General features: G+C 48.2%; 2 protein-coding genes across 2 annotated transcripts; one reads left to right on the top strand and one right to left on the bottom strand.

Moving 5' to 3' along the window:
• Nucleotides 1-30,277: 30,277 nt before the first annotated feature.
• Nucleotides 30,278-44,746, bottom strand: ZIC4 (Zic family zinc finger 4). Its single transcript, XM_022582714.3, has 4 exons — nt 44,592-44,746; nt 41,837-41,921; nt 35,267-35,884; nt 30,278-30,753 (listed from the first exon to the last, which is right to left on the bottom strand). Exons 1-4 carry the CDS (start codon nt 44,706-44,708, stop codon nt 30,278-30,280), a joined length of 1,296 nt encoding a protein of 431 aa, XP_022438422.2. The 5' UTR covers nt 44,709-44,746.
• Nucleotides 44,747-49,322: 4,576 nt separating this feature from the next.
• ZIC1 (Zic family zinc finger 1) lies at nt 49,323-53,141 on the top strand. Its single transcript, XM_022582718.3, has 3 exons — nt 49,323-50,304; nt 51,741-51,904; nt 52,586-53,141. The coding sequence occupies exons 1-3, from the start codon at nt 49,323-49,325 to the stop codon at nt 52,781-52,783; spliced, it is 1,344 nt and encodes a 447-aa protein (XP_022438426.1). The 3' UTR covers nt 52,784-53,141.
• Nucleotides 53,142-68,491: the final 15,350 nt, after the last annotated feature.

Below are 68,491 nucleotides of genomic sequence, written 5' to 3'. Positions count from 1 at the left end.
CTCCTCCTTTTATTCCCCTTCAAGACCGTGTTCTCAATGACGGTCTAGCTCAGATATGACGAGGCTAGTTCCTCCCTTGAAATGGAAACAGAGGACTAAATAAAGAAGAAAAAAGTACTTTGTAGTCTGCATCGTCTATCTTTAATTCAGAGACGCATCTATACTCCAGGGAGCTCTGCCTTTGATCTCTTTGATTTTTTTTTACACCAGATCTGTTATGGACTAAAATTCTTAGGTTTTCCATAGAAACATCTCCATTCCTTCGGGATATTGATGTTTTCTTCTTCCTGGGGGTTATGATATGGTAAATCAGATTCAAAAAAGAAGGGACAATGCCAGCATTCATTGGCCTGGGGGGGGTTCTCTTGGCCTTCCCCCTCCCTCCCTCTCTCTCATATTCTCTCTTCTCTTCCGCTCCCTCATTCATTCGTATTCTCTCCATGTCTCTCTCTCTCTCTCTCTCCCTCTGTCTCTCACTCTCTTCCCCCCCATCCCCCCTTCCCCTCGTCCTCTCTTTCTTCCTTTCCTCCTCCTTTCTTTCTCTGCTTCATTTTCGCCCCGTTGTTCACGGGGAACTGAAATAGGGTTGTGATTCTGGTCTCTTCAAGCCCTTTCAAGCGCCTTCAACTTTGGCGGCGGCAGCAGCAGGTTGCGTTGCCATGGTGACTCTACTGTATGGTGGTGGCGGCAGCCGCCGCAGCTCGGATCTCCCGAACAATGCCGCGCCAAGCGCAGGTTTCTCGCCCTTTTACGTGCACTTTTCCCTTCTAATGGGGCTAGTGGCCTCAAATGGGCGCTGCATCTTGACACGACAACAATCCCTACCCCCTCTCTTTTTCCCCCTCCCCTGCTTTTCCTTCCTCCCTCCACGTCTTTGATCTATTAAAAATCAAAAGAACAAAGTCACAGAGGAAAGTTGGGTTTTGTTGTGGCTGCCACTGCACAAAATGGGGCTCTTCAAACAGAGTGTGGTGGAACCGAGGTCTGACAATACTGATCCAGGATTGGTTGTAACTACAGGTCAAACTGGACAGCTCTATACACGAGGACGCAAATTATAACCAGGCCCGCCAAGGGGCAGCCAGACTTTCCGTTTCAAACTGGCTGTAGCTAGGAGCTTCTGGTGGCCAGAGATGCATCCTGTCAGGCTCCAAGTGCAACATGGGTGAGATCAGGGTTCTGAAGAGACCCCCAGGTGAGGAGCCACAAGGACCCAAAGCTAGAATATAAACTCAATCCTAAAGCATCTTAAAAAGCCCCTGCGTGGCAGTGGACTCTGCCCAGATCTGGACACTCTTCAGCTTCCTCCACAGTGCTTGGCACACAGCAGCTGATCCATAAATAATCACTGGTTGTCCTGCTCCTGGTGCACTGTCAAACCCTCCGCTAGGGGGCAGAAGAGGGGTTTACCCAGCCCCGAGGGAATGGTTAGACACCAGAAGTCAAGAAACAATCAACAGCCATACTTTGTCATAAAGGATGATTAGAGAGTTGGGGGAAATGCCAAACCATCTGTAAATGGACACTAAATTCAGCGAGGTTTTTTTCCCAACGTGACAGTAACAATATTATTATAATGGTCAGATGTCATTTACCACAATATATTTCTGGAGAGACATCTCTGAGCCAAAACATACCTGGGCCATTTTCCCCATACCAAGACCACTGTAAGAACCTCAACCTTGAGATACTTGAAGCATTTCTTTAGATAATACTTTCATCACTCACGACTTAAATATAGTAGCAATATTAATTGAACTGGTTACATCTGTGTCTAATATGCAAACAACATGTTTATAGATTGATTTTGTCCCAATGAATATTCTATTTAGATAGAAGAAAACACAAATAGGTTTGTATTACATTCATCTCAATTTAAAGTTAATAAGTGAACTTTATATACTTCAAAATTTTACTCAGTTTGGATTAAATATTAAGTATCCAATTCCTTTGGCAACCTCTGGCTTTCTATATTTAAAAGCTCCAATTTAAAATAAAGTTGGGGGCTTCCCTGGTGGCACAGTGGTTAAGAATCCGTCTGCCAAAGCAGGCGACACGGGTTTGCGCCCTGGTCCGGGAAGATCCCACATGCCGCGGAGCAACTAAGCCCGAGCGCCACAGCTACTGAGCCTGCACTCTAGAGCCCGCGAGCCACAACTACTGAGCACACGCGCCACAACTACTGAAGCCCGCGTGCCTAGAGCCTGTGCTCTGCAACAGGAGAAGCCACCGCAATGAGAAGCCCGCGCACCGCAATGAAGAGTAGCCCCCGCTCGCTGCAACTAGAGAAAGCCCGAGCGCAGCAACAAAGGCTCAACGCAGCCAAAAATAAAATAAATAAATTTATTTTAAAATAAAATAAAATTGGGTAAAGCTCCAATTTTCAATAAAATAGAGAATAATATACAGAGATCTCATAGTGGGAGAAAGGAAAGCAAGACCAACTTGAAATCTTTAAAAATCTGAATGATTGGGTTGTTTTGGTAGTTGATGTCTAACAGCATTTCTCAAGGAGCTGGTATGCTGCTGATCTCTTGAAACATTTTAGTAATGTCTGTAATGTTTTGGGCTAGAATACAACTAAGAAAATGTGCCAGCAAAGGGACATTTGACAAGATGAACTTTTTTTTTCAAACCAGGAAAAAAAGCTATGCATTAGCAAAATTCCAGTCATTTTTAATAACAGGATTATAAGAGAAACATGTTAGTACAATTAGGTTTTCCCTAATGCATATTGGAACAGTATAGTTATTTGTAACATAAGGAGATAAGATGGGAAATTTGGGGGTGTTGAAGTGTTGCTAAGGATTTGTGAACTCAGAAAGGGCTGTACAAACTCTAGTCAAGATCACAGAACTCTAATCCCTAGACCAGATCCATAGTCTCCAAAGGCAGACTAGAAACTTCTGCCTTGGTCACTAAACCTAGAGAAAATGAGGTTGAAAACAGCTGGCCAAATCAGCTGGGAGCAAATGTACAGAGATATTCTTGACCCAAGTGACCAGGATTGGGGATTTATATTGTCAAGTAAACCCAAATCTAAAATAAACTATTGCCTAGCATCATAACCGCTTATGGTATGTATTCTCTAACTGGTTAAGCATATCATATAGACACACACATATCCACACTAAGAAAGTTGAATTTGAGGGATTTTCTTTTTTTTTATGTTTTTCCTCCTTTATACACATACATTTGCAGTTCCAAATAAATTAAGATAACCATTCCCTAGAACATGAACTGGCTAAAAGTTTCTGGGCCACATTCCAGCCTTCAAGAAGGACCGAAGGGAGAGGTCTATGATGCTTCTTCACAAGCAGATGGTGAAGGACCAGGAAGTAACCATGGTAACCACTACCGAGGCTAGAGAAGGTAATTCTGTAGGGCCCAAGTCCTCCTATCCATTTAGAATGAAGCTTAACCACAAAGGTAGTCAGCAAACCCTCTAACACACATACACACCCCAAGGCTCACAAACAGTAAAGCTACCCAGAGTGACTAGCATTTCAGTGACCCAAGACCCAATTCCCCCCAGTTCTAAGCACCATTAGCCTCATGAAAAATGTACACTGAGAGCTTAGGAAAAAGACGTGTCCTGGACACAACCTTTTTTTCTTTTTCCCCTTCCTCTCATGGAAGAAGTCCTAACCATGAAGATGATTTGGTCATTTTCTGAGGAACTAAACCTTCATCAGAATGAATTCACACTTCCAAAGTATCTTCTGGCTTGGGCAAAGTTTAGGGCACTATTCCCATCTAGACAGCACCATTCTGCTCTTGAATGTCTATGTTCTTTGGACCTCCCTCTGTCTTCTAACTGTACAACAGGATTCCCTTCATACTGCTGAGACATTAAATTTCCTCAAAATGTGCTTCCAGAGCAGCAGCCTCAGCACACCTGGGAACTCATTAGAAATGCAAATTCTCTGGTTCTATCTCAGGTCTACTGAATCAGAAGTTCTGGGGGTGGGGCCCAGCAATCTCTGGTTGTTTTATTTTGTTTTGTTTTTTAACAGACTGAGTGATTCTGAAGCTTGATCGAGTTGAAGAACCATCAGTTTAAAGGACCCTATCTCCCACCCTGATGATGGAAAGCTTACACTTTTGAGTCTGTGTCTCTGAATTCGGGAGACAAATCTGGAAGGAGAGTCCAGGAAAAGCTCCCTGAAGCTGAAAACTGAGAGCAGAGAAGCCACATCAGAGGATTGGCTTCCAGCTGCTCCTCATGGGTGAAAACGGAGGCAGCCATGTCCTCTTCTCCAAAGACAAGTCCAGAACGGGACAGGGGAGATACTAACCTCTGGTGTGGAGGGAGGAGGGATTGGAGGGCAAGAGGCTGGAAGTTAGCTTCTCCAAAACAGAGAGAGGGGTGCTCAAATACCTCAAAAACTGCGAAGAGCAGTTTGAGGGGCTGGCTTGTGTACCTGAGTGAGAGTAGGAGTCTGAGTATGGGGTACGCGTGAGTGGTGTGGGAGATGCGAATCAAGCGGGTACACCAAGTGGGAGCAATGCCAGGAGGCATGTGAGGAGTGTGGAGGATGAGGTGTGAAGGCAGGAGAGCGGAGTGACCGATGTAAAAGGATCAGGGAGGTGCAGAGGTCAGAGGGTAAGGGGAGTCTGGGGGGTTGTGAGAGGGTGTGTAGGAGTATGACGGGGTATGGCGCGAAGGGGGGTGAGGTGGTGAAGAATATGAGACAGGTGAGAGGAGTAAGGAGAGTGCAGGACATATGCGGAGCTTGTGGGTTTGCGTGGAAGGGGGTGAGAGGAAGAAAAAAGTCAAAGGGCTGGGGGGGGGCACTGGGGAGAGCTGGGAAGGAGCGTGAGAAGGAGAGGGTATGTGAAGGACTGAGGCGGTAGGAAAGGGTGAGAGGGTGTGAGGTGTCGGAGAAGCTGAGTGGGGAGGTTGGAGCCGGCCGGGGTGCAGAGTTGGTCTCGCGGGCTGCTGCGGGGGGCGGGGAATGCAAATGAACAGGGATCCGAAAAGCGTGAGCGACCGCGTCGGGAGCCAGGAGAACCTTACTCCCGGCCCCTCGCTCCCCCACCAGCCGGCACTGAGATAAATCCGAGAGGGAGCCCCAACTCTCCGCACGCTCGCTGTACCCACCTCGCTCGCTCCCTGGGGGGATGTGCGTCTGAGAGTAACTGATTAACGCAGGCGCTCGGCTGAGCGCTGCTGGCAAATCAAGGGAACTCCTGAAATGTCAGGTGGGAACGTGGTTCCCAGACCGTGCAGGTGTGGGCGCTTGCCCGGGGCCCGGGGCTTGGGCCCCTGCGCGCCCCTCTGATGATTTTACCGCTCCCTCCTGCTTAACTCTGAATTCACAACTTTAACAAAAAAAAAAAAAAAGAAAGAAAGAAAGAGTGAGAGAGGATTAAAATGGGGGCCCAGACTGCTCGACGTCCGGGATTTTCCACGACTGTCCATAGGAACAATCTCTGCTTATCCAGGTCTTAAATCTCACTTCTTGGGCGAAGCTTGGCGTGGCCCCTTCCAAATGCCCTCTGGCACCCAAGCCCGGCTCAGGATTGCCCCAGCCTCGCTGTTCTCTTTGCCAGGACTAGGTTATTAGGGCCTGATGTCGGATGCAATAGACGTTGGAAATAGGAGCACAATTTATTTGGTCAGAGATTGTGTATCAAGATGGAGGTGAGAAGGACTCTCTTTTTCTGTACCAAGAAAACCTAGACTTGTCACCAACCAGGTGGTCTCTGAACCCCGACTTTAACACAGGCTGACTATTCACATGCACAAACACAATGCCTGGAGGTGGCATATTTGGGCTATTTCAACTCAAGTTCGGTCGTTAATAGTAAAATTCACATGCCTCCAAACCATCTGTAAGATTTCACGCGCTGGGTAGAATGGAATTTAATAGCAAGTAATTTTTGAGGATTATTAAGACAATATAAACCATCTCTGCACGTATTAGTGGAAAAGAATTATCTCTGAGGGGATAGAATGGGAGGAAAGTCTGGGGTGCTACCTCCAGCACCTGAAACCTAACTTTTCTTTTTCACTTTAATCTCACTGCATAGTAAAATAAAAACTTTCACAGATTCTGGCAGATGTCATTTTATAGTTGTCAGTAAGAATATTATTAACAGAAGTCAATGAATACTATAGAACCATCTAAAAGATGTTACAGTTTTAGTGTCAGCCAAATGCAATCATTTTACCTTTAATGAATGTGAATTTCATATGCAAATAAATTTTCAGCAGAGATTTTCTGAACTACTCAACTCAGAAGAATAAACCAGTTAACCTTAATTTCTCAAATATAGTTATAAACTAATTTTACATCTTTTTTTTGCTCTAAGGAAGATAACATTACTATAAAAGCTCTATTATTTTCAGAAATGATAAAAAATTTTCCTCCTTCTCCATTAAAGTTGTGTTATTCACTTGAATAAGAATGGTTTTGGCAATTATGCTGTGTCTTCATTTGTATCAATAAATTACTATATGTTGTCTTGAACACTGCCAGATAAAACCACCTACAGATTTCACAGTGTAAATATTTAATGGTATTTTAGCTTTGGCCAGAAATGCACACTTTCTAGATGTCGTCCAGCAATAGATCGAATTGATCATCTCTCTTCAATTTGATTCATTATACATGAATAACTAAATGAACACATAGACTAAATAATTTTTGATAACTAGAATATATGTGAAATATATTTTATATAACAGATATTTTTTCTAACTAGATGTGTTAGATGTTATCTATTTAAAACTAAGCAAACTGGAAATTTCTTGAATTCCTAAACTGATTTTTACAACAACTAGACTTGAACCTAAGTCTTTTATATTCATTATCATGGGTTGTGGATTCTAGGTCCCAATTCACCCATGAGCCTGAACAAACTTCATCTACAACATGTACACTTCTAAGTACAACTATAGGATGGCTGGAAACATATTGCTGCAGGCTAGAAACATGTTACTGCCTTGCTTCCTCCATGTCATTGTAGAATATCTCAAAAGACAGAGCCCTAAAATGTGCATTTCTATATCTTTAATTTCTGAATTCTCTAAAAGATTGGGGAATGGGTGAGAAGGGCAGGGAGAGAAAAGAGAATACCTAGAGTCGTTTTACTTTTAAATGAAACAATTTTTTTTAAATCGTTAAAATGATTATAAGTTTAAGTAAACAAGTATATATCCTCTGAGGACTTAAGTATGATTTCTATGTGTATCCAATTTCCTACATTTCTAAGCCTAAAGTCAAAATACACATTCACATTCTTTTCTGTGAAACTTACACAACTGTTTTGAAATGGCTCAGACCCACCACATTATTAATTAAATAATAAGGATAAACTAACAAATCTACCTATTCATGAAAAAATTCTTAAGGGGAAATTATTCAAAAATAGAGGTAGTCTCCTTCATTTTCTTCTATATCACTTATGTCTACTATTCTTTTAAGCCTCTCCTGATTCCAATTCTCTGCAAGGTGCTTGTTCTCAAATATATCTTTTTCTTTTGCATTCTGGGCTTGTTTATACCTTTCTGCTACTTTTGTGCTACACCAAAATTCTATGTGGAACAAAGCTTTTGTTAAGCAAACTTCCCCCTGCTCTGACCCACAGCCTACCAGGGAGAGAAAGTAAATTCTGCCCAGAGACCATGAGAAGGGGCTTCCAAGGAGAACTGGTGACCCACCCTCCTCTCTACCTGCAGACGGTTAAAAGAAACCTGAAATAGACCTGGCCAATGTTTGGAGAAATCATAGAGGCTCTCAGACATTCAAATCTTCATACCCGGATCGTGGCATGAGTTGGTGCTGCCCTGGTCAACTCCATCCTTTTGGAACAAAGTAACACTCCTCTCACCCAAAGGAATGACACTCCTTAAAGAGAGTACTGCAAATGACCCTGTTCTTTTTAATTTGTCCTCTGCGTTTCTGCAGCTCTATCTGCCCCAGAAATTAAGCCGTGGAAATTGGTGAGGTTTTGCCACCTTGATGGTAAAGAAAGGAATGTGGAAAATTCTGAACCCAGCTAGAAAACACAGCCAAGGGAAGTTCATTTTTTCCTCTATGTCAAAGTTCAGAGAAAGGCAGCCCAGCCCTCTAAATCATTTCTGATCTACAATGCGGGGCTTAAAAAGAGGGTTTAAACCAATTTTAGACTTTTACAAGATGTTTTTCTCCACCTGCTAAAGTATTTAGTTTTATTGGAGGAAGTATTCAGAACCATAAAGCTCAGGAATTGGGAAAACTTCCCCAGTCCCACAGGGTTCCCAGGGGCCCCAAGAGCTTCTGGACTCTCATGGCTCCTCCAGGAACAATAAATCCTCCAGGATCTTCGGGTTCATTTCCCAAACCTCCCCATTACCAACTGTCTTGAGCATTAGTCCCTCAGTTCTCCCCACCGTTCCTCTCCCTCCATCTACTCCCCATCCTTGTGGAAAAGTCATTTGTAAGACAACTACAGTCTTGTGCCATGGATGTGATCAAACTAGAATCCGTTGATTCCCCCAAATATAAACTTTCCTCCACTACCAATTTTGTTTCCTGATTATCTTATCGACTTTTTTGAAGGAAAAAAAAAAAAAAAAGACCAGAGAGAGATGTGTATCCCACACCCAAATTGTCTTCTATTTAACCAGCAACTAGCAATCATCCGACATTAATTTATACGGTTTGTACAAATACCTAAGCTATTTAAAAGGCTGCTCTGGGTCGTGTGTGGCAGGGAACATCTATCTGGTGAATAGGCAGTGTCACACGGTAGCATGCTCCCTTGTCAAGGCCGATTGTGTTTTAGGCAAACATTTGTGCAAACATAAAGGCAAAGGTCAAGGACTGTTCAGTCCCAGTATGTGCTAATTCACCTAGCGAACCAATGGGGCAAAAGTTGCATTTTATATGCTCGCCCCGCCAGACCCAAGCGCAGGAGTCGCGCCTGCTAATGAAAAAATCGCCTCCGCTCCGCGATCAGCTAGCTCTCTTGTCAACTTCTCTCTGGCTGCCTAAGTCTATTTCTCTGGGCTTCCTCGGCAATAACTGGCAAAGACGTGTTTGCCAACATGTGGATCACCTCTGCCCAACCTTTGGCGCAGCACGTGTTTATTCCACTTTCCTGAGTAGGGGTGACCTAAAAATAATAAATAAAATCTGGCTCACGGCAGATGCTTGCAAGTCGCTGTTTAGTGCTTGAATGAACGACCACTCTGTCCGGGTGCCTAAATATTGGTGTCATGAAATATACAGCAGACCAATAATATTATTCAAACCACAAAACCGAATCCCAGAGCCGCGGGTTCGTGACAGGAAAGTGCATAAAACTACGCATTTGCAACACATGTTTGTGGAAAAAGGCGCGCGCGCGCTGGGAGCCGCCTTTCCAGTTTCTTTGGGGCCACTTTCAAACAGTTCAGCGAACACGGGGCATCGCTTTCCGGTGAGATATGCCTCTCACTAATACATGTCTACGCCAACTCCCACAGATCATTCCTAGTTATTTTTCCAACCCCTGGAAAAAAAAAATACAAACGATTTCGAGTGGATGTCAGCTTGAGCAACTCGGAAGTGGAATACTTTTAGGGTTAAACAAACGCGCGCGCGCTCCAACCCTAGGGTTTACTTTGCATCAATAATCATCTGGCGAGAACCAATGGCTGAGTTTTTCCAAACCGTCCATTTAAGGGAAGAGTTTTTTCCGCTGATCAACCCGAGGGTCGCAGCTGTGCGCGTCCACAGGCAAAGAGTTTACACGTGCAAAATTCATTCCTGCGAGGCGGGCCCCTGGCTCAACAGCGGAGCGGAGCGGCGCGGCTCTCGCCCGGGGCTAGAGGCCAGGACTTGTTGCCTCTGCCGCCGGAGAGGGTCTCCAAACCCCGGCACTCAGGGCTCCAGGGCTTCTGGGACCGTGATGACAGGACTCGAGAAGAAAACGCCTCCCTGTAAAACACCCGCATAACCAGAGCAAAGTCGCGGGAGGCAATCAACCCAGGAGGGAGCCTGGAGTTAGTTTATCTTCCCTAAAACCAACAGGAAAACTCTCCCCGAAGTGCATTTTTACTGCGTTCCAAAACCAAAGAGAAAACAGGAAAAAAAAAAAAAAAAAGTAACTTACCCCGACCTGCCACAATACTACATTCTGAGCGTCCTTTTAACACTTTGATTCTTCCTTTAGTGCTGCAGCCTTTTCTTTCCTCTTGCCAGAAACCAACTTTCAAACTAGCTGCAATGTAAAAATAAAAATAAAAATAAACAAAACTAAATAAAACCAGCTTTTACCCTTCTCACATCTTGCCAGCTAGAGTCTGCCTCAAATACTTCTTCATTCTTTCTTTACCAAAATTTCCTAAACACCACCTGGGCAGCTTCACAAGGCTTAAAGTTTGTGTGGTTTGTGTGCGCAAATGTGCTAGTGTGTGTGAGTGTGTGTGTGTGTGTGTGTGCGCGCGCGCGCGGGGGTGAGAGTTAGTTGCTTTTAAAAGACGTCGTTGTCATTCAGAGTAATAAAAGTGTGGCCCCCATCTTTGGGTGTGAATTCTTACATGCACCTCTCATTCCAGTTAACTTTTTTCGAGCTGAGAAAAGCTGCTAGCTTACTTTCGGGAGACTTTGCTCGTTATTCATCTGTTTAGTCGCCTCAGAGGCACAAAAGCGGATCCGCGGCGTTATGAAAAATGGCCTGGGCGCGGAGAATGTCACAGTGGTCGGCGTATTATTTTAGCCTTCTTAAAAAAAACTCAGGGAAAGTTTGCTTTTGATGAATTCAATAAAAGCGAAACTGCAACGGAAGAGATTTTCAGCTAAAATCATACAGCATGGGGCAGAGCTTAAAACAGCCAGATGGCCAAAGGTAGAGAGACCCTCTCGGTTTCAAAACCCAGATCTGGAATTCCGCTGGCTGGACTTCTTAGTTTATTTAATCCCGCGTGTATCTTTATTTTTTTTTTCAATTGATTTCCCCCGCTCTTTTTTCCACCTCTCTTTTGGTTCCCCACCCCAGAGCTGCTGGTGAGACCCTGTCTTGGGATTTGCAGAAGTCACTTTGCAATTTCCCCTTTGATAATAGAGTTAAACTTTCCAGAGCGCACAGTCTAGAGAGAAGCTAACTTGGAAGGCGGTAGGCCTGCTTGTTGTGGCCCATCATCAGGTTCTTGATTCAAATGCCGCGGCCTTTGACAGCTAAGGCCTTTGAATATAAGGACAAATATTCATCCCACCCCGCCTGACCACCCCTCACCCCTCACGCCGCAATCGTGGAATATCAGAAGAGTTTGGCTCATTCCTCAGCTTTGTGCCCTCATGGATCCCTCCCTTGCGATCCCAACCCACATGGAGTTAGTTAGAGTCCCAGCAGATTTCTTAAAGATTCCCTAAAATATCCTTGGGCGTCAAAGAGGAACAGACTGGAGTGGCCACAGTGGCTCCTTCCCGACTTGGAATGGGACTTGTGAAATTAATATACATCCTATATGAACCTTGTTCTTGAAGTCAGATGTTGGCTAAGCAGAGAAATGGGGTGGGGGCAGTAAAAACGGATGATAGGACTTAACACCTGGGGCTCTTCCTGTCGAGATGGGAGGTGGGGTCGGAAGGCACCCAGGACCCCATCCCTCAGAGTCAGCCCTGACAGGATTTAGTTTGGTTTGCAGGTTAGGCCACCACCTCCGGGAAGGCCTCCGGATGGACTCTGTCCTAGAATCACTGCAACTCTCTAGGCTGAGGAACTGGCTGTGAAGGGGCAGGTTTTCAGAAGGATTTAGCGAGTTGGGCCTGGCCCATCCTAGTCTAAATCCAAAAGACAACGCCTCAAGTTGCAGGGGGTTTGGGGCATGGGTGGGAAAGAGGACACAGAGATCAGGGAGAGCAAGGATTAGTACTGGAGACTTGACTTCAGCGATCCTGCGGGGGCGGAGAAGGGGGAGGCACTATCTGAATTGCCCCAGCCTCCCCAAAGCCGAAGGGGAGAAGCAGCTCAGGCAAGGAGAACAGTGGGTCCTTCGGGGGCTCGCTGATCCTATTATCTGCTGTGCCACTTCCTAGCTGAGGGATCCTAATTAACGTCCCAGCCCTCTGTTTCCTCATCTCTAAAATGGACATAAAAGTACAATCTGTTTCAAATGAGGGTTTTGGTTCGTTCGTTTTATATGGGACTGTGAATGCAAAGTGCTTAGAGAAAGAGCACAATAAACATTTACTAGTGTGTTGTCAGTGTTACTTCCGCTGTTGTTTTTATTATAGGCTGACATAGACATTGCGGTGACAACACCTCGAAGCATAGCCTCCAAACAAGCGGGTCTCCGGACCCACGTTCTCACTCTCTAGGCTCTAGAGATCCAGACTCAGGCCCCTGGAACCCTACAGAAATCTCGACAGTCCTGGGATCGGACCAGCTCTCCCCACCTGAGTTGATCTAGCCCCAGTGGGTGCCTGGTTGTCTCCCTCCTTTCCTTGCGCAGAGCCGCAGAACCCCAGGTATCTCCGGGAAGGCCTGAAGCATTCCCAACCCTGGTCTCTCAACAGTGCCCGCACTCTAGAAAAAGCTTCCAGCTTTTCCAGAACTGGGTTGGAAAAGGCCTTTTGGAAAAGACAAGGCGCTCACTTTTCTTTTGGAAGCGAAGGGAATCAGCTGGGGAAGGAGAACGGCAGAAAGACTCGGGGGTGACTGAGAGGGTCAGGCCAGTGCGCCCTGCTCACTCCAAGTTCAAACCTCGGAGCTTCCCGCTCAAGTATTTTTCGCAGAGGATGCTGGGAGGAAACCTCTGCTTTCTCCCCAGCAGACCTAAGGGGCGGAGGGGGTGGAGAGGTGCGGTCGGCCCCAGAATGGAAGCTGAAGCCCCCAACTGCTCTAGGACCCTGCAGGAAAGAGGCACAGCAGCAGGTCGGAATCCAAAGCACAACTCGGAAATACACTGTTATAATCAATGTCCCCATCTTGTGGGACAATCGAGCTAAAAATCCACAAGACATGAGGCTGGCTCACATCAACCAGCGTTATGGGGCACGTAGATGGCAAGCCCTTTTACCTCCGCTTGGAGTTCCCCACTCATTCGTGATGTTTGAAGTGCACAAAGGTGATGCCTGGTCTCCACCTGGTCTGAAGAGCCAAGGAGAACTAGAGTTCCGTCAGTGCTTTGCCTACTTTGGGCATCTTGCACCTCAGACCCAAATTAGAGCACTGCCTAGCATTCAAGTTAAAAGTGGTGCAGGTCCTCAGGAGAAGGGGTTACTGTAAGTTCAAATCCATCCCAGGGCCTCGGGCTCTCGCTCCTGCGGGGGAAGCTGAGTCAAGAGTCCCTGGCTTAGGGCGCAGGCGCCTCCCTCCTCTTCACTCCCCCGCTGCTGCCAAGGTTCTTTCCCAGGCAGGAGACAGAGTTTCCAGCCGAGCCCCACGTCGAATATTTACACCCTCAAGAATGGCGGTGGGAGAGAGAGGAATTCCAGGACTGAAGTTTGTGCCTAGGTTGCTCGGAAATAGGGGGAAATTTATTGACTTTGTCCTGAAGATTTCTGTAGTTTTAATTCAGAAAAACAAGCTGCCTGTGGCCAATAGACGTTTGTAGGGGAGGGGGGTTGGAGCTGATTTTCATAACTGTCCTAACAGACCCCTGACCTCCTGGGCTGAAGATTTCTTATGATCAATGAATAGGCTCTGCTTTGAGCTTTGCAATTATAATTAAACTACTGGAGACTCTGTCCACTTAAACATGTGTCCCGCTCCGAGGTGATGAATCATGGTCTGTCCAAGGCACTCGCTTAGCCTCAGCTTTTAGGGCATCCCATTCAGACAACTCTGTTGGGCCAATGTTTGCTTAGGACAAATTCCACCCCCCACTCCCTACCCGGCATCTCTCTCTTTCTCTCCCTCTCTCTCTCTGTGTCTCTCTTAATTCTCACTTGTTCTTGCCTTTCTGGGTTGGGCAAGTATCCATAGAAAGGAACTTGGGCGCACAGGGTGGATGACTTTCCCGCCCGAGGTGGAGCTCTCACATTAATTGTCCCAATAAATTGAGATATAGTGTGCATAATGCAATGGAACAGTATGATTATAGTCCACGTGTATGACTTAATTAAGCTATTTGCAGCTTGATGCTGCAAGTCAACGGGTGTGCAAGTGGATTAACAATTGCCCGCTCCCTTATCCTCAGGATGGCGCATAATTACTTTACTAGCGGTACATATCAATTTTTGATGATTGCGGAAGCCATGCTAGCTTCACCAAGAAGCCGTTTAATAACTCTCCGTTGTGTATTAAAAAAGTAGTATTTGGAAATATTTTGAAGCCGCTCCCAACATTTTTATAGGTTCTGATTGTGGCCTTTAATGGGCCGCTGTTTCATTCCTGATGTATATTTTATAAAACGGCAAAGGCTAAACTCTTAAGTCCCTGCTCTGAGAGGGAATTGGAGTCCCCCGCCTGCTCTCCACCCAGAGAAAGCCTCTTGCTTCTGCTCCAAGCCGAGTTGGCTGACTGGTATGTAATGGATCCATGTAAAGACTTGCAGCTAGGGCTGCCACCCTTTAAAATCTTCTCTTTCTGACTCCACTTCTCTCTCTCTCTATCTCTCTCTCTCTCTCTCTCTCTCTCTCTCACACACACACACACACACACACACAATCTCTTTCTCTTTCTACTAAAAGATAATCCAGAAGCACTATGAGCCCCCTCCTTCCAGGACCCTCTTCCCAGCTCCCCAAGCACCTCTATGTCCTGAAGGATGCATGTCCCTCATGCGCAAGACTAAGGAAAGCAAGGCGTCTGGTGGCCCAGCAGGGAAGTGTGTACTAACATGGGTTGATAAAATTTGCAACAGGGCTAATAAAATTACCCAACTTGATGACAGAGATATTGACATTCAGACTTCCCCTGCTCTTTGCCCTTTGTCTGGAGTAAGATGGCGTCAAAGCCCCAGCTCACTTCCATCGTGGCTGGGGATGGTGATGATGATGTGCGTTTGTTCCATGTGATTTACTATTTGAATCAAGTCAAGGCTGATCGTTTGACCTCTCTGGATTGAACTAAATTCATCACTTATAATTTTATTTAAAAGCCCTGTGGCCATCAATCATAATGAGAGCATGGGGAGGCAACATTTTCCAGGGAAATGTGTCAACTTCATGGACACATGGCGCTTACACCATCCCTTTCCTGTCCTGGACTGAGCAGACACATACCTAGGGTTCCCTCTGAGGACACAAGGTTAATTCAGCTCCTGATGGGTGATGACATTTGAAAGGAGGAGTCCTTTGCTTGCCTAGGACCAAAGCTGAGTGAGATGATGCCAAGATTTAGGCCAAGTTCTAAATGAGTTCCCTGCCTTTGGACTCAAGAGATGGTTTACGAACTGTGTGCCCATCCTCAATCCAAAGGAAATTTCAAAACATTCCAAAAATTCCTGTGAAATCAGGATCACAGTTGATCTCCCTCACTCCTAATAGTGCTGCTGTAAATCACTTTGAAACTGCAATATATCTCAGCTCTACATCTTTCTGAGTATCCATGTTATTGCCTTCTAGTGAATAAATGTTACAGCAGTCTCACTAAAAATTTTAAGAAGAGTAAAAATTTCCAGTGGTCTTTAGACCCAACTCAACATTAATTCTTAAAACTAAGGTTACAGAGTCCCTATTTCGAAGGTTTCCTGGTTGAGTCTATTTGTTCTTCTACCTGAAGCAGGTGATGTTTCTGCAGAAACATCTGAATGACAGCGGGAGTGAAGGACAAATCTGATAAAGCCTAATAAAGCATGAGCATTGAAATGTCATTAAACTTGCAAAGATGAGACTCAAAATCACCAAAAAGGTAAATGTCTTCATTAGCCTGATCTCTGAAGACTGTTGAACATTTCATTAATTTATAATTTATGATTGTTTGACAAATATTGAAAAGTATGTAAATATGAGCTGGATAATGTCTTTTCTGCGGGAGATGAGGAAATGACCCAAACTGTACGTGCCTGCAAGATTACACACAGGACCCAGCTCTCTGTATCAAACTGTGCCCCCCTTTAGCCAACATATTGTGCAAGTGACAAGTGAAATAGTGCAGATAAACCAATGGTTTAAAACGTAATAAAGACAACAGCCATTTGCATTTTTTACATTTTATTACAAAGGTAATTTACTATGACACATTTCTGAATGTAATTTATGAAAACATGTTAAAGCAATTACATAGTGTATACAGCCCTCCGAGCTACAAAATTCAGATAAATAATAATATTATAGACCTTTCGAGATGTTCACTATTGAAAACATATCCTTTATTTCAAAAATGGGTTGTACAGAAGAAAATAATGGCATTATAATTTAAAATTAAGAATAAAATCTTGAAGAACAATAGAAAGTAAATGAATAATATTCTTTGCTGGAGTTGCAAATTTAAATCTTTACGATGACAATTTGCTTATTTCACAGGGTTTATTATCAACAATTTCTTTTTTTTCCTTCCTGGACTCAATGTTAAGTGCAAAGTATTAAAGGATTTGAGGAGGGAGATACAAGAGGAATGTACGTTTCCTCTTTCAAACTTCTCAGCTCATTCCTTTGCCCCATTTCTCTTTTTGGAAGCACAGGATCGTGCCAGCTTTGAAAAGGAAAGAGAATTCCACTCCCTGAAGGTCAGTACTGTCTGAACTGATCCTTCAAGCAGATTGTCTACACCAGCCTGTCATAAGTTATCAAAATGGGAGAGGATTCCATGGGGGACAGGAGGAGGAAAGTTTACATAATAGAGCAGGAAATAAAAATGAGAAATGTTTCATTTCAGCTCCCACTTCCCAGACATTAATTTATTTCATAATAACTTCATATTATGCTTTAAATCTGGGAGTGCAGGATTAGATCCTTAAGATTCAGCCTCCAACTATACTTATCAACTTTTTTGGGGGGGGGAAATCTTCCTTCCTTTTGTATTTATAGGTAAAATGCTTTTCAATCGCTTTAGCTTTAAACGTCAATCATAAAAGCAAGCCCGAAGTGGGCCCTTTTCCTGCCTATGGGGGGCCTGCCCTGGGTTTATTCCACAAACTTCAGACTATCTGTTGTACGTTTGCTTGAACGATCCCTAGGGAGTGTTAGCTGATGTGACAGACTTACAGCCACAATTGCCCTCCCAGCCATATTATATCTCTCAAGAAACAAACAAACAACAACAACAAAAACACCTTATCACAACTAAATCAGAATTTGTGGGGCATTGGAAGCATATAATAATTGTGCCGAGTCCTCTTTTTCAGCCGGGAAACCTAGCAGCCCACAGTAACCTTCAAAATTTCCCCCATGCCTCCCGGTTCAAGCACCCAACACCCCACCCCGCAAGTGGATGCACAGGCACTGGGCCCCTTGGAGCACCCCCACAGAGTGCTGTCCAGTTACTAAACGTGGACCATCGCCTGAATGTGGCCACCTTTCTCCAGAGCAGTGGGCAAGTGAGTCCGGGTATAGTGACCTGGACTCCCGAACTCCCTGCCCACGAACTTCTGCTCTGCCCCGCCCCGCCCCCCCCCCCCCCCCCCCCCCCGCTCTACTGAGCAAGCAGCTGACCGTCATTCCACCTTCAGGCGAAGCTGGCGCCGGGGATGCTTCTCCCGCCAAGCATCCCTCAGGTTGACGTCGCTGACGGACAGACCAGCAGCTCAGCGGGCTTTAGCTTCAGGACCCATCCCTCACCCCTACCGTACCCTTTCAGCGCCTTGGGTCTCCCTTGTACCCTGCTCTAGAGCTGGGAATTGCCCAGGAATTGCCCCCACCAGCCGTCCCTAGCCCAGCCAAGGCTGGGGCCTAAGCCTGTTAGTCCCTGGCTCGAGCCGGGTCTCGGCACCTCCTCCTTGCCTCCAGAGCCGGACTGGGCCAAAGAGGTAGGCTGTGGGTTTGTTTTCACCAGGGTTAAGTCAGTCCTCGGTTCCAGCCTTTGTCTTTCTTGGAATGTTTAGGGGCTGCATATGCTTTTGTGTTGCAAACAGCAAGCGGGGTCCCCAGGAGTCCCTGACCCCATGCCTTGGCGGGAGCACGGTTTCCCTGGACGACTGTGGCTGGCGAGGGGGGAGGGGGCACCGGGTGGTAATCTTACGCAGGCACGCTGCCACGCACCCCCGAGCCAGCGCAGACAAGCAGCGCCCGCACACACACAAAGAAAAGTTCCTAAAGAAATGAAGAATGAATGAATGAATGAATTGCACTGATGGTGAACTCCCTGAATTCGTGGACTAGAGGAAGGAGGGAAATATAATGAGGGAAGGGATCAATAAAGAGAGGGGGGCCAGAGACAAAAGAAATAATACCTGCTGATGTGTCAGCTTCAATGGGCAATCTTATAATAACAAATGAAACAATGAAAGGACTGCATTGTTTCCTATTAAGCGCTCCACCCATGACCCCGTTTATATCTGCAACAGCCATGTGTTGATGACTTGGAGTATATGCAAAAACAAACTTTCCCGCGGTGTTATTTTTTTTTTCTCTCCTTCTACTCTGCTTGTCAAGCTTTTCTTTCCAAACAGTCAGATGTTTTTTTTTTTAAAAAAAAGGCAAAGGAGAAAAAGTGGGAAAGAAACCTCCACCACCATCGCTACCCAAGAAATGATAAATAGCATCGAATAGCTAATCGCTGGAGGGCGCGTTTACCAATTCATAATCATTTATTCTTGGTGATGTATGGCTCTTACTCTTAAATCTGAAAAGCTTCTATTTGAAGGTGTAAATAGCTTTTTTTTTCTTTCTTGCAGTAAACCTTCCTGCATTAGCAGTGATTGATCTCATGTACAATTCGTCCCAGAGTGCTATTTTACAGGGGGAACACTAGCTTTTGGAGATTAACTGGGGAGTCTGTTACATATTAATGAAGCCGGGAGATATACTAACGTTTTGGTAATTTAGTTATTTGTGTCTATAGCTATCGTCGTTATTTTCCTTTAGACCCCTGCGGTTGTTATCCATCGAATTAAAAAGTGGTCCTCAGAATTACTTTTTTTCCACTGGCAACTAAACGCCATTTAATGTGAAAAACAAATGTTGACTTCTCTCTTGAAGGAAGTGTGTTTCTTGGCAAGACATCAAAGTGTTTTAAACTGTATTAGTGGCTGATGTTAGTTTTTTTTAACTGGGCAGAGCCTGCGCTAAAGTAATAACTAACGGGAGGAAAAAGAAAAAAGAAGTTTTGGCTTGCTTCTATCTTAGAAAAAGTATTCGATCTTCTAGGAGAGAGGGAGAAAGTTAAAACTCTAGGGTGAACGTGTTCCTGGCAAGGGGTTCCCCAAAACACTTGGAAATCCAAACTTAATCAATGTTGGGAGTGGGGTGGGGGAGGAGGAACAGAGGTTGCTCATTGATTTGCAACTTGATAATTAATATCCCACCAAATGAGACATCAACATCATTAATGCCTCTGTATTCCCGGAGACAGACTTTTAGTGAACTGCAATCCCGAATAAAAAGCCACGTTCGACAAAAAGTTTGCTTCATGGCCCGGGATTAAATGGCCCTATTTCTCTGTTTTCTTGTAGGATTTTTATGCAGAGGGAGATTTCCTAAAATGCTCTGGCTTCCCACAGAAGATCTGGGGGGATTGCCTGCGGGCAGGAAGCCTCTCCTGACACCCCGCAATTTCCCGGGTTCTGTGGAGGACGTAGCACCGCTGCCGATTGCGGAAGTAGGGATAGGAGAGGAGAAAAGGGGTTGCGAAAGGCTTTGGTTCTATGGTGGCTCGCCCATTTCTGCCTCCGGGAACTGCCTTTTGAGTTCAGGGGCCAGGAAGCGGCATAACATCCCCGAGGGACACATCTGCCCCTGGGTCCTGACCATGTGAATCTCAGCCCCTTGGCCCTTCGGATTGCCTACCCAGGCCCGGTGCGTCTCCCCTCCTCCAAAAGGGAGTCCCCTCTACATTCCCCTCCCACAGCCTGTTACCACCCTTCTCCCAGAAGCCCCGATCTGGAGCTCCAGATGATTGGGGCCTTCCAGCCCAGCGTTTGCAGTGAGGGCAGCTTCAAGACGCAACAAACTTTCTAGGGCCGCGAAACACTGAAGCGTGATGGCGCCGGTTGGCCGGGGCGCGCCCCTTTTGTTTTCGGGGGGCGATTTATGTTCTTCATAAAAATGTGGTTTGGAAAAATAGAAAGGGCCTTGAAAACGTTGTTACAATGAAAAAGGGACAAATTAGAAGACATTTTCCGTGATCAAAGGCGGAATGGAGAGCGCGCATGGGCATTCACAAAGCTTGACTTATTCACTCCCCTCCTTTGCAAGCCAGCGCAACAAGCGTGTCCCCCATTGACAAGGCGCCCTATTCAGACTGCAGGTGCGAAGTGGGCCGGCGAGCCCGGCCACATTATGTCAAGGTTGTTGGAGATTAGTGTTTGGCCTTAATAACTAAAGCGCTTGATTTACATTGGAAAAAAGCCCCCTCAGCCGTGAAAACAAAATCGTTGAACGCGTGATCATTGCGAGGGCGGCTGATATCCTAATACTCACATTGTTCTCTGCTGGGCCCAGGCGCGCCCTGGCCTCCTCAGGAAGGGCAAAGCCTGGGTTGCTGGCCTTGGACCAGGTCTCCAATCACACACCCTGTCCGGGTTCTGGAAGAAATGGTGATGGGTAGAAGTTTTACAGGGGCCTCAGGAAGACAGAGTGGGGGCTTCTCTGGGAGTCCAGATCTGGTCCCTCTGTTTTGGCAAAGCCTGGCATGGGAGAATCATGGCGGCTCCAGGGCCTCAGGCCCAATGGTCAACTGTCTGAAGGCTCAAGGGCCTCCAGCATTACTTTGGTGGGAAAGCTGAGGGACTTGTCTCAAATTGTCATGGGCAAGAACAATTCTACTCAAAGGTGATGATCCTTTGGGAGTGACTGGAGAGCTGAAGGAACTTAGGAAGGACTAAGACACACCGACTAATCTGGGCTGGCTCCAAGAAGGCCAGAGTGTTCAGGCCAAATCTATTCTTCAAGGGAGAGCCCACTTCAGAGACACCCAGAACTACTCACAGCCTCTACCTCACTTTCTTTGCACTTTTCCTGTTTCATTTTCCCAGAGATTGGGGGGCGGGGTCCACCTTGGCCTTCGTTCTGCTTCCCCTTGTGTGGAGATTTTAGGGCAGATTCCATCCCCCCCCCCCATACACTACTGTATCTGTGCCTCCCAGACTTCCTCCTCCCCCACCCATGAAAAGGGATGCAGAGAACAAGAGATCTGTGGTTGGGACCTATGAACAGCCATTTCTATATGGATATGTATCTATTCTAACTGCAATATAGTTTGTAAAAGTCAAGCTACTTAAGGCAATTTCCATAAGATCTGTACTAGAAGAAAAGGTTCAGTGGGGACAAGGTGAGAAAGCTGTTAACTATTGTCTGGCCCTGAAAAGGTCGTAAGTCAGAGCCTTGGTAGCTGACCTGTCAGGGGAAGGTATAAAGGCTTTATTCATGCAGTGGCTGCAGTGTTCTCAGCTCTCACAAAAGTGTTTTTATGATTAGATTCTCTTACCTCTTTTCTTAATTAAAAAGCTGAACCATTAGAATAGCACCTGCATCGTGTCCTGATGGTGCCTGCATACTAATTCCAGAGCCTTTACAACCAGTAATTATAACATAAAATCAGAGATTGAATAAAACAGAAGGATTTTGCTCCCAAAGCCCTGCTAATCCCCTTTTAAAAGGGTCTGGTGAAATAATTCAGAACAGTATCCGGAAGTTGGATTACCGTTCCTTTTTTAACTTTTTACAATGAAATGATATTTCACACTTAAAGGAAGCTCTGTTTTTCTACAACAGTTTTTTTTTTTCTTTTGGTAAGAAAGTTGGCAGGTTTTTTGAACTATACAAAGCATTTGACTATGGATTCCTTGCTTACTAAATGCAGTGCCAGAAAATGTAGGGGAAATTTGTATGGCAGGTTTGAAACACATTTTCTCAGGTAAAAGTGGCTGCAGTGTGATTGAGAATTGCATATGTGCATCAGGCAATTCTTCTCACTTCTTTCAGAGGAAATAAATAAGCAAATCTTCTGGGGTCAGATGCCTATTTTTCATGACTTAGAAATATGCACATTTCAGGCAAAACACTTCACTAAGATGCTTTTTAACACTTAATGAATACATTGATGAGTTCAAAGGCTAGATGCCTCCGTTAAACACCGAGCAAGACCTTGCAGTGGCACAAGCCAGGGACCTTGAGCTGTCTGCAGTTTCTCCCCAGTTCTGGCAAAGAACATTATCCTCATCTGGCTAATCTGATCTTGCATGGGCCAGCCGTCAGTCACAGACAAGAGAAAACTGGGTCATCCTGATTTTCTGTATGAATCATCTGATCATATTGTGGGTGGCTTTTTCCTCTTCTTTTCACCATCATTCCACAAATGCATGGCACAGCCAAAAGCATAGAAATGTACCCAGTTTTGGTTTCTTTCCTCTGCAGACATTTCTCAAGGCTGCCCATTTATTATTGAGGTTCAGAACCATGCACAGCCCTGGTTGACTTGTTTTGAATTGATGAATACTCTTGCCCTGCATGTTGGCTCACACAGAGTCTATATTGGATCTAAAGAAGTCAAAAATGCAAGACAAGTTTCAAGTTCATCTCCCTGGTCCTATTTACATTTTATCAACTGCAACCTGAAGTAATTTTTTTCTCTCTTTTTTTTCTACACAGCTGTTTTGGATGTTTGCAAAGCCACTGGAAGATTCAGAGGCAAACGCCGAGACCTCTCTTAGTTGCCTACTGAGTTTCTCTTTTTCTTAAATGGTTTTGGGGTCTGGACTTGATAATGTTCCTAGAAAACTCTCAGGCATTTTCCTCATTGAAGATATCTGGCTAAAAAGGCAATGGTGTCCTGATGCCCAGACAGGGAGTTGGTGACAAGTAGAACATGTTACTGTGGGATTCTCAGTCACTTGGTGACTAAGATGTTATTAATTTTCCCAGAACAGAGATTCAGTATGGAACAACTATGATTATTAAAAAAAAAAAAAAAAAAAAGGTTCTGATGCCTTACTGGAAAGGATGTGTTTTTGTGTAACTTTTGCCCCAAACCGCTCTGCCCTGGGTTGCCCACCTTTGCTCCCCACTTGCACATTCCCGCCTTTTACACCTGGGTCTTGAAAAGCCCAAAAACCAACACCGGACTCAGAGTAACCTCAGAGACTTATGGTAAAAATAAATCAACATCTGGGCCATCTTCAGTGTCAGTGTCTTAACAAGTCATGGGGGTGACATTATGATGATCGGGTTTCTCCTGCTTCGTTCTGCACCGAAATAAACTCGATTCCCTCTCATTTTTCTTGAGCCTTTCAAAAACAAATGGCGTCTCTGCCTCAGTGCCCCACTGCACCAGCATCTGGAACTCTCAGAGAACATAAACTGTTTCAGGACCCTCAGCTAGCCTAGGTGCTGCCTGCCGAGGCACACCCTGCTCTGGAGCTTGAGGTCCCTGGGTGCCGCGCTTTCTAGGAGGGTCTGGAAATCTGATTCAGGGAGGAGCTAGGGGACGTGTCTGAAAGATGGAGCCTTGTGAGTAATAATAACAACAACCTTAACAGCAAGCACTGAACGGGTAATTCTAGATGGTTTCAAGGATTATCCTATTTCTTGCTCAAGACAAACTTGTGGAGATGATGCTTTGAAATTCTCTTTTAGCAGATGAGGAAACTGGAGCACAGGGAGGTTTCATCCCTCATCCAGGGGCACAGGGCCACAGGCGGACAAGCCCAGCCAATCTTCCCATCACACCCGCACTTTCTACCTAGTGCTCGCTTTCGAAGAAGCCAGTAGAAGGGCTCACTGGAAATCATTAGCAGGCTAAGGCGCCCCCAAACTGCCCTCGGGGCTGCCACTGCAAGATAGGAGGTGGGTAACTTCTTCAAAGGACATTAGAGGTGTTGTCTAGGGTGAGCTAGCCATGGGCACTCGGGCGAGGGTGACTTCACCCCTCTGCCAAAGGTCACACCATTCAACTTTCTGCCAAAAATAACTTTTCGAAGGGAGCCCGAGAACTCTTAGGGGCAGCAGCGCGCAGGTGTCCCAGCGCACTTCCCCTTTCCTCTCCTCATCCCGTGATTCCTCGGCTCGAACTCGAACTTGGGAGGTTCCCAGGGCAGCGGCCCTCCTCACACTGTCCTCTCAGCTCTCGGGGATGGTTGGGCCGCGACTCCCCGGTGCCCCTGTGGCACAGTGCGGTCCCAGGCGGGGTGCGAAGGCGCAGCTGGAGGCGCGGACGTTTCCTCTGGCAGACGTTTCCTGGGGCGGCCGTGCGGACGGGAGACAGCGGGATCAGGCGACGAGCCTGGAAGAGCCCTGGCCCGGGGTGCCCAGGGCCCTTCTCATCCCCACCTGCTCCCACCACAAGGATTCCGTCAGTGAAAGGGCTTTCCTGAGTGCGCTCTCCCACAGAGGCCGGGCGGGGGGACCCAAACAGCAGGAGAGGCTCCTCTAACTGGTCCCGGACCCGGAGGAGGGGGACCCTTCGGCGAGAGGGACGGGAGGGGGCGCTCATCCCAGGACTAATGGTCAAGGACCTCCTCCCTCGCGGCGCCCACCGACTCGGACGTGTCGCGGCGGTTCCAGTGGCCGTCCCCTCGGGGCCGCTCTTTTCACACCCGCGCGTCGCCCTGGCACCTTTGCGCGCTGAGGTCCCACCCGCAACCTTCTCTGCAGGCCTGCCGCCCTTGCCCTACAAGCTGGTTCTCCCAGGTGTTCTCGAAGGGAACCTAGCATCCAGACCCCAAGAGCCGTCGTCTTCCAGCTCAGAGCATCCCAAGCCCCAGCCAGGCCCTGGAGGCCCAACTTCTCCCTCTTCCGGCCAGGCGGATGCGGCGCCTGCGCAGTGGGAGCAAGGGAGCCCGGCACGCGAGTGCCCGGAGGCTCAGTGTCCACAAGGGAGGGTGCAGCAAGGCTCTGGTGGTTCAGGTGCTTCTGATACATCTGAAATAATTTCTCCAGTGGCCGGGCTGGATAAGAGAGCTTCTGCATCAGATGCTAAAACTCACTGACGAGCCCAGTCTCCCAATCGGGGCTCAGAGAAGAGTCCTGTGGGCTGTAGCCACACGGTCTTAGGACTTGGCTCTTCGCAGCTCTCTGAAGGGAGTAGGGAGTCGAAAGGTCTGAGCATCCGCTACTCCCAGAGAGAGGAGCGTCCAGCTGGGAAGACTCCTGCGGGCAACTGTGCCCAAGGTACCCCATTAGGGCTTAGGGAAGGCTTGGAGCCAACCCGCCCTTTCTTTTTCTTTGTTTTATTCCCGCCAGCTACCAGACATTTCTCTGGGAAGTCAGAGGTGGTTTGCGAGAGGGGGCGCGGTGCCGCGGAAGACAGCCTTTCTCGGAAGACACTGCGAGCATGGTTTTACATTCTTCTCTTCCGCAATGGAAACCGGTTAATGAGTGCCAGTGTCATTGCGGTGAAATTGGGATCGAGGGAAGTCTTCTCTACGAAGGCTGCTTAGGTAGGTCCCTGTGTTTTTGTTGCCCCGAACAACTAGGCTTTAGAGTTGTCTCTGCGAAGCCCCGAGGGAAGGCAGGGAAGAAGACGGGATGCTGTGGAAGGGCCCCACATCTCTCCCAAGATGATGAAGCAGTAACAGGACACTCGGATTCGAAAGGGGAAGGGGAACATCACATCGTTTATTTCCAAAGAAAATAGCAAAACGGAGCTCCATGTACACAAAAGCCTTTGAAGGGAGAAGGAATCACAGATTTTAATTCATTTTTACATATTTACAGCAAGATTAAACCACAGCTTTCAACTATGTTTTCATTCAACAATCACTTTCAGTAAAATACATAACAACTTTTTTTTTTCTTTCAAGTTAGTTCATAATTTAAGGATGCTAAGGGGACAGGTGATAAATCACAAACAGTGTGGCTAGAGAGGGTACCAAATAGTATAAGATTTCAGTCAGGCTTTCTTGGGTGTGTGAATTATGATTACAAGACATTTGCCCGTCTGTATAATTCACATTCATTGCAATCATTACATTGTCCCATAAATTAGCAATATAAACAAACATATGGGGACCTCAAGTAAACAAATAAAAATCAGTATAAGAGACAACATTTTGTAGCAACTATAATAACAGCATGGGTTACAGCTTGGGGAAACTTCTTTACAAATCATTTAGTCAGCACACACGGGGTGGGGAGGCTGGAACATCCTTGTTTATTTAAACCACCTTTAAAACTACATCAGAAGGTTTGGGGAAAGCTGGACGGGTGAAAGTTTCTTCCTTGGGCACAATATGAAATTTAGAACTGCACATGTGGATGGGAGGGGGGCGTTTGCATGCACTTTGGGGTCGTGGACCTTCTGAACTCCAAATGCCAAGATTCTGAAGAAAACAGGAAATTATAAAAATGTCTCTCTCCCTCAAGCCACTCTCCTTTCTATTAATGGCAGAAAGAGCTTGCTGATTGCTGCTAGTGGGAAGAAACACACAATGGGTCTATTTTTAGCAGAGATTGTCTTCGAAGGAGCAGGAAATAGTAACAATTGCTTGGCTGCAGCCTTGGTTCCAAGGATTCGGAGCAAGAATATTGGGAACTTGAGGGGTCTCTAGGTGACCTGACTTGGACTAATTGAGTGCAGACCAGAGAAGAGAGAAGCAGACATACAGTGTAGGCTTAGGGTGTATACCCTCTGCCTGCGCTGTCTCTGCATTCTTTCCCTCCTGTCCCAGAGCCTGGGCAAAGGGCCCCTCAACACCTGCACACCTCCACAGGCTCTGGACCTGATGTCTCTGCATTGCTTTTGTTTTTCCCTTAGCAGGACTTGGCCCTAAGTTATCAGTTAGTGTAATGTGCATGTATTTTTTTTAAAAAAGTTAGATTTTATCTCTTTAGAAACGGTTTGAAACTAACGGGGCAGAGGGAGTTTGACAGAGAGGAGAACAAATCGCTGACAAAGAACCTTTTACGTTTCATCAGCGTTGTTAGGACGACAAGCAGGAATGTCTCAGATAATAACTCCCACTTCAAAGATTTCTCAGCTCAATAGAAAGCGGACCATCCTTTTTATTCAACCACAAGGACTGGCACTAAAGAAGACTCCACTGTTTGATTTTTTTTCCACCGTGTTTATTTTTCCCCTATTCACTGGGGTACTTGGATAAAATAAACAACAAGACAATTAAGGGAACATGGACTTCTAACTTTCCTGCCATCTTCCCTATCCCCTTGGCCTTGGGCTCTGGAGTCTGTGCCCAGGGCCAGAGCAGGCCTGAGGGGTACCATACACCCCACCCTGCGGAGAAACAAGTTTGGGGGTCTGTGAGAAACTTCCGGGAGAGAGGGGCAAAATGGGCTGGACTGGGGGCCAGAGTGAAAATGTCCCAAAGGCACAGTCTGAACTCCCCAGACTCATCCAGGGTGGCTCCTTTCCTTCCCCCAAGTCCCATTGAAATTCAGGCCTCCAACACGCTCAAGATGCTGAGAGGCACTTGGCACAAAACCGAGCTGGGGATGCTCATTTGTTAAGCTTCTGAGCTCGTCCTAAAGTTATTTACTTCTGACCCTGGAGCCTCTTTCGGGCGCAGTCAAGATGCATGAGTCTGTCTCCTCCCTTTCCTGAAAGCTTCCCTGCTGCCAAAGCGCCCCTTCCCCGCCCCCATCGGAGTGCCAGGTGAACCCCTAAACGCTGGCGAGGCAGGTCCTAAGGAGGAAGTATATACTGGAGAGCACAGTGACAGTATTAAATGGCGTGAAAGCAAAGGTCAGCGCAAATGTATCTTAATAGAGTGTCTGCAGTGAAGTGTGCCGCCTTTGAAGCGGCCGCTCCCCGCGCGCATTTCCATGGCGAGCCTAACGCGGCATGCTGATGCACCGTCAAACTCACACTTTCAACCCCAAAACCCGACTCTTTGAACAACCCGAGCTTGATTAGACCTTTCTCCTTTTCTTTCCCCTCTTACAAACCATTTCCTCGCCTTTAGAAACTCGCCATCAAACCCAAATGCGCCCTCTGATCACCGCAGAAAGCAGAAACAAAGGGAGCTGAGCGGCGATTCAAGCGGCCCTTTTCTTCCCTCACATTATTATCCATTTTTATTATGATCGGGAACAAGTGCCCATTCGCGTGGGTTTTGTTTACCGGAAATTAAATGAAAATGATTTAGTCCGCGTCAAACAAAAATATATACTTGTATACACAAGAAAAAAGGCCTGTTAGACGTAAATATTATGTCCTTAATGAAAAGCCTGGACGGGCTCCAGGCTCGGCCTTTCAGGATTTCAGTGCGACTTGCCCATTGCCATAGAAATCCTAACTTACCATGAAGATGCACCGTGGCGAAGAAACATTGCTTTGTGCGCGGGCCCTTTGATGTCGCAGGCGCAAGATGCGGGCGCTCAGCTGCGCAGGGCGAGATTACCTTGCGAGCAACGCGGTGGACATCTGTAACAAGCAAATGAAAAATTAAAGGCGATTAGTGACCGACTATGCATTTTTATTTTATTTCATTATTTTGGATGGGGGTGGGAGGCAAAATGGGGCCTAGAAATAGAAGAGAAAGAAAGGAGTCCTGTTTGGAGAGGGGGAAATTTTTTAACATCTTCAGAAGCAAGTTCCCCAGATGCCCTCTGCACCTTGGCGGTGGGGCGGGTGTTTCCCGATGGGAAAGAGTTGTTTGCTGCCGACCGTGGGCCCTTGGCTAGGAGACCTCTGGGCCCTATTGTAGTGGCGGCGGGGCGGGAAGGGGATTGCAGACACCCTTCCACAAGGACGGATTCACTAAGGATGTATTTGGAACATTCTGGTTTTTATTAGGAGTAATGAAAACAGTCCCTCTCCAGTTAGGACGTTATTTATCTGATGGAAGTGTGCGGCCACGGGGCAGGAGTGAGAATCTTCGAATGGTGTCGGAAGAGGAAAGAACAGAAGAAAATCCAGCAGAGTGGCAGAATCAGGGTTTGTTTGCTGGGCTCAGCTTTTTAAATTGAGCTCTTTGGGGGCTCCCCCTAGGTAGGAGTACCACACCCCTACTTATCTCCAAATTCTTAGGGGAGTGGGATGGGTCTACCAAAACTTTTTTCCCCTCCGTTTTATTCACGTTCCCCCCCACCCCAAATCTTAGCAAGAATTTGAAGCAGCACCATCCTCCCTGCAGAGGGTGACAGACTGGGAACCAGGCCCTGATTTTTTTCCTCCCTTGGCAACAATTGCACAGATTTTTTCTCTTCCCTGCCCCCAACATCTGGTTCCTTTTCAGGGGATTTGGTACCCAGCATATCACATACACATTCAATCTAGACCCATTGGGTGTTTGCCTTTAAAACATTTATTATTGCAGTTCATCTCTTGTTCCCCTCCCCCCCCGCCTTTTTAAAATTTAAAACTAAGACCAACATTGTGCGATTTTTGACAAAGACCATCACAGAATTGACGTGATTCGTCCAGACTCTGTAGCCTAAGCTGGATCCCTTTGCTGTGGAGGTCTGGCCTCAGTGACATCATTGGCCCATTCTGCACCCCCAATGCCAAGCACCCAAAAGATTCCACAGGCAGCTCCTCAACAATTGTGGGGTGTGAGGAGAGGGTGATTGTTCTCAGGAGGCCTCAGAGCATTGAATCTTAAAGCCCCTTTACCGCTCTTTTGTCTGTAATTCCTGTTGTTTGGACTCCCCTCTTACCCCCAGTATATAATGCATACAGAGCAGACAGACAGGCAGACAGATGTCTCTGTGTGCTTGGGCCAGTCTCTGGGGGAGGGGCATAAAATCCCTAGGGAAGATGCTGAACCTCCCCCCTCTTCCCTATCATCTCCTTTATTGAAGCGGTTGGAAAATTTTGCATCTGGGATTTAAATAGCTGGGGGAGGGGAAGTGTAGGGAGGCAAAAGAGGAAGGAAAGAGGACGGAAGACAACGGCTCAGGAATTCCCTCTGCCACCTTCCCGCCACAGGAACTTCCGAGGAGGCTCCGACTGGGAGCTGGGAACGGAGTAGTTGTGGCTATCCGGGAGGCCCAGGCCTCCAGGAAAACATTTCCCATTCTGTGAACCACACAAGGACTTTGCGGTGTTACTTTTGCCGACTGCAGTGGCCGAGATTGCACAGAAACTCTCCTAATATGTTTTCTTGTTTACCTTCTGCCTGTCTCTTTCTCTATTTTCTTTATCCCAACCCTGGTTTCAAGCTACCCAGTCATGAGGGCGTCTGGGGGGGGGCGGTGCTGGATGTGACTGTAGAATCCATATGGGTACCATATTGATATTTTAAGACAATGGACATTATAGCAGCATATTCATTGAGCTCTAACAACTATTAGTGGTGACCTTCCTCCCTTCCTGCCTTCCCTGCTTCCTTCCTCACTCTCTCTTCAAGCCTCAATAACCCGGCCTAGACCTGGCAGTCAGGGTACGCGGAAGCAGCAACCGCAACAGCAACACTGGCACCGAAGGCGGCGGCGGCGGGGCCAGGTGGCTGCGCGGGGCTTGGGGGCGCTGCGGGGGCAGCGGGGGCAGCGGGGGCGGGGCCCGCGCCCTGACACACGTACCATTCGCTCAGGTCGGCGCTACGCGCCGCCACCACCGCCGAGGAGGCCACCGGGGGCTCGCGGCCGAAGTCCGACGAGGGCGACACGAGGGCAGACGGTGTGGCCGAGTCGTAGCCAGAGCTGGGCGGTGGCGGCGAGCGCCCGTGCACCTTCATGTGCTTACGCAGCGAGCTGGGGTGCGTGTAGCACTTGTCGCAGCCGCGCACTTTGCACGTGTAGGGCTTGTCACTCGTGTGCACGTGCGAGTGCTTCTTGCGGTCGCTGCTGTTGGCGAAGCGCCGCTCGCAGCCCTCGAACTCGCACCTGAAGGGCTTCTCCCCTGGTGGAGGCAACGCAGAGACATTAGTGCGCGTGGGCTGTGGCCCCGGCTCGGCCTCACTACCCTACCCCAATTTCTCTGCCATTTTTGGGAAGAGAGCCACCAAAAAATTCGGAAACCTCTTTCTCCGGCGCCGCAAGCCCGGCACCCCCTTTCCCCGCTCAGAGCGCGCCCCCTGAGCTCCCTCCTGCACGCCTCCCCCCTCCCCTTCTCCCGCCGGGACCTGGGGGGAGGGGACGGAGCAGGAGAAACAAAGACTCCATCTTAGTCGAGTTTCCTTCCTGGAAAATCCTGATCCACTCCGTTTGTTTTCCTCCAGATTTTCTCCACCTGGAGCCAGAAGCACCTTTGCCCGGAGAATAGAGTTGACTGAGGAACTCGCATCTGCTCAAAATTGCTGTTACAGCCAAATGCCTTTGCTCCCCACTCCCCGCCCAGCGGTCCACCCCAAACACATCCTGGCCCAAATTGTTTCTTAAAGTAGGTTTTGTGCAAACGCCAAAGCGATGGAATAATATCAGGATGCGCAGCCGATGCACACGGCATGTGCATGATGTGCATTCGTGCTGCAGGGAGAGGTACTCTGAGCAATTCACTTCAGACGCGATTTTTACGGGGACTAGAGCCCCCTCCCCCTTCCCCTCTACCCCCTGAGGGCAAACATTTAGCAGCATTCTTCAAATCTTGCCTAAACCTTCCGGGATCCCTCCAGATACTCGCGCCGGCAATAATATTTTATTACGCTGCTCCAGCGGCTTCCCGGAGACTCCGCCGCGGAGAGCCGGCTCTCCCAGTCCGAACTGACTGTGAGAGGCCGGGCGGCCTCCCTAGACCACCCATGGCCCACGGTCCGGTCTCCCCAGCCTGAGCCGAGAAACCGGCAAGGCAGGTTCTGCCCGGGCCAAGCGGGATCCGGGGCCATTCCCGCGATCGCACCCGTGGTCGCGGTGGCTTCAGGATGAGCGCAGCTTCTGCGATCAGGCGAGGCCTGGCTCCGCGGACCGGAGGGCAAGCGGGCAGCCGGGGTAGGCCCGGGAGGGGCTCTGATCAGTGGTGTGATGCCCTGTAGAGCCGCGGGAAGGCGCGAGCGCGCGCTAGGGTGGAAATATTGGCCGAGGACAGAGTCCCAAGCCGGGAGCTCACCGCCGGCTGGATTTGCTAGCGTGTGGGGGAGGAAAGGACCCCAAGAACCCGGAAGCCCAGGTTCCTCTGGAGTTGCAGATGCTAAAGGAAGGAGAGAAAGAAATGTCCGGGTGCTGCAACAAATGGATGCTACCGGGCGCCCTGGGTTGAGGGAGAGACTGCCAAGCGTCTGGCTAAGGAGGGAGAGATGCCCGGCTGGTGGAATGTTGCCTTTGGGGTTGCTTCTCCCACCGCTTCCAGGAAAGATGGGTGCTTTGGGGCAGGTTTGAATAAACAAAGCCCCTATTCCCGAGTCCTCTTGAGGCTTAGGTAAAGCCAGAGGTTTGCGCACAACCCTCGCCTCCGCACGGCACCGGGTTAGAGCCCAGGGCTCCTGCACTGCGCGGCCGCTGCGTCCTCCCGCTGCAGGAGTATTGTTCGTACAGTGGAACACTGGACAGTGCTGGCATCTGCCGTTTCTCGGCACAGCGGTACAGTTTTATTTAGAAAGATGCACAATAAACCCTATGTCCCTATGTGCCCCTCGTTTTCTCCCCTCTGATCCCTGTTAGCATCTGCAAAACTAAAACTTTTCTTCCTCCCTTCCTTCTGTCTTTTCTTTCTAAAATCACTTACAGGAATCATGTAATTCAGGACCTGCAAAAGAAATCAAGATCTGCTAAGACAACAGAGGAGAAATAGAATTTGAGGTTGATTGCCACCCCCCAAGTATCCCCCCCCCACACACATATCCCATCTTGTGAGCGCCTTGTTGGACATTCATGTAAAACAGAAACAATGATTTCGTTCCAGACGAGGTACTGAGGCAAAAAAAGCAGGGCACTGAAGGTGATATGGGCAGCCTGGAAGTTCCAAGGCCCCTGGGAGGCCAGGTGAGGCCGCGGCCCCGCGCCCTCCCGGCCTCTCCCCAGCAGCGGGAGGAGCCCCGGACTCCTCGCCTAACTCTGCGCACCCCCCGCCCCACCCAACACGCAGCCTCCCGCCCTCTCCCTCCCACCAGATCTGGGCGCTGAGCCCTAGGTGGGTGGGTGGATGGATGTGGAGAAGCAGGGTTGGGCCGGGACCCCGCAGCCCGCCCTGAGTAGCCTCGGCCTGAGGTTGAGTCCTAAAAGGCCCGGAGTCTCCTCCTAGAGCCTCAGCAGCCGCGAGAGGCCCTGACCCGGCCCGGCGCCAGGCCCGCCGGACAAAGTTGGCAGTGGCGGGGCGGTTCGAGTCGCGCCATTTTCTCGCACTTGTGGCTGGGCCGGGCTGTGCGAGCATTCCGCCCCGGCGCGGTCTCTTCTCCTCTGCCTCGGATCCCAGCCCTACCTCCCTCTACCGACTGCCTGGGAGAGTGGGGTGAGCCCGCAACACAGGGGTCCCGGGAAAGGCGGCAGGCCCGCGTCTCCCTTGCGGCGGCATCATTGTTCCGGGATTTCTGTGACCGCCGCAAAGCGAAAGCTTTCGGAGTGGGATCGGAGCCGCTGCCCCCGAAGCCAGGCCCTGGATTCAGATCCCAGAAAATCTCAACTCCTGAGAAAGCAGCCTATTCGCCGCTTCCGCGACTCGAGGAAATGAAACGCCATTAATATTTGAAAAGGCAATTATTTTCCTGTTGAATCGAGAACCGTCTTCATGAATAATTTGTAGTGAGGTCTATTGCCATTTGAGAAACATTTTGTTGTTGTTGTTTTCTCCTCTTTTCATTACTTAGGAGGAGGGTTTGAGGGAAACGCCCAAGCAGGAGAGGCTCTGTAGATTTTTTTTTTTTTTTTAACTCCGGTGATAATGAATCAGGACTGCCAGTGGAAAGGGAAAGGATGCACTTAGAATTCTGTTCTGAATAGACGCAAACCTGAGCCAGCTCGGGCGCACTGAACTTGATTCTCTGCTGTAGGTCGATTGCACTGAGAATTTAACCATTTTCTGCTTCACGGACTTCAAACAGTAGGCCGGCAAAGAGCAGTAAAAGTTTGTTTAAAACCCCCCTGTCATTAAAAATGAGTTCCTACTCTGGCTCAGGACTTCGAGTCTACCTTCGTGGTGCGGGCCGCCAGCTCAATGAATAGGGAGCCTGAGGGCGGCGATCTGGGTCTCACTTCTCTCCTTCTTCCCCTGGATAAAAATCGGAGGGAGGGAGGAGTGGGGGGACAAATGCTTGCGAGAGGTTGTGGGGGGAGGAATCCTGGAAACAGCTCAGAAAAACTATACATTTCCGAAATAAAGTAGGAGACTTAAAAGTGGACTTTAACCTGGCCTCCGAGTGTGCCAATGTCCTAGCCAGGGACCTTCCCCAAGACTGAAGGGTTTGGGCGGAGAAGGTGGGATTTAGCAAGCTTCTTTCCCGGGTAGTGCCAACCTGGGTGAGTTCTTTGACTCTAATAATTGAGGATGTTTTCACCAAGAATAGACGTGCGTAAGGCAGAGTGCCAGGGAGTAGAAGTGGGGCACCAAGCTGGAACTTATTTCATCCCCTCTGTCTCCCCCATCGGTCCCCTTCTCCCGCACCCAAAATGGAGGAGGGGAGATGTTGACTTCTTAAACTTTGAGGAAGCCAGGGCAAGAAAACCCTAGCTAAGAAGAATACAAACATCGGGCTGCTAAACTAATTAATGTAACTTCACAGGCTGTTCTGGGAAGTGTGAAAACTTTCTCCTTGCAATTGCATTAATTAGAGATGTTTCTGGCCAGAGGAGTTCAACTTTGCAGGCTTTTGAGAGGGCTCCTTTTCTTTCTGTTAACTAGAAGTAACAGATGTGGTTGACACATGTCCCCATTTCACTTAACAGCTCAGTAAATGACATTTAAGGTGAATGAGTCTCCTTGGGTCTCTGCTAAAGCAAAAGGGAGGGTTTGTGAAACGTCCCGAGTGTGGGTCGCCAAGGCTCCAAAACCGGGGCAAAATTAGCCCATGAGACCCTCAAATCCTAAAGAAGTCACTAAGGGCCTGGTGCGCTCTCCATTCAGGTGGCAGTCAGGTTGTCAGGCTGACTATTGGAAGAGTGTGCCTCACACAATTCCAAAGGGACAGGGAAAAATTAAATTGTTCCTATGTCTTTACAACTTTGGGGAACAGTGCCCTTTAAAATGCCTTAAAATCAAACTCCGTAAGCAGGGACCACACATTTGTACACACAGAAACCCAAGCATCCCCTTCCCAACCCCCAGAGCAGAAATCTCATACTATCCTTCCCACACACAGCCTCAGGAAACTTCTGTGATTCTAATTGAAGGGCATAATTAATATTTTATGAACTTGGCTCATGGAAACACCAAAATATCCCCCCTCCCCGCCCAGGTGGAACTTGAGGAAATCCAGCTCCGAGGGCCCAGAAGAGGCCCCCTGCCTCCCCAGAGGGTCCGAACGAGACAGACAGTGGCGAATACTGACCTGTGTGAGTTCTTTTGTGTATTTTGAGATTTTCTGATCTAGCAAAGACTTTGCCACACCCCGGGAAAGGACAAGGGAAGGGTTTCTCGCCCGTGTGCACGCGGATGTGATTTACAAGTTTGTATTTGGCTTTAAAGGGCTTGCCCTGGCGCGGACACTCCTCCCAGAAGCAGATGTGGTTACTCTGCTCAGGGCCTCCGACGTGCTCCACGGTGACGTGCGTGACCAGCTCGTGCATGGTGCTGAAAGTTTTGGAGCAGAGGTGCGGGGGTGCGGGGCCGTCGGCCGCCAGCCACTTGCAGATAAGCTCCTGTTTGATGGGCTGGCGCATGTAGCGGAAGAAGGCGCCGGGACCGTGGGGTGCGGCGAGGTTCATGGTCAGGTTCATGCCCCCGTAGTTATGCAGGGCTGCGGCAGCTGCCAGGGCGTCGCTGCGGGCCACAGGTCCCGGCGGGAAGGGTTCGGGCCGTGCGTACATGTCTCCGGGGAGCCCCAGACGCAGGAGTCCGTTCAAAGTGCAGCTAGGGGAGGCCTGGGGAGGCTGCTCGTGAAAGCCCGGTAACACCGAGGGGCTGGAGGCGGCAGCGAGCTGGGGGCCATGGTGTCCGGAGCTGCTACCTGTTGTTGAGACAAATAGCGCGAGTGAGAACGGGTGGCGAGGGCTGAGCGTCCTACCCGGCCCCAGGGGGCAGGCCCAGCCCAGCCGCACCACGGCCTCGGTGGTCAACGCCGGCACCGAAAGCCAGACTGCGGCGGCTGCGATCCGGGCGGACAACGCGAGGCCAAGCGCCTCCACCGCGGTCCGGATGGGCGGCTGTTCGGTAGAGCCCCCTGTCGCTTCATGAGCAGGAGAGTGATGGTGGCGGCGGGGTGGGTGGAAGGGGTAGTGGGGTGCGCAATGCTGAGGCTGTGGGTTGCTGGGTGCCCCTGGGCTCTGCTCCAAAGGGGTCCAACTGGCGCTCCGAGCGCGCTTTGGCGGCCAACTCCCCAAGGCCCTCGGGGCCGCGGCGCCCTGCGGGGGAGTGGAGGTGGGGGAAGTGGTGATGTTGTAGGTGGTGGTGGTGCCCAAGAGCCCCGGCCATATATACGAATTTCAGCGCCCAGCTCGGCTGGGAGAGGGAGGCCTGCTGCATCCCGGCCGGGACTCCCCGGAGCTCCTTAGGTCGGGGCGCTCACGCCACCGTCACCTGACAGCGGGGAGGGGAAAGAACAGCCATAGACAACTTCTGCAAAGTTCCCCCCCACCTCAAGTTTTGGGTTGTGACTTTTTTTTCTCCCTATCAGTCTTTAATGCCTACTTGAAATCCTGTATACTACAGAGGCAGCAGCGGGGCGCGTGAGATAGTGAATAGAGATTCGGGGCCGTGGTCCGGGCCCGCCGAGAGGAACAATCGCCTAAGTCGCCCATTGGCCCGCGTCCCGGTCCGACGTCAGCAATGACAGGCCCCTCTGCACGGGGACACACACACTCTCTCTCTCTCTCTCTCTCTCACACACACACACACACACACACACACAGTCACAACTGCTCCCGTTCCCCTCCCCACCCCCCAGCTCGCGCTTCTACTGCTCATGCGCTCTGACCCGGGCGCGGATTCTTTTCTCTACTCGTGAGCCCCTCCCCCTTCTCTCCCCGAAAGCTGGGTAGACCTGCTCTGCCTCGCCGCTCTTGGAAGTGAGCGGGGCTGGGTTATGCCTCCATTCCCCACGGCTTTGGGGAGGGGCGTTGCGCTGCACGTAAAGTCCTTCCGGGCAGACCGGACCCCCCAGCCCTGCTGGGGCCGATGGACAGCACCCGGAGCGCGGGGACTGCGGCCTGCTTCGGCAGCTTGTCCCGGGAGTCGGGAGGAGGCGAGGGCCGGGATCCTGGGAGGAAAGGCGGCTGCAGACTAGGAGGCCGGGAGCGGGGGCGATCCTAGGCTAACAGCCCTTGCGCCTAATTTTGTTTTCTCGCTTTTCCAAATTTTCTCGCGTCGCTCAGCTTTCTCGCTCTCGTTCTTTCTCTAGCTCTCGCTCTCAGTTACACGAAACCCCTGAGCACTCTTCGCCTTCCTACTTGGATCCTTTCTTCTCCCCTCCCCCTCTGTCTTCTCCCCACTTAGCCCTGCCGGCCCCTCCTCCCGGGTGCCTGGAGCGCCCAGAGACTGGCGGACCCAAGAATCTGGCCCTGGACCGAGCCCCAGGACTGGGCCGGAGACGGTGATGACCTGGGAGAGGCTAGCTTCGAACCCATACCGCCCTCCCAAGAGGGCCTAAGAATCCTTCCCGCCGCAAATCACACCGACCAGCGGGCGACGGGCCAAAGAAATAAAGGCGAGGGGAGCGCAGCGAGGCGGAGCGGGTCCCCACCCCAGGTCTCTCTCCCACTATCAAATTGCGGTCCTGAGCTCTGTACTCTGCCGCCGGGCGGAGCCTTTGGAAAAGGGAACTTAAGAATCGTTTCCACTTTGAGCTCCCTCTGGCCACTTGTTGCCCGCGGCCGGAATCTCTGTCTCTACTCGCTTGCCTAGAGCCGAGGCCACGTTTCCCGGCCCAGGCTGTGAGAGCGACCTCGGGCCACGGCCTCCTCTCGCGGGATGCCCTCCCGGGCTGCGGGTTCCTCTGTCTTGGGGTGGGGATCGGCCGGTGGAAGAAACCTTCAGTTCTGGACCAGCCGAGTGTGGCATAAACAGGGGGGAGTGTCCTTTGTTTGTGCCGACCGGCTAGGGCCGGCTGCATCGCCCGGCGATTTAAAGTGCTGCTGGCCCTCAAGCCTGCGTTGCACTCAGTAGCCGAAAATGCCAACCTAAGTTCTCTCGGGGCTCCCCGGCAGCCATAGAAAGTGCCCTCAAAGCAATGAAAGACTTGGGTTTTTAAGAGAAGTTTGAAGGATTGAGTAAAAGACCCCACTCCCCTAGCAGAGGTGAGAAGTTTGGACAGATTACAAGGAACTCTGATGAAGTTGATTGAGCTGCCCCAGCCATCTCCAGCACCAAGAACTATTCTTAAACATTTCCTGGTCAGTAAATAACGGTTTCTTTTAAATTTTTAAAAATAATTAACTTATTTATAATGGTTGGCAGATTCTTTGAGCCTTTCTTCATTTAATGCATTGTTCCTGGCTCAGTGCCGCAATTTAGCGAGGGATTAACTTCCACAACAATTTTCCTCGGCTTTGACAAGTCCAGGTCTTTTTGCTCCTCCGGCCGGAAGAGCTTAAGCAAGCTACCAATAGATGCTGAGTTAGCATTAAAAAAAAAAAAAAAAAAGTTGAAGGAGAGCATTTGACAGCTGAAGCCCTTCTGCTCTGGAAACCAAGGGCTTCCACACAGCAGTGTTGAGACTAGACTTGGAGGATTTGTCTCCTTTCTTGGCTTTCACCCTCTCCCACACTCTCGCTTTCTGCGGTTTATCCCTTTTGCCCACAGGTGCCTCCTCTCTGTTTTCCTGCCCTGTTTTCCCTTCTTCAAAGCGCTGGTTTCAAGGCTTCTCACCACGCAGGTGTCTTTTGAATGATACAGTTGTCTAGGCAAACCCATGAAGGGTTCTGAAAACAACAAAGACCAAAACAAAAAAACAAACCAGCATATTCCTCTTTGGGGCCCCTTGCCCAGCACTTTCTCCTAACCATTCATCAACATAGAACTTAGTCAACTCCTCCAGCAGCATTGAGGCCTAAGTGCTGGGGCACTGATGCAGTAGTCCAACAGTGAAAATATTTTCTTTCCCATCCGAAAGTTGGCAATCTACAACCTACTGTTCAGGATGTTTGTCAAAACTAACCATCTAATTTGGCTTCCATTAAAACTCTGATTTGCACAAAAACGAAGCACTTAATATATACACCGTGACCACACCCGCATCAAAAGCTTTGAATAACAGTACAGAACAGGAGTATTCAAGTTGTTTTAGGTTGTGGACCCTTTTGGAAACCTGGTGAAGCTAGTGAACTTTAATAGTCCTGTGCTTTTGCCCACACTCATAACAGAAGAAGAAGCTGTAACATTCCATTAGGAGGCGGCGAAAATAAAGATGCGTTTTTTCCCATCCAAATTTGTGGGAACCCCCGCCCCGAATTCTAAGCACTGACTCCACAGACTCCAGGGATAAGAAGCAGAAGTTATATACAATAGACTGTTACTGCACTACAGTCTCTCTTGATAAGTTTACCCTTGAAAAGCTTTGAACATGTGTATGGCTTTTTGTGCCAACAGTGAAAGGGCAGATACATCTGATTCAGCCAAATTCACCGACAGTAACCTGGCCCCATGGAGCTCCTTCCCAGATGCAGACTTCTTTTGAAGCACTGAAAACATCTGGACCCATCCTGGGTAGATGCTTCTTGAATAGTCAGGGGTCAGTTGACCTAAGGTCGCTAAGGTTACCTAATCTTTGCAAGTGCCTTGGAGCCACGTGGTTCACACCTTGGTTGGCTGAACACAGCAATGGGACCAAGCATTCTCCCAGAGGGACATTTCCTCAGGGACAGAGATAGGGAGAAAAAAAAGCCATTTTACTCACTAATATTTATAAACAGGGAACTTTGGGTGATTACATAAGGGTCTTCAAGGCGTATCTCTGAAATAAGCCCCAAAGCAGTATCCAGCTAATCACAGATGACAGATGGGGCACCGATGTCAGTGAGGCATATTTTAGCTTTCAGGGCCATTCCTTTGAGTCTTCCAGTGCCCAGGTAGCAAGGATTCCAGGTTTCATTGACTATTCATTGGGCAGGCTAAGTAGTGGTGTCCCTCAGTGGTGCTCAGAATTTTTCTTTCAAAAGTTATCTCACCACACTTACCCCTAATACCAAATGTTTGGCTGAAGCATTCTATTCCTAACCATGCTGGGGGTTATAGCATTTCTGCTTGATTTGCAGGAAAAAAAAAAAGATACATTTGCAGCTCAGAGATCTTCAGCAGAGTTTCAAGAACCACTGGGGGTTTTCATGGGGGCCTATTTGGAGCAAGTTCCACCACCAGACTCCAAACATCCCTCCAGACCTCGAAATCATGCCCTAAGCACCTTTGTTTACCCAAGCTGTGACAAAGAAACATCATAAAATAAAGTGATTTCCTAGTCCTGCTGTATAGAAATATATTTGGTGGCCCTACCATCTGTTATAGCTCCTCATATCACTGGCTTAAGTGGGGGAATGTCTGACTTCCCTTCCTTGGAAAGGAAACAATGCGGGAGATTTCAGATCAATAGCTGGGATATTTTTTCCATTTTCATCTTTTCAACAATGCTAAATGATGATTATCTTGTTGCAGCTTATGCCCGAGCCAGGATCCCAGAAGCTGAGGGCCACTGCACAAAGCCTGGCCAAGCACAAATCTTGTTGCCTGAATATTGCGCATCTAGGTCTGCAGTCACTTGTTCAATCCTTTCTTCCCTGTTTCTGGCCAGGGTACCATCCAAAATAAGGGGGCAAATCCCTTCGTAGGCTATTCACAGACAGAATTCAAGATTCCTCCAGTGAGAGGTTGTCTCTAGTCTTGCGGGAGAGAAAAATAACAACTTAAGCCCCAGGAGCCTTCCGTTGGTCCATGCCCACATCGTACAGAGGAGAAGGGGTCTGTCAGGATTTTGAAGATAAAGGAAGATATTCCTCCCCTCTTCTATGGAAGTTTGGGCTTTAATCATCATTAATGGAAGTACGTATGAAAGAAACTATGCTTGGATAAAATGTAATTTCGCAGCGAACCATCATTTGACAACTGATTAAGAAACATTGTTAAAGGATCTTCCAGACCAGCACTGAGGAATTAAAACAACGGAATTTACATAATAACCACATCTCTCTAGAGAATTTGCCATCAAATCATCCCAAAATAATAGAAGAGAGTCATTTCCTAAGTTGTCCATTTAACTTTTATTAAGAAGGTTGCATTTCCTACCAACAAGGGAATACCTTGGAGGCAACCATCAGCTGGTGGTGTAGTTGAAATGAGGGAAACTAGATGCCTGAAAGGGGAAACACCCAACCCTAAATCATATGCTTATTCTAAATGGAATATTAAATTAAATTCTTCACAATGAAGGTATTCCTGACAGAGCGGCTGTCAGTCACTCCCTGTTCAGACACCACATTGTGGGAACATCGTGGCTGCCACATTGCGGAAGGCTGGTGTCCCTGGTAAAGATGATGCATATCATGTAAACCCCATCACCAAGATCAAAGTCTGCTCCTTTCATGTAAGCCAATACATGTCAAACCTCATTCCAATCAAATCGTCCGGAAATGAATTCAAGATGAATATGTCATAGAATAATGTGACAGTGGAACTGCAGAAGGTCAGGGGTGGTTGTTTCAATGAGAGAGTCGTCAAATATTAATTCTAGAATGTCCAGATGAGTAGACATTGAGGGGGATTAGCTGGCTGCTGGTGGGACGTTGTGTCGCTGATTTGTGTGCAAATGCATCAAACACCAAGGTGTTGTTCTAAGTTTCATTGGAATTCAAGAAACACCCCCAAACTCACAACCAACATAACCAAAAGGCCAAAAAAAAAAAAACCATACAAAAATAACTTCCTACTTAAAAAATAACTTCAGCAAACCAATATTCAAAAGAGGATATTAACTTACTCGACTCTTTCAGGGCGTTTCGGTAAAGCCGCATTCGTTTCCTCATCACCAAAGAAGTCTTGTATCTCATTTTCTGACTTTGAGCCTGTTTGGGAAGAAAAGAGAGACAGTCACTAGTTAAACGATTTCCTACATGCTCGTATGGCAAGACTGTGTGGTCTGAATGTATGAGTGAAAGAAAGTGTTGGTCTGAAGATCTTTTCAGTGTTTTCTTTGACTATTTTCAAATTTGGAAGTGAAAGAAGAGTCTTCTGCTGGGAACTACCCGTATTTACTGCAAAATAATATATCCTGGTTGATAAAAAAATATTAAAAATCATCATTTCCCAGCTAGATTTTTATCCGTAACTTATTTGTGGATCTCCCTTACAGGTAGAGTTAAGCACACTTTCGGTCAGTCAGTGTTCAAAGGTCTCTCACTCCAGAATTTAAACTTTTTAATCTGAGAAGCCCCCATCATTTTCTTTAAGTTCATTAATTAATTGAGTTTAGTGAGAAGGGGGGCTGGGTGTCCTCTGGGAGGTTAGCAGGTTAAAAATTGAGTTGTAAGTGTTGGAACTGATAGGAGAGTAATTTCTTTGCAGGCGTGTAGCTCCTGTTGTGCCCAAGGTGGTGTGGAATCCCCTAACCCTTGCATGGCTTCCACCCCCTCACCCATCTGGAAGCCATCGCAGTTGGTTTTTGAAAGTGAATATAAAATTCACCAGTTTGGGGTGGGGGGATATTATTTCTATCAATTGGTCCTGGCTGTCCACATTTTTTAGTTAAGCAGCTTAGAAATAACCCACCCCCACCCCCAAAATATTTGCATTCCTTATCAAATTCACTTTTTGGATAGAGCTATCCAGCCTTTGGTCACCTTAAAACCTTAAACTCATCTTGGGGACTTCTGCATCTGTCAGGCAAGGCTGAAGGCAGTGGAACAGCCAAACAGAGGCGGTTCACCCAGCCCCAAACCTCAATCTGGCCTAGAAAGACAAACAGCCATTGAAAAGGTCTCAGGCTGGACAAACACAGCAAGCTCTCTGTCAATGAGGACGTCTGCCTGTCTTGACACTCCAGCCCACAGAACAAGCAGTTGTTTAACTTGTTGAACCACAGGCCAAATCCAAGTGGGCCTCTGCTATCTCAAAGACTTTCCAGTTCTCTATGCTCAAAGATCTCTTTCTCTCTCCCTCAACCGCCAACCCGGGCTTGAACTAGCTTAGGTATTTTCACCTTTCACTCCCCCTTCTTTTCTGGGTCCAAGCCTGAGGGGTGGGAGTAGGGGTTTAGACTCACCTTTTCCCAGAGGGTTTTATTTATTTTCGATTCTTTCTAACCAAAAGGCATCTGTCCCCAAAGGTAATAAGCTCCTTCCCGCACAAATCAGGAAAGAAAGAAAGCCCAAGTTTGCATTCCTACAGAAGGGCAGCGTGCGGGGTGTCCTTGCTCTAAAATTTCCTCATGGCAGGATGTCTGGCACAGGAAAAGTCCTGGTTGGTTGGAACTAATAGAATTTACTTTTTTGCTTCAGAGGGAAATGGGTGTGAGTTTCCCTAAAGAACTCTGTCCACACCTACAATGCTGCTCGAGCCCTCCCTTCAAGAGGCCTGGGTCCCTTCTATCCCCAGGTCCTGACAGTCTTTTGTGCATTATAAACCCACAGGCATGCAAACAAATGTCTCAGAGGCTGGACTTCAGGCAACTGGGACCAACCTTAAGCTGCTCCTGTAGCAGCTCCATCACCGGCCTGTGCATGGAACCTGGGTAAATATCTTCTCCTTTGGTTCAAACTCTGACCCCACTTAGCAAGCCAGTCATCTCGCTGAAGGAGGGGTGAGAGAATCTAGGAGCAGCCCCTGGGCCCCTGGACCTGAGATCCTTGCCAACCCAGGGATATAAAAGCCCTGAAAATGTTCAGCTTGGTTTTCCCCGAAAGATTGTTCCTGACTTGTCTCCTCACACCAGCCCTGGGCACTGAATCACCAGTCAGGAGCACAACCTGGGGACTTATTGGAATCTGCCTTCTTTCCCTTGAGACAAGAAAAGGGTGCCAATGAGCTTCAGTAATTGATCGTGCTGGGGGAGAGCTATGAAAGTGGGCCAGTGGGTACAGGCAAAAGACATCATTTTTCTTTGGGGGGAACACCAAGCCTGCACATTGTGGGGTCGCCCTAACAGGCGCAGGCCTGCCCAAGGTCAGAGGTCATCTTCAGCCTGCTTCCCAAGCCAGCGACTTCAGTCCCTGAGACTTCCCCACTGCTCCACACAGATTAAGCCGCAGGAGCGCCGGCAAAGGCATGTCCGCCTCTCGGCCACAGCTCGGCCGGCGGGGCGGGTGCAGAGCAGGGGCCCTGCAGGCTGTCTGGGAGCTCCCTGGCTAAAGGCAAAACGGCTCCGGCCTCTTCCCGTGGCCTGCTGTCGCCAGCTGCACCCGGAACCTCCCTGGCTCCCCTTCATCAGGCCCTCAAACACCAGGAATTTGGGCTGTGAGGCTGGGTTGTGCGACGGCCTTTTCTCATTCTTCTGTTCCCTAGAGGGAAAAGCTGAGGTTCCCCCAGCTGGGGCCTGAAGACTGGGCGACCTCCGTGTGCCCAGAGTAGAATCTGCGTTAGTGGGTCGCTTGAAAGACCAGCCTGGACATTTAACCATCCCTTTGAACACCCCCCCCCAACACACAAACCGCCGGCGGCCAGACAGAGGAAGGGAACATGGTGCCTCTTCGCAGGTCGCTCTGAGGCCAATGCTGTCGGAAAAGGGGTAGAAATATGACCTTGCGATCCAAAGGGAGTTTCCTGCAGACGGTGCAGGCCAAGTTCCAGCCCCTCCAACGCCCCTTCTCCATTCCAAAGACCTTGCTGGCTCCCAGATGTCCCCATGGACCATTCATCAACCCCAAACTTTCCCTTTGGGGCAGTTCTAGCTTTGTTTCACAGCCTCACTCTGTTCCCGCCCCACTTGTCCCTAATTTCCAGGGCCTCCATGTGCCTAGGGTAGTGGCCAGAATCCCAGGTAGCTGCGGCCTTCTCCTTTGAGAGCCAGTCGTAGCCCTCTTTTGCATCCGGGAGAAAGAAAGTCAAATCCCAAACCCACAGCCCGCCGCGCGCAGAGAGCGGGTCCCAGCGGTCAGCGTCCTGAGGCAGGACCAGACTGCAAGAAGGCGAGGATGCGGGCCCCGCAGCTGACCCAGCCGGCATCCCCAGTCAGGAAGCGGTGGAGAAGCTCCATCATCTTGCTGCCAGCCGGGGTAACTTGGCTCCTTTGACCCTGGAGAGGGGAAGCCGTGTCTTTCCCTGCCATCCTCGCGGGGGCAGGACGGAGAAGCAGTCTGCAGGGGCCCCCTCCTGCGCGGGCCCAGCTCACTCGGGGCGAGGGAAGCTCTGGGCCACGACTCCCCTTCTTGGGCCAACGGTGGGGCACCCAGGCGATTTACAAAGAGGGGAGGGAAGGCGGGCAGGCAACAAGCTGCCCTTGGTCCGCGTGCCAGTGGGAGCCCCATTCGTCCCCCTTGCACCGCCCCCCAGAAGAAGGGATGGACTCATCTCCAGCGTAGCCTCTCGGCGGAAGGGCCCCCTCCTCCCCTCAGTGTCAGCGGGGTGGGGCCTGTACCCACGGTTGGGGGGCTGCGGAGGGAGGGGATGGGGGAAAAATCTAGCTGGGCCTCTTACCCCAGTGGGGTTTGGGTGCCTCCTACCCCGCTGCTGGGGGTACAGGTCCGGTCTGTCTGCCCCCCGGACTCACGCACTTACCCCACTCCACCTGTTGCCGGGATCGCCTCATTTCTGCACATCACTTTGAGGTGCCTGAGGGGGACCACAAAACCCTCCAAGCCTCTCTTTTGTGGTTCCAGCGAGGCGGGCATCTTTCATTTCTCCTTTTCCAGCTTTCGGGAAGCAGTTAGGGAATGTATGATGAAGCAGAAATGAGCCGTCAGGATGATATTTTAATGGCTTATATGTCACGTTGGTGCATGTGGCTTTGAACTGGAGCCGCTTGCGTTTCCTGCAGAGAGCGCCGCAAATCCCACTTGATAACTTCTACAACCCACAACTTTTTTTTTCTCACATTCACTCTTACTCTGTATATTTGGACGCGTTTCCTAAAAATACCCTCTTGTCAACGTTCCCCTTGGATATTCCACAAACAGGAGAGGAGAGGACTGATTTTTCTTTTTTGAAGAATTATTTTCCCTCTCCCCCTCCCAACGGCGTCTACCCTTCTCCCCTCAGGTCCCCTCCCTTGTTTTTTTTTTTTTTTTTTTTTTAAAGGCAGGAGAGGTGGGTTCAAGATTTGTTCTCCCTGGTGAAAGCAGTACAGCCTCTAGAGAAAGCTTCTCCTTGCAGATAAGATTTTTACAACTGCAGTGGAGACAGGATCCAAATTTCCCTTGTAGGCAGCAGAAAAGACTCTGAGTGGCTCCGATATATCTTTTTAAAAAACAAAGTATATAACAGTATTTTTTTAAAACCGCCCCTCAAGCCCCATCCCTTTGCCTTCATTCCCCCATCCTTGTTCCCCTCAAAGCTGGCAGGGAATTCGGGGGCTGCTGCACTCAGACTTGTTGCTGGGGACCGAACATTTGATATTGTTTTTCTTTCTCAAATTTCTATTTCCCAGCACAACAAGCGCAAATGCTCAGCCAGTTTCCTTCAGACACCAGGAAACCATCCCAGCTAACAGAAGTCCAGTTTTGAGCAGGGAGAGCCCAGGGAAAGGGCAGCTCAGCTCGCCAGCCCCAAGCGAGAATCTAGTCGATGAAAAGACCAGAAAGCCAGAAAGGAGGACAGGCCGACGCTGACCCTGCCTTCTTCCAGCCTGTGCAGCCCGAACAGGCGACTGGGCAAAAAATGTTCATTTTCATTTTCCTCTCGCCCAGGCACTGGTGAGTTTCCTAACGGGGCCGCCTGTGAAAGGATGAGTTGAGGTCTCTTTGTCTGAGAAAAGAGTTTAGGGCTGTGATTCAGCTGCAAAGAAGCCAAATGAAGTTAGAAACAAAGGGCAAATTGAAGGATTCCGACTCTTGGCTTTTTGTGTTTTCCTTACTAGAAAATAATTAGACCTAATGAATATGCAGACGCTTCAGCTAAACCCTCGGCCTGGGCTGCTGGGTTTTAAACAGAGCTGCGGAGAAATGCAACCTTCATCCCCCAACCCCCCGCATCCTCATGCATTTTTTGAAATGCATAAATGTTGCTCGCCTTAATTGATTGAGTCACAGGGATTTTTTTTCCTGCTTTTAAGTGCCATACTCCTCTACCTTTCAACAATCATTTTAATATATAGTCAATGGCTCTTTGTGGACGGGACAAAAAGCAACTACGCGCAGTTGTTGAATAGACTTTGCGCTGGGCAAAGACAGGTTAATCGAGGGCCGCATCGCGAAAACAAGCGAGTGTTGTATGTTTGCACTGAATCCAAATGTCTGCATTTTCCTAACTAAATCAAAGGGAGTGTTATTTCTTTTTCTGCTCACTCATCTGAAGGTAAGTAAATTTTCTCTGGCGATCAAAAGCCTGGTCGGCAACAAAGACCGCGCCCGCTTTTTCCACCGTCCTGGTGTGGTGAGTTGCGGAATTTCAATAACTGTGACAAGGGTGACTGATTTGTGAACTAGAAAAGGTTTGAATGTCACAAAATTTACATTGGTCCTATCTATCGCAGATTTAAATACCAAAAAAAGTATTCGGGGATTTCTAGGGAGCTTTGGGCAGTCCTGAAGAACAATGGCGTGTTGGGAAATTTACAGTTTTACCTGAATGAAAGGGGCCAGGGTTGGGAACAGGAGTGCAGAGAGAAGGGTTAGTGGGGGCAGACACGGGAGACTAGGGAAAAGGGAGAAAAGAAAAGAATAACACAGGAAAGGAAAAAAAAAATCGGCAACAATGTTTTCAATTTGCTAAAAAAAAAACCCCCACACAAAAACAAAAAACCCTGAACCTGGAAAGTTGGAGCTCTCATCCACCTGTGCTTATTTTTTGGGGGGAGGAGGGAGCAGGAAGTCTGATTGATTTGATAACAGTGAGAAAATCGAGGCAACCGGTTATCCTCAGAAATCACATTTCTGGTAAAGAGAAAGTGGTGTGTGCCTGTGTGCTCCCGAGATCTTAAATTATAAACAGGAGGGGGACGAAGCAAGAGGGAAGCGAACTTCAAACGGAGCAAATAACAAAAGCCTCCTTTGCTGCCCTTCAAGGCGGGGACAGGGGGAAAGAAAGAAAAGAAAGTTGCTGAATCGGGACATTCTGGAAGTGCCTTAGCTGTGTTTACCAGCCCCATCCCCGCCTCCTGTTCTCGGAGACGCCCGAAGTCGCTAATCGCTCAGCTAAGAGCAGGTCTGAAGAAGGACAAGATAGAGAAAGAGAGATAGAGAGGGAAAGGGAGAGGGATACGGATAAAGAGGAGAGAGAATGTGTATGACTGCGAAAAGGAAAAGAAATCGTGGCAAAAATTTTTTTCCATGAGAAGAGGGGAAAAATTTGGCTAAAAAAAAAGTTGCTACTCCTGGCAGCCCTGTTTGTCAAAAGGGGATGTCAAGCGCTTTACAATACCTGGGATTGATGAGGCGGGCGGGCCAATGAAAGGCGCGCGGCGCCTCGGCGCGCCCTCCGTTGGCGCGGCGGCTGCGGGCGGGGGGAGCGCGGGCACACCAATGGGCGCTCGCGTCGGCAGCACGTGACGCCTCCCCCTGCTCCCATTCATCAAGGGGGGGACGGTGTCGTCCTTTCAATTCATTTATCTGCAGGAATGATTGCTGCTATCAGTCTCGCGCTCACCGCCCGGCTGAGGAGGTGAAAGTTTCTCCCCAGGAAGATAAACCGCAAAAGACAATATTGTGCATGATTTGCGCCTTTTCTTTGGCTTTTTCTTTCTTTCTTTTTTTTCTCCCCCTCCACCCCCCCTTTTTTTTTTTTTTTTTTTTGCAAAAAGCAGAGGGGGAAAAAGAGTGAAGGAGCGAGGAGGCGAGCCTGAGAGAAAGGAGAGAGAGAGAGAGAGAGAAAAGAAAGGGCGAGGGGCTAGTGGAGAAGTGAGGAGGGGCGTACGGCGCGAGGCGGAGAGAGGGCTAGCAGTCGCTGCTCCGGCGCTCACATTCCTCTATGCTACAAATCCGGGAGGAAGTTTTTTTGGGGAGCTGAGATGCTCCATGCCTTTCCCTGGGCAGCCTTGACGCGGGGTCCTCTCGGCAGAGACTGAGCGGCGAGAAAGTGCTAGCCGGGCCGGCAGGGTCTGCTCGGCGGGCGCCGGAGCCCGCCTTGCTCGCGGCCCGCAGCAGTCAGGCTTCCCCGCGCTTGGCCGGGCGGGCGCCCCGGCGCGCCGCGCCGCTGCCTGCAGGCTAGGACTTCGCGAGGTGGGTCGACTCCTCCTCCCTCCTCTTCTTCTTCCTCCTCTTCCTCCGCCTCCCGTTCCTCCTCCTCCACTACCTCCTCCTCCTCCTCCTAATTTTCCCTCCTCGGCGGGCGAGGGTGGGGGGGGCGGGGGAGGCCGGGGCTCGCCCCGAGCAGCCACGATGCTCCTGGACGCCGGCCCCCAGTACCCCGCGATCGGCGTGACCACCTTTGGCGCGTCCCGCCACCACTCGGCGGGCGACGTGGCCGAGCGCGACGTGGGCCTGGGCATCAACCCGTTCGCCGACGGCATGGGTGCCTTCAAGCTCAACCCCAGCTCGCACGAGCTGGCCTCCGCGGGCCAGACGGCCTTCACGTCTCAGGCTCCCGGCTACGCGGCTGCGGCGGCCCTGGGACATCACCACCATCCGGGCCACGTCGGCTCCTATTCGAGCGCAGCCTTCAACTCCACGCGGGACTTTCTGTTCCGCAACCGGGGCTTTGGCGACGCGGCGGCTGCAGCCAGCGCGCAGCACAGTCTGTTCGCCGCTTCAGCCGGGGGCTTCGGGGGCCCACACGGCCACACGGACGCCGCGGGCCACCTCCTCTTCCCCGGCCTTCACGAGCAGGCGGCGGGCCATGCATCGCCCAACGTGGTCAACGGGCAGATGAGGCTTGGCTTCTCGGGGGACATGTACCCGCGGCCCGAGCAGTATGGCCAGGTGACCAGTCCGCGTTCAGACCACTATGCCGCGCCGCAGCTGCACGGCTACGGGCCCATGAACGTGAACATGGCCGCGCATCACGGCGCCGGCGCCTTCTTCCGCTATATGCGCCAGCCCATCAAACAGGAGCTCATCTGCAAGTGGATCGAGCCCGAGCAGCTGGCCAACCCCAAAAAGTCGTGCAACAAAACTTTCAGCACCATGCACGAGCTGGTCACGCACGTCACAGTGGAGCACGTCGGCGGACCCGAGCAGAGTAACCACATCTGCTTCTGGGAGGAGTGTCCGCGCGAGGGCAAGCCCTTCAAAGCCAAATACAAACTGGTCAACCACATCCGCGTGCACACGGGCGAGAAGCCCTTCCCCTGCCCCTTCCCTGGCTGCGGCAAGGTCTTCGCCCGTTCTGAGAACTTAAAGATCCACAAAAGGACGCACACAGGTACGGAAACGGCTGTCCTTGACACCCCTCGTTCCCTATCCCAGGCCTGGGACCCGAAATCCAAAAGTCAGCGGCGGGTGCGCACAAACCCGGCCTCGGTTGGGTCTGGAAGTCAGATTCCAGCAGGCAGACAGCGAAAATATGTGCTGGTTTTTAGTTTGAAGCTTAAAATTCTGGTAAAGTACAGAGAGGATCGGATTAGAGGGATCTAGGGGTATAGATTTTTAAATGAGAACTAAAAAAAGGCGGGGAGAGCTGAGAGATAAACCCTGTTTTGCGGAGCCCTTGGTGCGCGCGAAGCCGGGAGAGGTGGCCGGCTCCCGGCGGCGGCGGCAGCGGAGGCGCCAGCCGCTCCAGCTGCAGGCGAATCTAAACGTTTGCTTTCGGCCAACATCCCCTCTCCACGCACCTTAGTGAGGACTTTGCCAAAGGAAGGAGCTGAGGAAATTGGAGGAGATCGGATGAAGGGGCCCAGAAAGAAACAAAAATAGAGACAGAAAAGAGGGGGTGGCGATGGTGAAAGGAAGTCAATCGGGCCTGAGGGGGCTTATGTATATTTAAAGAGCCCCGATTTTAGTAATGACTTGTTTGTGAGCAGGCTTGAGGAGTCGGGAAGTCAGCAGAAGGCGGAGAAGTCCGCTTTGTCAATTAGATTCTGTGAGGACTTTTCGAAACACCGAATGTCCTGAGTTGGCCTTTAAAAATAAATAGACCGGTCGGGCGCAGTTAAAAGAAAAGTTCGCGGCGAGCTCAGGGCCCTAGTGTGGGTCGGGCAGGCCATTCTGGGCCTCTTGGGCCAACAAGGCCGGGAATCCGGTCTGCTTCCCTGTCCTGGTTTGCCCGGGTGATTTCTGAGTACTGCGTTTGGAACTTGGCGTTTTACGCCGGAGCCAGGGAAGAATTTGCGGCGCCGAGCTCTCGGCCCGGATTATCCTATAAAATGTGAGTGTGTATAGGGGTGGGGTGGGGTGGGGGCGGCGACGAGCGGGGTGCGGAGCGTCGGGGAGGAGGTAAGGGGAGGAGAGAAGAGCAAAACAGCAGGAGAATCGGCCCGGAATGTGAAAATTAGAAACCTAGAGCTAGGTAGAAGCTGCCTGAAGTCGTCTGTATAGCCCCGGGCCTAAAAACCAGCAGCCAGACCTGCTGCTACTCTGGGATCTAAAAAACTACCACGACCACTAATAATAATAATAATAATAATAAAATAATAAAATCTGGATCTAATTGGATTAAGGGTTAAAATAGTTCAGATGTTTAAAATTCCAATGCAGATATATGACTTTGTTAAAGATCCCGGTTTTGAGCTTGCAAAGTGTTAACCCTGGGCCGCTGCCTTTTTAATTTTTGTTTTTATTTTTTCCTTTTGTTTAATTTTTAGAAAAGAGCCGCGGGGTTTGTTCTAACCAGACCTGTCTCTTTCTTGCCTTTCGCACCAGGGGAGAAGCCCTTCAAGTGCGAGTTCGAGGGCTGCGACCGACGCTTCGCCAATAGCAGCGATCGCAAGAAGCACATGCACGTGCACACGAGTGACAAGCCCTATCTTTGCAAGATGTGCGACAAATCCTACACGCACCCCAGCTCGTTGCGCAAACACATGAAGGTAATCGCCGCGCTCTCGCCGCCCGCCTTGGAGCCAAGAACCCGCTCAGCTCTTCGGCCGGGGTCGGGCGGCGAGTGGCAGCCGGGCGGTGGCAGGAGCCGGCAGAGGCGGAAAGGCAACGATTCCTCTCTGCTGACTGGGGCTGGGCAGAGAGGGCGGGGGCTGGGAGAGGAGATGGGGCCACCCAAGACCGTTCTAAATTTACTGTTTAATAATAAAAATCAAAAGAAGTGAGCACTCTTAGCAGAGGCCGCGACTGATGGGGAGCCAGGACAGCCCAAGCGGGATGATGCTGACGAAGCTGCGGCCATGGCGGCTTGGCTGGCAGCGTTGGGCAGAGAGTTGGGGTCTTGCACGCGGTCCTGAGCGCTGGCTCACCTAACCCTGAGCAAGCAACGTTCAGCGGCTGCCGTGAGGACCATCTCAGGCTCTGGCCTCACATCCAGCCTCCCCCTCCCTAGATATTTTCTTTTGTTGAGTCCCCGGGGCACTGTCCCTCCGCAGAGCCCAGCCTCTGCTGGGCCGAGGCGGGGCAACCAAGCCCAAGTCCCGCGGGTCCGGCCTCCCTGGAGTTCAAGGGGATCCAGGGCTCCTGGGGGAGGCAGCGCGCGGCCTTCATCCCCCCAGGCGGCCGCCGCGGCGGGTCTTTATCTCTGTAAAAACGCGACTTTATTCCCGCAGGTCCACGAATCCTCCTCGCAGGGCTCTCAACCTTCGCCGGCCGCCAGCTCGGGCTATGAGTCCTCCACGCCGCCCACCATCGTGTCTCCCTCCACAGACAACCCGACCACCAGCTCCCTGTCGCCCTCCTCCTCCGCGGTCCACCACACAGCCGGCCACAGCGCGCTCTCTTCCAATTTTAACGAATGGTACGTTTAAAATCAGAAACAAAACACCGAACAAAACCCTATTTAAGAGACTGAGCACACACACACATACAAAATATTACTGAAAGAACCCTGAGCATCAAAAGAGTCCCCTCCCCACCCCCTAATCCTATTTTTTCTAAACCTGCCGATAGACCCAGGACCGAGTAAGAGAGAAGCACCAAACCTTTACATTTTTTTTTTTTCTTAGTTTGGCAAAGGCTTGGTAGCCAAGGGGTGGGAGGGGGGTGGAGGAGAAGGCGGTCGCCTGACCAAATGCCGCCAACCCCGAGGGCCAGTTTCTCCTGGGAATCTGAACAGGCTCTCTGGGAGTCGGCTTTTTTTTTTTCTTTCTTCTTTGCATTCTTGTAAATACAGAATTATTAGCTTAAAACTGTACTGTTGGATTCTGTATATAGTTATATCTTGGTTGGAACGGGGGGGTGGGGTGGGATCGTGGCGTTGTGGTCTTTGCATTGGGGGAGGGGGGAGGGGCTGGGGGGAGGGCGGAGGGGGGAGGGGTGGGCGGCCGAAAGCCAACTGTTTGTACTGAATGGCAAGAATGTTCTAGTAAATGTGTACCAAAATGTGAATTACTTTGTACGATTACAGTCTCCACGTCGATTTAACAGAATATTATTGGTATTAATGTGCTTTTTTTGTATAAAGTGCAAACATTTCGTCCCAAAGTCTAAGTACTTTAGTGCAGTAAAATGTTGTTTTCACGTCCTGTCAAGAATTCGTATAGTACGAACCTGGATCTGCGTGTCAAACTGTTCCATTTGTTTATGTAAAGTGATATTAAAAAAAGATATAAACTATAACTGTCCGTTGCTTTTGGCAAAAGATACAACCACATAATGTATATAATTCCTAGTTTCCGTATTTATCCGCATGTAAAGGGCCGGTTTATTCATGTTACAGCTATTCAATATTTATGGCTAGAAGAACTCGTATGTACACTTTAGTTTCCAGAACTGTTTGGTAACCTTTCGTACGTTATTAAAGATTCTTAAATCTCAGTGATTGTGGTAGGAATTTCTTCTTCATCCCCAGCAACCTGCTGCCTCTTCTGCCAGCCTTAGTGGGTCTTGGGAAAAGCTCACCAGTCTTCCCTTTCTGTCATCGCAGGTCATATAAACGTGATAAATGAACGCTACCCTGCTGGCTCTCCGAGAGGGTGTAATTAGTATTTATATCAAAATTTATGAAACAAATTTTCGGCCGCAGTATAATTTAAATGACCTTTGCAGACATAGAATAACAACCATAAAAATAACAGAAATAGATTGCGCAGGCGACATCAATATTAATGTAGGCGAATTGTCAGAAGCTCAAGGACTCGCTCTGCAGCTTTGCAAATGAACTTGCAGCCAAGGGTTCTGCTGTCCCCCAAATTAAATTTCCCGAGTTGAAACCAAGTTGCAGATTTACAATATCATATTTTAAATTGCTGTCTTCAATTAAACCATTTATGGCCATAATTAATTTTCAGGATGTCGATGCATGCTTTTCCAGGCTTTCCTTCTTTGTACAAAAGTAAACCTCCATAAAGCATTTTACTTGTATTTCTTCAAACGTGATGCTAATTTAAATTAATTACTTCCTGTGATACGTTATTATTCCTATAATTTTGCCAGTTATTAGTTCTCTCAAAAATACATATAGAGAAGAGAATTATTTTATGTAATTTGATTATCTTTCTATCTCTTTTATTTATTTCTCATTTACTTAAGAAATTCGTTCCATTGGCTGGCGTTGATACAGTAAATTTGTAAATGAGAAGACAATATAAAAAATCTAAATTACTTGTGCTTAATGACTGTAGCAGAACGCCTTTTCTCTAAATCAGATTGTCTTTCTTGCAGTTTAGTTTGATAGATTTGCAAGCTATGCTGCTCCCTCGAAGTTAGCTGCGCTGGTAGGAATGTGAGCTTCTTTGTCTCTGGTTGTAGCTTGCATGATCGCCCCATTAAGCAGACAGCGTAGCCGGAGATCACAAATCAGGGCCTTGGCTGTAGTTGCAAGGGTGCTGATATGTCAGAGCACAAGACGGAAACTGACCTCACTGTAGGCAAGTAGGAACCCAGACTTGCATCTTTAATATACAATGTTATGTGTGACTCTGAGAAGGAAAGCAAGAGGGAAAAACCCTCAAGAGTGTGAGACCCCCTTAAGATACTCATATCTGTTTCGAAGTGTACCATTGACCAATTACAAAATCAAAATGTTAAATTCACTTAAAATTTTTTTGACTCGTCCTTTCATTGCTTGCTATTTGTATTTGTCACTTTTAGGCAGCAAAGTTTTACTAGGTAAGGAGGGGATTTGCTACACTTTCTGTAGCACATCAAAAACTAGAGACAGTGGTGTTTAACTTTTAAAAAATTGTTTTTGTGATCTATAATAGTAAAGGTCAACCTTTCATGAAAAGAGCGCCACCTTGCAAGGTTTGGTGAAATTTAAGGAAGTTGAACACCTCAGCAGAAATTGTTGCTGGTTCCGAAAATCTGTGAGACTATAAGCTGGCCCCAGTTGGCTTTGGAGGTTTAAAATTAACTAACAGCATAGTAGTTGAAGTGATTCCAGACATTAGGGCCAATAATTAATAAACATAGAAAATAGCTCATCTCTCTAGGAAAGAAAGGTAAACACCTCAATTAATAATCCTTCCCTTTCCTTTAGAGATTAGAATGTCTGGGAGTCTGATATAAGTATAATAATAATAACAACAGTACTTTTATAACTTTGTTAGTGTATTTAGGAAGATAGTCAATGAGTGTATTTTTCCTTTGACCATTCCTGAAAGCAGTTTACTTCAAATTTGGAAATATAAATGTCTCATTATTTGTTATGTACCTGATGCCCTTTTAAACTTTAATAACATAGTATAATAATAAAATATCATACTATGATATATGATTTAAGTAGGATATTTTAAAGATAAATTTTAGGGATAAATGTTTACTTCAAAACTAATTCATATTAAAAAATTTTTTAGACATTGAATGCCAAATATTTTTTTTTTTTAGAAAACCATTTGAGGAGTACTGTGTGTGTGTGTTTGTGAATAACCTCACTCACCAGAAAGGAACTTTTATAGTAGAAGCCAATATTTATGCCAGTCCCCCTTATGCATTCTCTTCTCCAACACTTATCCCAAAGAAAAAGTCATTAATGATGTAGGTTGCCTAAAATACTGCTTCAAACTTAAATGTAGTCTATTATTTTGCTGGTACCTTTAATGTTTGCTTCTTGGGATGTATTCTTTCTACTTTTCTTCATGGGCTATTAGGTTTTGAAATACATGAATGTGAACAGCGAAATATATTGTTAGACCCTATTTAGCAGGAGTTGAAGATGCTGCAAATGGCTGGCTTGTGTGTGTAGCTGTGGATTTTGATTTAGGCAGAAAGCCGTCCTGGTTCATATTTTGACTGCATTGTTTTCTATCACCATCAAATGATTAGAACAGCTAACAAGTTATTAAAAAGTTCTATTGCGTCAACAAAAGATGCCTGGCTACAAGCAACCGTATTTGACAAATGAAGAGAGATGAGTTGTGGTATGTGGGTGTGTGTACATTTATAGAGTAAGCATGTAAATATACAAGCTCCATTTATACGGGGGCTAGGTAATTTCCAAACATTTCAGATCCTTTGTTTTCTTCTTCAAAAGCTACCCCCGGCTGCTTTAAGCGTTTGCGGCTGATGATTTTCATTTTTTAAAGTCAAGCATTCACGTTAACCTTTAAGAAGCAAACCACCTCCACAAGAAAGATGTAACCTTTCAGTTGCCCCATATGCTTATCATTTTTTTTTCTTTTTCTTTCTTTTTTTTCCCTTTAGCTGACGGTGTAAATAGCACTAACCTTCTTTGCTCATGGGCCTGGCATTTAGATGTTTTTATTTGTTGATGGTGAAGTTTTCTCAGAACTTTTAAAGGGCTGGCAACAGAGCTACATTCCCCAAATACCTTGCCCAGCCCTGAAACCTTCCTGATGTTCCCTTTTAGAGGTCAAGTTGTCATCCGTGTCCTGGTCCCCTTGTGAATCAGTATTGGTGGAGTTGGTACCTGAGCATACTGCTTTCCAGGAAGCAGCTTGGGGAAGGCTCTGGTCCTTAAAGAGAAGCACCAATTTATGATGGACCGGGAGTAACTCTGTGTGGTCTGGCAAACTCAAAATGAAGGCACTGAGCTTGTGTCTTTGATTATTTGTGAACTAGATATGAAGTCAGCAGATTCCCAGCTCACATTTCTTTTTTTTTTTTCCAACTTAAAATACTAATTACAAATTTATCTTGTCCTCTCTAGGTACAGCGTTCTCGCTTGCTCCTAGCATCAAGTGTAGTTCTTAGAACTATTGTGTTCATATTAGGAAAACAAAGTGTTGTTTTCATAAAATTTGCCACAGTTCATATTACTCTCTGGTTTTAGAATTCTTAAAAACAGAGTGGCAGTGGAAAGATTTATCTCATCTATGCCAGGCAAACCTGGTTCATGTTGCTATAGGTTCATATTACTCAGGGTGCTGAGGCTTTTTTTTTTTTCCCAGCTTTTTACCACCCTATTCACTATCAGTAATATGTACCCATTTAAACTGGTTAGATGTAGAATGTAAGGTTTTATAAGAGTAACTATACAGCAATCTCTTTTTTTTCAAATGATAATCACTAGTTTGGGGCAAGAAATAAGAAAAGAATGGTAATAACTTTCTATAGCATGCCACATTTGAGCCTTTTCCTCAAAGTTTATTGCAAGTATAATGGCATAATATACACAAAAAATGAGCAGTGTTCTCCATTAATCTATGCAAGTCAGGTTCATTCCAGAGTGTCTCACCAAGTAAGAGGAAACACGATCAGCCCAAACCAGGGGCTATTTTTACCATGCAAGCTGAATTCTGGCATTAGTTCCTAACGTTTATTTCCACTTTAGAGCAAGGAGCTAAAACAGTATGAAGTTTCCAGTTGATGCTATACTGGAGGTGGGTTTTTCAAGAATAAGAAACTGAGTTTAGCTATCTAGTATGGAAATGACATTGCTTGTCAATGATACTAGAGACTTCCATTGTCTGTCTCTTGTCCACAAAATTTTGACTGCCTCTGATATTGCGGGTCATCTTTGTAAGTTTATGCAGAAGAATTCACGGGTTGTGAAACTTACACAGTGATATTTTCACCTACAGCATACACAAGAATCAACTATTAAGCATGGATATAAACAGATGGGAATTATATCTCTCTAAAAAAAAATACAACAGACGTTCGAAGGCCAGCGACCTTAGCAAACTCAAAAAAAAATTACGATTATTTTGCTTCTGTCTTTTGTGTTATAATCCCCGTTAAGCTACAGAAAACATAAGGACATAAGGAAGGTGAGAGAAGCTTACATCCTAACTCCTTTTAAAATTTTTTTCTGTCTATCCGGGAAAATCCTAGCCTCTGGCACAGAAAGCTGAAAACTGTGGAGGAAGGTAAAACCACGAAAAAGGATAGGGGTGGGTGAGTCTGTGCGTCAAGGGAGATTCTTGTTCTGGAGAATTTCTTGAAAATATATAAACACAGGCTTTGGAGGTGAGTTTGTAGCGGTGGGGTGGAACAGCAAGACTTCCCCACAGCCCCTCCACAGAAGGCCTGGCGGCCAGCGTTTGAGGGGCCCCTTGCGCCACCCTGCAGCCCTGCGGGGTGCTTTCGAAGTCGCTGCCGCGGGCTGGGACTGTGGCTGGGAGAGCAGTGCGCAAGCGCGGCCCTGGGCCCGCGGTTCCACGTGCTAATGAATATGCATGAGGCCCCCCCCCCCGCCCACACGGGCCGCGGGGAACAGTTCCGAGGCTCTGGCCTGCGAAAGCTGCTGGCCCGGCTGCCAAAATAGTGCGGCGAGGAAGCTGCACGTGTTTGTTTTGAAACCGCACTGGTTTAAGTGAGTTCACAAAGCCAGGCAGACAGTGTAGGCTCCAGCCATGGGCCGGCAATCTCCCATTCTTTAAGGGCCGCCCCAGTGCACTACGAGCCCTGCCCACTTAGGAGCTGTCCTCCTCCTGTCCCCTTCCAGGGAGCTGGCACCCTGGCAGTTCTTCTAGCTCTTTGGAGAAGACGTCCCCTCCAGTCACCTGGCCCCCCTCCAGTCACAGACCCCACGCCTGAGGTGGGAGGGCAGGGCACTAAGGGTTTTCCTATCGCCCACCCTCTTTCTTTGCTCTGATCCAGGCTTGAGTGTCCCCTGTCTTTGTCTGTCTCTCTCTTTCTCCCCCTTTTCCTTTCTTTCTCCGGGTTCCTATTCCTGTCTCTGGCTGTCCCCCAGCCCCTACCCACTCATGCGGGGGGCTATCAGCCGCTTGCTTGAACGATTGCTCTAGGGTTTTCTCTCGACCCTTCCCAAATAAGACTCGTCAGCTCGCACATGTTTAAGAGCTGGTATAGTCCTGTTGAGCTCAAACGTGCTTACATGGTGCAAACGTGACAACTGGTGGAGGAACTGCCCTGGCCAAGAGACCTGGAAAGTGTAGGGTGTGGTGAGGGAAACACAGAGTTCAGGGGCTGAGCTATTGCTTTCCCCTCCTGGTGACATTCCTTGGGGTCTGCACATTGCATAATATTTTGTGGTCAATGTACTGACATTTCCAGAGCAAGTGCCTAATATGTCTGGTGGAGTGACCAACACCTGTAAACAAAGGGGAGGGGTAGTGGAGAGTCCCTGGAGCACTCTATCCTCACACCACTGTCTATAGAGTTATGCTTTTGGGTGTCTTGGTCAAAAATCCTAGGTCCCATGACATCAGAAAATGGCTGCCAGACAGGTTCCAATCCTCCTCTGGATGTTACTTTCAGCTGGAGGGACAGACCCATTCCATGGGGCCCACGCCTCTCACTTCCCTCACTGCTAACAGGAGCGGCCTTTTGTCACTGCTTGGTTCGCACTGCAGCTAATCCAGGGCCAGCTTCATTCCTGCCAGTTCTGAGATCCGGGGGCCATAGCATCATTTCACCTGACAGCCACCACTCGCCACGTCTTCAGCTTTGGAACTGGAGGTGTGGCAGAGGGGTTTTGGAAACGTTCCTGTTAGGAAAAGTCCTGTCCTCCCACCCAGCATCCGAGTCTGGGAGCTCAATAACATAGGAGTGGCCCGAGAAGAGCTGCCGGGGACCTGGCCCAGGGAGGCCTGGCAGAAGCCAATCAGCCTGGGACTGGTCCCAGGGACTCGGTGGAAAGGGGCTGGCTCACCAGAGTTCTCTCGTCCGAGGTCCCCGGAGGACAGAGCACCGGGCGTCTAGTTAGGGGCGAAGAGACCTTCCATCCACCGAATCCCCGCCACAAGGGCCACCCCACAGGAAACCCATTCCCGAGTTGGGTCGTTTTATGTTTTAATATGTTGGGAGAGGGGGGCGATCTAGACTCTACGAACTCCACGCTAATTATGAAGACCTGGGTCGGGCTCGCTCAGGGCAGCTCTAACCCAGCGTGGATTCCTGCGTTCTTGCCCAAAAGGCCAAGGCCCAAAGAACCCTTTGCATTTGGCGGGGGACTAGAGGGAAAGGAGGGGCGGGGGCGGGAGCAGGCCGGGGTCTGCAAGCCGGCAGCCCGGCGCGGCGAACTTGGGGCTCCCGCGCTTGGCCGCCGCGTCCGTGCCGGCGACGCGGTTGCCCTCTCCGGGCCAGAGAGCGGGGACGCCCCTTCCCCGCCCCTGACACCCCCAGCGCCCCCGGGGTCGGCGCCAGAGTCCCTGAGGCCCGGAGGCTCTGACTTCAGGCGGCGAGGCGGGCTCTGGGGCCTCCCCGGGCCAGGCCGAGTTTGGTCTGCGGAGGCGATAGCGGGGGCGGGGGGCGCGGGCCAGGGCCAAGGAAAGAGGGACCCCAAACCGGACAGGCGTTTTCCTTCCCTCCCCCTTTCCCCCGCCCCAGCCGCGCCTCAGTCCCTGCCCAAACTGCCCGTCTCCGGTAGGACTGACTGTCTGCCCCGCCTCACTCTGCTGCCAACCTTGTCCGAAATCTAGACCCCAGACCCGGTAAGTCGCGTTCTTTCCCCCACCCCGTCCCGCCACCTTCCCGGCGGAGTCGGCCCGCGGCTGCGTGTGCGCGAGGGGCCCGAGGCGCGCGCCGAGAAGTTGGGCTGACGTGGAGCAGCCGCGCCAGCCTGGCCTCTGCGGCTGGTGTGTAGGAACGCCGAGCACCCCAAGGTAGTCAGAGATGTCGCGGGGCTCCCCAGTGAGGAGGGACCGAAGAGGGTCCAGCCTCGCTCTCCTGGATCCTCTTTGTCCCTGTGGACAGCCACTAAAGCTATCTTTTAAGAATAAGCTTTCTGCTGGTCTCTACAGTGTGTGTGTGTGTGTGTGTGTGTGTGTGTGTGTGTGTGTGTGTGTGTTGGGGGAGGGGAGCGGGGGAGGAGAAGTGCCCTTTCCCCTAAGCAGTTTCTAATCCCTAAGGTCCCCAACAAAGTTTACTTATGGTTTCCATTTGAATTCTGTGAAGTTAGTATTATTATTACTATTTTAAGTGAAGATTTCTGAGAGTCACAACTTCTCAAATATACGTGCCTCTTGAGGGCATTTCGACAATTACCTTGTCCACTAACTCCCCTCCCTTCCCACTGGAAAAAAATAAACTTAATTTTTCAGTAGTTGCCTTAGGACAGGTCGTTTATAAGTCACTAGTGTGAGGGAAGAAAGGAAGAAAGAAAAACAAGCTTGGCATTTCTCATTGGGACTCCGCGTGCTCTATTACTGAAATGTGCAAGATGGAATATTTTTTGGGGGGAGGGGAGGCCGGGCGCTGGAAGAGTGCTTTTGAACCGCGCTGCCCTGTTGCACGGGGCTGACCTTTGGCTGACACGGCCACGGAGCGGGCCGTTCGTTAACGAGGATTTGATACATTAGACATTCGAGCTGGGCGTGTAAACCCACACTCTGAATCCAGATTTCGCTCAAATTAGTGTACGAGGAAATGATCTTTTTAAGTCCTGAGGCTTAACCAAGTGTCAGGAGAGCCGATTGCTGCCTGAAAAGGGCAGCGAAGGACACTGGGTAAAAGGCACATTCCTAGCTCCTTAACAAACAAACAAAATAAAACCCCTAAATCTTCTTTGAATAATTCCTGAAATCCTCCAAGTTGCCACTTTTAAGTAATGCTTATAAATAAGGCTAATCATCTCATTCTAGTGAATTCTGTTGTATTAAATCCTAACGCGAGGCAAAGTTGTGAAGACAGTGTCACAGTTATGTATATATATATATATATACACACACATACACAATATATTATAATATATACATAATATATACATGTGTATAATTTTTTTTCTCTTTTACTCTCTGGAGATGCTAGAATGTGACAATTTATATCCGCCAGGCAGTGGGGCACATACAGAGGGGAGAGTCACAGATTTTAAAGCCGTTTACAAGTTGACGCGTCTCGATTTAATTTGGTTCGACTCGTGTCCAGACTTCAGAGCCCAGAAAGGGAAGGAAGGCTGGCCACAGGGACCCCGGCCTGGCGCACGGCGGCGGAACCTGCAGCTTCCCAGCGGGCTGGAGTTGGGGACTCGGCTGCGCAGTGGCAGTGGAATGGGAGGCCAATTGGAGGATGCGGCGGCTCCCGCGGTATTTACTGATTTGGGAAAGGTATTTTATTTAAGTTGGCAATAGAGCTCCAACTTAAAATTTAAAAAAATCACCCCCCAGAAAATGTTTTTCTTCTCTTTCTCCTAATAACAGAGCCCGCGAAGTGCTCTGAATTGTAGAGGGGGAGAATCGCTCCTGCCGGAGTTCCCAGCCACTCTTAGGGGGGAAGGGGGAGACGAAGGGAAATCGTGTTCTTGCTGTGTCCCGCAGTCCTGCAACGGTTATTTCCTTCAGCTACTGTCCTGGGGGAGGATCGCAGCGACAGAGGTAGTTTTCTGCACCTGAGTGTTGGCTTCCGCTGCTGGGTTTTGCTGGCGCTGCCCAGAGGCCGTTGCTGGGACCAGAATTTATTCCAGGCGAAAACGTACGCGTAGCAGTTTTCGGCCTCAAATCTTTGCTCGGGGAGTCTCTGCCTCCACTCCCCTCTGTCCTCTGGATGTGTATACAAGGATGGAAAATTAAGCGAGAAAGGCACTATCTATCATAAAAAAAAGGAGTTTAAAAGCAAGGATTCTAGGGGAGAGAAGTGATTCTCCCAGACCTGCGATGAAGAAATCCAGACAGGGCCCACGAGAGCTACCGGATTCATTCCAGACCGAGTTCTATAGACCTAGCCCCACTCACAGACTGACGGCTCGCCAAACTCGGGTCCCCGATCTTTAGGACAAGGGCAACTGAGCGGGTGGAACACTTTTCGGGACAGAGCCCTGACCCCCTTTGGAGAAACCACACCTCTCCAGAATCTTGAGAACGGCCCTGGCTTGGGAAGGTTGCAAAAGCTGGTCTTAGGGTGAAGAGGAGAGTTGGGGGAAGAGGGAAATGTTGGGAGAGGAAAGAGAGGAAAAGTTGTGGCTGGTCGACTGCGAGATCGAGTTCATTTCCCCCCAGCGGCGGGTCCCAGCATCCTTCTTCCCCAGGTTTGGAGCACCAGCGAGCGGTGTTTGGGGGAGAAACTCCCCGGATCACCGACGTCCAAGTTGTGTCAAGTTTGAGGTAGAAAAGGCGGGTCTATTTCATTTTAAGTTCCGCTTTTGGAGTCAGTGGAAACAATCTACCGTTGACTTTTATAAAGAGTGGAAGGGAGGAAGCGCCCGCCGCTTGAGGACTTGTCCGAGTTTCTTTGGCCCTCTGTCTAGACCGCCCACCCACGTCCAGCCCCGCGAGTCTCCCCCTGGCTTGGGGCCTCCACACGCGGTCTCGAGTCTCGGTGCCCGCGTGTGTCCGGAAGCAGCGAGCACTGCGGTTCCGCCTGCGGCAGGACTTTTTGGTGGGCGCGGGGGCAGCCCCTTTCGCCCCTTCTGGGGTTTCCTCCGGCCCTGCCCCGGGCTCCCTCCCTGCAGCCCCAGCTGCCCGGGGCCCGGCCACCCGGGGGCTGCTCTGGACCTGACGCAGGCAGCGCGGTCGCTGACGTCAGGGGCTCCTGGTGGCCCGAGTCCCGGCCACGAGGCACCCGGCGCGAGCGTCATTAATTTTCAGGCGCCAAATATTGCGAAGAAAGCTCAAGCTTTTCAGGCGGGAACTGATTTTGAGATTTATATGTATCTATCTATCTATCTATCTATCTATCTATCTATATTGGTGTGGGGAGCGGGAAAAGAAGAGAAAAAAAAAGTGGAGTGGGAAACAATGATTCGGTTTCTCAAAGCATAGTTAGTAACTTCGCACCCTCCAGCGTCCAGGTCCGCCCCCTGGGTGCACCCTTCCGTAGGTGTGGGCTCCTCATTTTGTACCTGGTTTGGGAGGTTCTTGGTGGACGCGCCAATATTTGTTCCTGCGAGACTCGCATCGACAACTTCCCTGTAGATTCAAGCTTGAGGAGTTCAATCCTCTCCAGCACCCAAGGGGATGAGATGGGGATGGGCATTGCGTCCTAAACCTGGATATAGGATGTTCATAGCACCCTTTCCATTGGGTTAGATCCTTAGCCAGAGATCTGATATTATTATTGTTGTTGTTGAGTAAAAAGAGGGGGAAAAACCCCACGTACACCGATAGGGCCAAGATAAATGAGCAGTGCAATTCGGTATCAGCAACGAAACCTTTCATTTGTAGCATCGAAAGCAGCTCTCCTTTTTTCTTTTGTTTTAAAAGGAATTAGACATATAGTATCTAGCTCAAAATAGAATTTTAAGCGGCAAAAACTTCTTCAAAATCACACCAGGTCTTGGTTCTAGCTCTAATACATTTTCAAAAACCCTTTCTCTGAGGATCACTGCCGAGTAAACAGAGGGCACAGCAGGGTCATTGTGAGGCGAATTCTCTCTTGGGCTCTTCCCTGCAAAGGGAAAAAAAAAAAAATCATGCAGTATGATAAATTCCACAGGTGATGGTGAAGTGATTTTCTGAAAAAAAGAAGAAAGTGAAATTAGAATTAAACAAAAACCTAGCCAAATTAAGACAATTTTTATGTAAGTGGAAATAATAATCCACAAATTCAAACGTCTTAAATATTATCTTATTTGTTATAAATAATTTCCTTGAAATTGGCTAGTCGAATTAGCCATTTGGAAGATCCTGAATATAAAAATAAAACTCATATATATCACTGCATATAGTCAGTAAATAGAGGCTCTCACAAATATAAAATTATCTTCATACATATGAATACAGAATGTATTTGATAGTACCCATGGAGTCAGAACACAAAGCCTCTCTAGTTATATCTATAGGAGGTTAGAAATATCCTGAAAAGTACTTAAATGGCAGGTAATTTGTTTAGAGTTTCACAGACAGAAAAAGAATGGACTGAACTTTAATTTTTCTTTTGAAACTTTTAGAGCCCTGTAGCCAGCTTTTGATTCAGAAGTGTGATGGTGACCATTTTATTCTGAAATCAGTAATTTATTTTTAACCAGTAATTATATGATAAACGTTTAACAAGTATATACTGATTTCTCAGAAGTGGACAGCAACTATTTTGTAAAATATGAGGAAAAATGGAGCTCATTCTTAAACAAAGTGTAAATATATTTGTAGTATTGAAATCTTTATAGAGAATTTTAAAAAAGATTAAAAGGTCACATTAATAAATGTACAAAATTCCACAAACACGCACCAATAAAGATTTCCAGGAATTGTGTGTTAAAAGTATTTGAAAAGAGATACCCGCACACAAAAAGAAAAATAAAAAGGAACCTTAGGGTAAATAAAAACAAAGGTCCAGGGTCCAACCTTTTTTCTCGCTAATTATTATTACCCGTTTTTATGGCTTGTAATACCTAGACTTTTGTTTAAAATTCTAAAAGTGTGTGTTAACTGTAATAAAAAATATTTGAAGTTAAGGACAACAGTTAATCAGCATTCAACAACTTCAGTTTCTATTTTACTTGCTACTACTTTTATATACTATAAATATTTCCAGAGAGCTCTGCTCTTTTTTGGTACAGTAGGCTGAAATTTATGGGTCTAAGATGTTTTCTAGACTATGTATATTATACTCTGGCTGAGAAAAACCTTAAAATATTCATTAGATTAAAAAAGTCAGCTAATATTGTTATAGTTCCTGAATCAATAAATATTTACAGATTTAAGGCAATAATTGTATTGAAGTGCCAAATTTCAAGGTCATTATGTGTGTATGTGTATCTTCACATAGTAATTTGTACAAGTTGGGCGGTATCCTATGGGGTTTATGTGATTTTTGGTGCTGCCTCAGTCATGATTTCACTTGCTGGCCTGGTAAAGTCAGTTGATATCCTTGGCTCTTAGCTTTTTCACTTGTGAAATCAGTGCCCTAGATAAGATGCTCACTAAATTTTTATATAGTTCTTAAAGCAGTGGTCTTACTTACTCTTACTTATGGATTAACATTTTAAAAACTTTTAAAGGTAGAATTTTATTTGTGAAAAAACTAAATCAGGGAAATCTACTTAACGGATTTGGATATAAATGCAATCGACTAGCAATTCCTATTGTAAAACCTCATCGTTAAGGTTTTTTTGTGAGTCCTGTTTTAGAAATATGCATTCTATTAAACGGGGCAGGGCGGGGGGGGGGGTTACAGGAAACCTATCTTTCTCTCTTATCTTGAAAAGGAAATAACATACATTCCTAATGTTTTGTTTATGCGAATTACAAAGAATATTTTCATAAACCTGGGGCAGAGGGTACTTAGGAGATGGAAACATTATTAAATTCAATTGTTTAAGGGCATGCATTTGGGAATTGTGAACTTTAAGTTCTGGTCATATGCAAATATATGTTTGCTATATGTATTAATTCACTGAATTTACAAATCCCACTATGTAAAATAACAAAAATAAGAGGAAAACACAATTCTCTTGCACACTCTTATGGCTGGATCAGTGTGAAGAGCTAAATATATTGAGTATATAATTCAAGCTACAGGTTTTGCAGCTGTAGCTTGTTACTTACCTATCAGCTGACTGCATTTGACTGGACCAATTAATTGATTAATTAATTAAAGCAACAAACTTTAAAGTATGGTCGTTGTTATTGAGACTATGGCATTTCAAAAAAAAAAATCCAAATGCTTTCTTCCCTCCAAGAATACAATAGGAGAGACACATAGAATTAAACAAAATGTAAGGTAAGATATGGTATTTGTCATAAGAGAGGCATAAACAAAATTTGATTGGGCAGTGTTTGACGTTTTGATCACTTGCTGATTTACAAAATCAGAGCAAAATTTCACATCAAAAACTTTTCCTTCTCTCTCCTTCATACTCTCCTTTCCTCCATTCCCTCCCCTTACCTCCTCCCTTTTCTCTTCCCCTCTCCCTGGCTCTGAAACCTAAGGCAATATGACATTTTCAAAAGACCTTTCTTGGAGTGGTGGCAGTGGGTTTGAGAGATTGCTTCCTGAATCCTCTCCAGGCTTTTGTCTTTTGGGGGCAGTTTTGTCCGAGTGCCCATCTATAGCCAGCTAACCTGGGCTCCCATAGATGGGCTTAAGCTCTGTGAATGCTGGGTCTTAGGGCTGGTCAGAGCTTTTCAGCTACGAGGGTGTCCATTTTTATGGTTGAAGTGGGTCAGACCAAGCAGAGACCAAGTTCTGACAACTCCAGACAAATATTTGAAAAGAGGACACTCGTCGCCAGGACATTCACACTTTGCAGAATTGTGCAGGATTTCTCTCTCTTCCATTATTCGTTTGATCTAATACAGATTCCCTTGTCACTAACAAAAAAGCCTTTTTCTCCTTTTTATGGCGGTTCATTTGTTCATTTTTATTGTTTTAAAATTATTTACTATAAAAATTTCAGCATACTGACTACTTTTTTTTTCATAAATTTTCTATCTGTTCTGAAATGTTAAGCGGTTGAGCCATGTTTTTCCTTTCCCTGAGGCTGACTTTATTCTCTGGCAGTATTTTCCAAGGAAATTTTATGTCCTCCTTATACTATTTCATAGTCACCCCATGAAACCAAGGAATAATTAATTTTCTCCAAAATGGGTTGCATTCAAGTATTTTAGAAGCTCTAAGTAGGACTAACCTGTAGCTAATCAAAGATGTAGAAATAACTGGTCAGTTTATATGTTATTTCAAATTCCTTTTTTCTCCTTTGTTGCCGTTCCTTGGGTCAATTGGAAAGTGGCACAACCCAGACCAGTCTCATTAGTACTTGCTGGCTGTTTGGATGAGTAGATTCAGGCAGGAGGGGTTGCAAAATGTGTTTGAGGACTTGGTTTTGTCATTTTCGTGTGATTCCTATCCTGTTTGTAAAATAAAGTCTTCATTCTGAACAATTTCTAGCATATACAAAAGTAGAGAGAATAATGTAATAAATCTCCATCACCCAACATCAATATTTATCATCTCATAGCCAATCTAATTTTGTCTATATTTCCATCCACTATTCTCCCCCAGGATTATTTTAAAGCACATTCTAGACATATTATTTAATATGTAAATATTTATTATTTAACTAATATATAGTTAATGTTTGCTACAAAGCCGAGTGGTTTTTTCAAAGCAACTAGTGTGTTTTTCTGAAACACTGCCTGGTTTGAGATTTTAGGTTGCTATTCTTGATCTTTTTAACAGTTTTGCTTCCAATACCAGAGCCTTTATTAGCCACTGGAATCAAGGAGCTCTGTAGTTCTCAAGAGGAAAAGAATAATTCAGTTGATTATCATCATAAT

Source organism: Delphinapterus leucas, chromosome 4 (genome assembly GCF_059928025.1).
Source record: "Delphinapterus leucas isolate spDelLeu-1000000601 "Yukka" chromosome 4, BTC_Dleu_Yukka2, whole genome shotgun sequence".
In the NCBI taxonomy this organism is placed as follows: domain Eukaryota; kingdom Metazoa; phylum Chordata; class Mammalia; order Artiodactyla; family Monodontidae; genus Delphinapterus; species Delphinapterus leucas.
This window is presented reverse-complemented; position numbering and strand designations above follow the sequence as displayed.

Excerpts from the sequence above, each read along its gene's own strand:
- ZIC4 (XM_022582714.3), bottom strand. The coding sequence starts at position 44,708 with ATGAATGGTCCATGGGGACATCTGGGAGCCAGCAAGGTCTTTGGAATG. Across the intron at positions 41,922-44,591 it reads AACTCCCTTTGGATCGCAAG|GCTCAAAGTCAGAAAATGAG; the intron begins GTCATATTTCTA and ends CTTCCCAAACAG. Across the intron at positions 30,754-35,266 it reads ACACAAAAGAACTCACACAG|GGGAGAAGCCCTTCAGGTGC; the intron begins GTCAGTATTCGC and ends TGCCTCCACCAG.
- ZIC1 (XM_022582718.3), top strand. The coding sequence starts at position 49,323 with ATGCTCCTGGACGCCGGCCCCCAGTACCCCGCGATCGGCGTGACCACC. Across the intron at positions 50,305-51,740 it reads CCACAAAAGGACGCACACAG|GGGAGAAGCCCTTCAAGTGC; the intron begins GTACGGAAACGG and ends CTTTCGCACCAG. Across the intron at positions 51,905-52,585 it reads CGTTGCGCAAACACATGAAG|GTCCACGAATCCTCCTCGCA; the intron begins GTAATCGCCGCG and ends TTATTCCCGCAG.